At 41.1% G+C, this 72,089-nt stretch overlaps 1 non-coding gene across 1 annotated transcript; it reads left to right on the top strand.

Moving 5' to 3' along the window:
- The first annotated feature begins 14,980 nt into the window (after window positions 1–14,980).
- LOC115406183 (U6 spliceosomal RNA) lies at window positions 14,981–15,085 on the top strand. Its single transcript, XR_003933498.1, has one exon. It is a non-coding gene; the product is annotated as a U6 spliceosomal RNA (small nuclear RNA).
- The last annotated feature ends 57,004 nt before the right edge of the window (window positions 15,086–72,089 follow it).

The raw sequence follows: 72,089 nt of genomic DNA on the forward strand, positions 1-72,089 counted from the left end.
TGTATCAAAATTTCTCTAAAAGGAGTGCTTCCATATTTTAGTATTTGATGAGCCAAAATTCATATGAAAGCAGTATCTTTAGCAAAACTTTTCTCATCCGATCAATATCAATGTGAAAATACATCAGAAGGAGCTTCAAAGGTCAAAAAATGTTTCAGAATATAAAACACACACCAAAAACAGACAATATTTGTGAAAAATGTTCTTTTTGGTTTGTTTATATAATTGACTAGAAGACCGACGTGTTGTCAATACTGAATTTTGCTATTTCTCTGATTTCACAAGATTCAAATATGCAAATTAAACAAACACAGAAATTCTGCAAAGCTTTTTGCAGTTTATGTCATCTTGTTGTGCAAGAATCTGCTGTATTTCCAATAGGTTTGCATAAAAAGTACACTTATCACAATCCAGCAACGTTTATGAAGCAGAAAAATGAGACTTCAGTAGGACTTCATTATTTTTCATGCGCGGTGTTCAAAAACAGCTTTAATGACAATTAAGATCTAAAACGAGATGCGAGCTATCGAAAACTGTCATTAAGCTGGCAACCATATCTTTCTTCCTGTAATAAACGTACTCCAACACTTTCCTCAGCTACTCGACACTTCAGGGGATTTAATACCGTCACTGCTTTAGCAGGTGAAAAAGCTATTAAGTCGAGCACAAAAAAGCGGAGCTTGGTGTAAGTTCCTCTCGGTTTGTACAACACGTCATGAGACTGGAGGAGACGATTCGCAGGCTGCTTTCCTCCCTGCGGTCGATGAGCTGAGAGATGTTGGGCTAAAATGAAACATCAGAGCCGGCCCGGTGTGATTTACAGCGGCGGTCTGCGGGGACGGCCGCTCCTCACTCCGCTTCTTAGCGCTCTCACAGGAAATTACACGCAGCCCCTGTGAATGTTTGCGTGAAGGTGCGAATTGGACGGCTGAGCGGAGGCCGGGCGTCTCCTGCCTTTATTGCCTTGTACATAACAGAAGATGACAGGCGGGATGTTGGCGAGGGCCACCGACGTGCAGGACGGCGTTCCGAGTCAACCCCGCCGCGTACCTCCGTCATACGATCCACTGAGCGCCATTATTCGCCTACGCCAACCCCGTGCGCTTCATTTGACCTTTTGACTCCGGCGTGTCACGTAAAATAAGCAGCGGAGCTATTCTTAAAGCACTTAAACTGCCAGAGACGGAGAGAGGAAGCTCGTTCCCAGTGTGATGTTTATCTGGCATTTTCCACTCGCCGGTGACTCAGTGTGCTGTGATTGCTCGCAGGACTCGTCAGGTTGGCAGGGGGGGGTCTCCTCCTTTCCCAGCACTGGCTGGATGCTGCATTCCTGCATCCTCACACAGAAGCCCACAATGACAAAATGCTCCAGCAGGATTGAGAGAGGGGAGGGGAGGGGGAGGTTTGTATAGAGACATTGTGCAAGTCTGTGCCTGTGATTTTTCCCTCATTGTGAGGCTGCAGAACCGCAGTCCACAACACTTATACAGGCCAATTTATCTCATTTTGTCTGAAATGCATTAGCTCCACAGCAGTTCTCATGTTCCGAATAAGTAGGATGGTTCCTCAGGTTACTAAATGTTTTTCTAGCAAAGCTTTGCACGTAGGAAAACAGGTTGAAATGTGATTCTGCATGTGCACCGATTGCATCTGACAGATGCGGAAAATTAACACATTTACCGTCAATTTCACTCGTCTCCCTTCAGGAACATGGAAAAGGAGGCATTCCTTCCCCGCTAATGAATTAATGTGCATCCCACAGTGTGATATACTGCCTCTGAAGACGCATGTGTTTATCATTGAGTCAGTTTTCACATCATAACAGGATTTAAAAGAGGTTGTTACAGTGAGAGACACTTCTTCAGCTGGCCCACCAAAACATTTATACGTAGACTTCACAATAATTCTGTGTTGTCATCTCTAAAGTTTGACTTTTGAGAGTCACTGCAAATATAGCAGTTTGATTTTGACCACAAGTAAAGAATGAGATCATTCTCATGTAAGCCAATCCATGAAAAACCCTCATTTAAATGGTTCAGTTTGTGCAATATGTCACTGTTTTCACTGGTATTACTCTTCATAAATCACCTGCAAAATACATTAAAACTGAAAGCACAGTGTGTGTGTGTGTGTGTGTGTGTGTGTGTGTGTGCAGATTAGTGGCTTAGTAAAGGAAAGATAAAGCATTCTGTTATTGGGGAGGGCTCACAATGGTACTGACGCAAGTGTGTGTGTGTGTGTGTGTGTGTGTGTGTGTGTGTGTGTGTGTGTGTGTGTGTGTGTGTTTAGTTGGAGTGCATCTGTGCTTTTATTGTCTCTGGCAGGCGTGCTGTGATTTCCGTGGTGTCCAAATCCTGAGCCAGATTGGTTTCTTTTCTCTTAATTAATAACTCCCAGCATCCAAGGTCTCATTTTTCTTCCCTTAAAAAAAAAGCAGTTTATGAAATCTCAATAACTGAAACATTGAAGAGATCATCCATCCATCTTCTTCTGTGCTTTCTTTGTCCTACTAATGGTGGCAGAGAATTGAGACTTAAGGTTTATATTCTCAGCATTGAAATTTCTAAGCAAAGAGATGTTACTCAATAAATTTATGATGACTAATTTCACTGTTCTATGTTTACTCGTTACAACAGCTGCTTGTCTGAAACAGAGGATTGATTCATTCATGTAGAATTTGGAGAGGGGATTAAACCACACGATGAATGTGGCACACCATCAACCTGACATGTCCAGAGTCATGCCCACCGGCCACCACTGCTTTGACATGCAGGGTTTGTGTAAATGTAGCTTTGATGCAGAAGGTGGCAGCACTGAGTCAATGTCAACCTGTCATATTTAGATCTGTTCACCTCGATTGATAGGTCACCTTTATGCTACCAGGTGAAATTTAAATGAAGCAGACCAGATATGGATAGTTGAGTGGTCAGTTTTTACCTTTTTGTGTTACTCAGTGTAACATGGAAATGTAACATGGAAAATTGTGACAATTCCAGATGAAATGAAGACAACAAAAACAGTAAAATTGGATTGAGGATTTCCCAGTGACACCCTGAAGGGCTGATCATGATGCCAAGGCCGGACTGGCATTTTCTTTTTAACAAAATGTGCACAAGTGAGGAAACTGATCCAATAACTGGATAGAGTCTAGTAGATGTAATACACACACGCTATCGACATTCATTAATATGGAATATCAGGCATTTGAGGAGTTTTTTCTTCAGAATTCAGATTGATGTCATTCACTTCAAGGCAAAAAAACATTTTCTTTATGATCACATCTGTTTTGGAGGAGCAAAGAAACTGCAGCTATTTTGTGCTGAAATGCATTTTCTCAGCTGGCTCGCCACGACTTCTATTTATTGACTTTATAAAGAGATACTTTATTTTCTTGTGTTTGTACATGGCAAAACATACAATCTAAAAATATTTGGATGAGTGTTGCAATTAAGCATGTTTCAGACAGGATATTTATAAATCAGTTGTAATACAATAGTTTCACTTACTCATATCAATGTACCGTGTACACCGAGTCATCCACTACACTAGTTATCCAATCACAAGTTCACACATGTTAATGGTTTACCAGAGAAATGTGCTTTAAAGGTGCCTTAAGGAGTTTGCATGTTTTATGTGAAACAGCGTCCCCTGCAGGCCTTGGGCGTAATGCAGCTTAGTGAAAAACTCGTCCCTGTGGCTCGTGTGCACGGAAGAGGGGAAGTCCGTCTTCGCTCGTTTAGTAGCTCTCGAGTAAAATGTAAGTTTCTTTTACCTGGTGGAATCTGTGCTGAAGTTGTGGCAGTGCTAGAAGCCAGTCTTTTCTTACTTTCTGGAAGATCCTGCTCAGTTGTTGCTCACTGAGCATCTGGCGGAGTAATGGCGGACAAAATGAAACCTATCCAGCCGGAGTGCACATTACGTCATTCCTTTCAAATTCTCCCCAAAAAAATGCTGGTGCCGGACCGGCACTGCAACTTTCAAGTGACAATTTAGCGCTGTTAGAGGTACTTGTAATGAATATGTCAGGGCACATTGTACACGTCATTAAAAATGTGTAACATATTTATGGTGGAAAATAAGTATTTTTAAGGTTGAAAAACTCCTTAATGCACCTTTAAATGTAGATATTTCACCCAGATATGCTGAATTGAATACAGATGCAATCACACTTAGTTAAAAACTATATTGTGTTTTAACTGTAGTTTAATTGAGTCCAATTCAAAAAATGCATGAGGAGTTCTACTTGAGTCTTGGTACTGTGGGAGCTGCTAATCTGTCCTGAGACACTTGGGTTGCTTCTGCAAAATCTTAAAAGTTACCAAGCAATGGTAATTATTAAGAGATTGTAGCTTTGGTTCAGACTCCTGTAATCCTCTCACTGTTTAATGATGGAGACGGAGAGGCAGCACGGCTCCCCCGAGGTCACTCTTAATCAAACAAAATGTATAAAAATCTATTTTCTTTTTTTTAAACCTCCAGAAACTCGCTCCAGCTCCTGAATAATAAAAAAAAAAAAGTCTAATTTGGCTCTCCGTGCTGCATGTACGTCTGCTTCGTATTTAACAAGTGTCCAGCACTGTGTTTGATTCTCGGAGAGGAGCCGCAATGACGTTAAACGCTGAAGCGATGCAGTCGGGCCCAGAAGGACACGCAAAGAACAGACACAACCTTGAAGGAGCAGCAGCGAGGTGGCGGCACCCCGAACAGCAGGCGTGCACCACACTCCTCCATATTCATAGTTCACATTCATTCATGTTTCATGCCGGAGGAGTGATTAGCATACACATCATGTCACAACCACCTGCCTATTTATGCCCAAGTTTTAAACCACTCTGGTTACTTTCATGGCTCCTTCACAAAAACGTCCCCCACAAAAATTAATTAAACGTACCCAGATGTTGCAGCTTAATAGAGACCATGATTGTAAATGCTGTGCTGGTTTCGCTCATCTTCTTAGTTGACAAAAAGCTGTAATATCTGTAATAATCATAAGAAAAATCCCAACCTCGACCCCATTTGTTCGAAATGGTTCAGCCCATTTTCCTGCCTGTGGAACAGAGGAGGTGTGTCATAGTATCTGGACTATAAGTCACACTTTTTTAAAGTCCCGTTCACGCAACAATGTATTCTTTTAGGCGTCCATTTGCTGAAGAACGGCGCTCGGAGTCCGTGGAAATACAACTTTTGGAAAACAATTTCATTGCACGAACATTATTTTCAAAATGTCAACATGTAAACAAAAATATTTTCTGAAACAAAACCACAAAAATGATGCGATTTCACTTGAAATGTCATAGAGATGGCACCTAACGGCCTGTTTCTACTTCCCGCACTGCATGTCCGCAGACCGCTTCAGTCCTACGCAGACTGTGAACGCGCACGTGCAGTCATAACCAAACGAAAGGAAAACAAGCTGAGTTCCTGTACTTGTTAATTTTGGAGGAAGAGGACAAAAAGTGTTGACCCCAGAGGGGGGTCTTTTCAACTTTGGCAGTTGAAGATTTTTTTTTTTACACCACACATTCCAATGCAGACCTGCGGACATGGAAAGCATAAGCAGGCCTTAAGTTGTTTGGCTGATTATGCGATTTATATTAAAAACTGACATATCAAAATATACTGGTATAGATGTCCCTGTATGACAACAGAAGGCTGCTATAGGAACACACAAAAACCTTCATCTCTGTGGCATTTGACTGACAGAACAAAAATAGAATAAAAATATCCACAGTTTGATGCAAAAATGATCAAATGTGCAGCACAAAACTTCATGTTTTTTTAAGCTATGTCGTATTTAGTGAGCAAAAATTGTAAAGAAATAACTAATCTGCTCATGATGTTCACATGAGGATGCCATTGCACCTGTTTTCTTAACTAGTTTTTTTTTTTTTTCTTTTTAACAACAGAAGCCCAAACCTCAAACCCCACGCTCAAGGTCATGACTCGACCCAAAGCTGTACGACGGCGTTCTCATGTGAGGGTGTTCAGCTTCACTGGGAATGGCTGTAGCCAAGTCAGACGTTTAAATGAATCCAGCTGGAACAAGTAGTTTTGAGAGTACTTCAGGACCGGCAGCGCAGCACGGACAAAAATAAATACTTTCGGATCCTGGTTCGTTTGTCCTCGACTCCGAGCAGCTTTCAAGCACTTACAGGTCCTTTGGATTTCCCTTAAATCTGATCCACATGTGGACCGGAGAGGGTGGAGGTGGGGGTGGGGAGCAGAGCGCGCTCACTGAAATCCGCAGTGTTAACAACCCGCAGCGTTAGCCTGCACCCCCTTCAAATCAGCTCCGTCTAATTCTGTTTGTCTGCTTTCAGAGGAATGTTTGCAGATAATTTTTCACTGTGATGACCATGAGGGGACACACACACACACACACACACACACAGTTTTCTGTATCTGGGCCTGCACACTGCAGAGTAAAAAAAATTAAAAAGAAGAAGAAAAATGTATTCCGTTTTATATATATATATATATTCTCTTTTCAGCCAAGATGAAAACAAGTGCAGGGATAGAAGAGGAGCTATTGATGCGTCGTGGTCTTAGCAGATGACACAAAAGCAATAATCGATTGCAACAGAAGGTTTGAGGACCGAGGCCATTTTATTTTGAACAGAAATGATGAAACAGTTGCACAATCTTACCAAATGACTCCTGTCTCCTGTACCATCTCTCAAGGACTATATTTAATTTAGTTCAAACAATATTAAAAGTTTTACATAAAAAAACACTGTCATCTTATATTTTACTTTTCACAGTAGTTTGATTTTTTTTTTCTCTCAATACGGAGAATTTCTTTTTTTCTTTTCCTTTTCAAAAAAAGATCCTGCAAACTCATTCCAAATCAAGTTTTTATCACAAGTAAATGTTTTCCAGATTACAAATCACAAGAAAACAGACTCATCACATCTATCTGCACGTACAACAGCTTAAACCACGTTTACATAACGTTTCACGTGAACACATCAATTTTGCGTTTTTGTTTACATGGCAACATTTTGAAAATGATCTCCGTTTACACTGAAACGACAAACACTGAAAATAATGTAGTTTTCATGTTGGGCCACCAGTGGGAGCTGTTTGTTTTTGTAATAAAACCACACACTTGAACTCAGACAACTTTACTATAAACACGAATGATGGCGAGCGCACAGACACTCGTTTGGACAGACAACAAAGTTGGATTGTTATTATAGTGACTGTCAACTATTAACCTACCACGTCCAGGAGAAAACGGACTGAGTCAGTCTGGAGGTCGCCATTGCTGTTATTGTCCATTTGTTGTGTAGTGTTTTCAAAAAGTTGCACTTCTCCTGTTCCTATTGAGACTGTTTTCAGAAAAGTTCCATCTTGCCTCAAACAGGTCAACAGAAGGTCACGACTGAATAAAAAGTGAATAAATGATAATAAATTGTCTAATATTTGAAACTAGTATTTTAATAGGCAAAAAAATAAAAAGCATATATATGAACAATTTGAATGCAATGACAAAAATCTAAGAGAAGCAAGTCAAAAGAAAAGAGAATGAGCCTCCAATACATGTTTTTATACATGTTTCTTAACTTATCAAAGCATTTGCATCAGGTTAGTGTATTTTGATACATATACCCTCTTCATACCCAATTATTAGCTATTTAGCTAACAATATAGAAGCCTAATTTGTGAAGGCTTTCTGGGCAGACACTTATGAAAGGGTTGGAAGCACACTGAAAAACTACTGATGTAATGGACTATTATTTATATCTGATGTGGGAGAGAAAAGAGTCTTGAAATTCGTTAAAAAAAAAAAAAAAAAGTGCCTAACCACACATCTGAGAATTCTCCATCCTCCACTGGTTTACATTCATACATGAAGGGTCTGACATTTAAAAATAAACTGCACTCACAATAAATACTTTCCTGTCTCTGGTGTTAGTTACGCGTGTGAAACCATATGTTTCTTTAGATTCAAGGAAAATGCAGTGAAATTCACCGAACATGACTTGAAGTGAGAGTGATAATGCTCACAAAAGCTTTCAGCCCCATTAGCACCCAAAAAAAAAAACAAAAAAACAGATGATGCACTATCTGAGCTTATAGTTTCCTCTTCTCAGCTCTGAAAGCTCGAGCTCTTGTCTGAGTGCAGCCATTTTTATTTGGACGACAGTTGTAAAAAATATGGTTTTACTGTGCAACTGTTACTCCCTTTTCATTAGTTAGCGAAAAATTCAAAACTCTGTTAAGAAAGAAGATGCAACTTCAAGATCACTATATCAACATGGAGGTGTCCCACAAGGTTCAGTAGTGGGCCCATTCGGATTTAGGAGATAGAGGGTTAGGTTGAGGGGTTAAAGGGGTGGGTGGGTGCGTGTGTGTGTGTGTTGAGGTAGAACTATTAACTGGGCTTGAATCTACCGATCAGCATGTATGATAGTCAAAGCTCTGCTCAATCAAATTCCTCATTCAAAGTTTTAGTGTCACTGTTATCTGTCGTTCTGCACACACTTCACAGAAAGTTTCCTTTCAGTCGAGCACAAAAACAGAGCTGTCAATTACAGTTTATTGGAAATACGGAAAAATAAACTCTTATATGTCTTGGACCGGCCTTGAAAAACTCAGCCATATAAAAACATGTTAGACCGAATAAAATTCAATAAAACAGAGAGAGATTCTGAAACTTTAATCAGTGTGACACACAGCAAGGCACAAATCATCGCAGTGCTTTGGATTTAACTTCTCCCTCTCTTGAAATATATGCTTGCTCTAATTTATTCTCCATTCATAGCTCAGCTCCCACCCTTGCTTTCTCTGGGATGTATTTTTGCATAGCATGAACAAATGTGCCACTACGAGCATAAATCCTACTGAGGCGTGAGGGTTTTCTCCTTCTTTGGAATTAATGTAGTTTTTAAGTTTTGCATTCGGAGCCTTTAAAAGCTTCCCATCATCATAAACTGGGAGGAAAAAAAATGAAGAAATGAATAAAGTGAATTTAAGTCAGCATGGACAATGGCATTTTTTTAGCACTGACACCATTGTGCCAGAGAATAATACTATATAACATCTACAACTTTATTGAACAAAACTTTCACAGAGCTGCTGAAAATGGCTCACGGACCCTTATGTAAATGGAAAAACAGAAAATTGGAACTTTGACTGTGCAACAAGTAATTAAAGTAGGTGGAAAAACTAAAAAATTGCAATATTCAAATACTACAAAAATGTACGGTGGCCCAGACGGTCAGCACAGCTCCAAAGCAAGAACACGAACCCAAAAGCTGCAACAAAAACCAGAACAGCGATTACACAAAAGCAAAAACAGCAACATAAAAGCGGAGGATGTACGAGGTGACAAATGTCCAGGCACACTGAGCCCTCCATCAAAGCCAGGTCTGACCATCAAAGGTGTGTGGGGGAAAAGTGCCAAATAAAAAGCTATAATTAGAACAATTATGTGTCTGGTGACACAGAAGACAGCGTTATTGAGGAGGAGGGAGCCCGGACACAACATCCTCATTAAATGCTGCGTCTCAGGCTGTGAACAGTGATGCTTGACTCTTTGATTAGACCAGAGCGGAGGACAAAAGCAATCCAAAAGAAATGAGAAAAAAAACAACAACCCACTCTCCCTCACCACTATGATTAATACTCCAGGAGCCTCAGCTTCCCTCTGCTTTGTTTCTTTCTCTCTCTTTTTGATCGCATCAGATAATTTCTGTCATAGCGGATTTTGAAATAAATAAATCAATACAGCTGAGAATGAAAATATAAAAACAGTGCAGACACCATTAGGGCGACATGGGAGGGAAGAGGCTGCAATCTCTGCGAGATGAAACGACTATCAACAACAATGGACACTTGACTTTGCGGGATCTGCAGCCAATATGCTGACAATGTCAACTTCAATGAGCTCTCCTATCGTTTGTGTCCTCTGCAGGGACTGTGTCAACATTCCCATCTCTGCTTTGATTATGTGGGCGAGTTCAACCTTTGACCTATTGTTCAGGGACCAGCCACTAGGGGGCCCCGGCCTCCTCCGTATGCCTCTCAGATGGATCTGGCTCTTTTAAAACGAACCTTTTAGAGAGAAACGGAACAAAAAGTATATAAGAAACACCTGGAGGAGTTCATGGTTACATCTGAAAACATTTGTGTCCTTCACAATTTATTTCTTCATGAAGAGGTGCAGATTTGCTCAGCTGTGAGCAGCGACACTGCTGTTACGAACGATGCAGAGAGACATTTCCTCAACTGGCCCCCCACAACCTTTATATGTAGACTTTATTGTGCTTAATGTGGTGCATTTCAGCTCCACTGTAGCAGGTCCATGAAACTTTCAGAAAATGTTGATGGAAATAAAGATTTTGTTTTCATTTTTACCAAATTTGTATTACGCACCAGTTTTTGACAATATCTCCAGGATAAAAACAGATAAACCAGGTAAAATAGCAAAAACAGCCAGAAAAGCTGGATGCTTGAAAAATTACTGAAAAAAACATTATGCACGAAAATTAGTCCAAATGTTACAAACTTTCTGTGATCAATAAAAGGAAAAATTAGAAGAAAGAAAAAAACCTGGGAAAATTTTAGAAGAAGTGAATGGATAAAAATTATTAAGAAATTACATATGGAAAAAAAATACAATCGGATAAAGAAGAAGAGAAAGCATGGCATTTCCAAAACTGCTCCAACAATGAGGAAACACAGAGCAAGTGGAGTACGTGAATAGCTAAAGAGGCCAAAATATCCAACATGCATAGAATGGATAAAGCGTAAAAATGTATGAAAAAAAATAAAATTAAATTAAAAATGGCCACAAAAGCTAAAAATGTAATATTTACATTCTACCCGCGACACTTCATCAACTCATCAACTCATGTCATGTCAATTTTAATATGTATAACCATTAAAAAAAAAAAAAAAACACTTTTTTAAAAATTAATTTCAGATAACTAACATGTTTCATAGCTTCTGACAAATTTCATTTGGTGGAAAAATCATGAACTACTCTTTCGGTAGTGAAGGTTACAGACTTCTGTCTTAAGTCTCGAAATCTTTTCTGGATTTCTTCCATTGCACTTCTTTTTCCCACAGCTGTGACTTTGTGACAGATCATCTCCATTATTGGGTTTTTCTTAATTCTAGCCAAATTCCTTTTCAAGCTTGTTGAACTCAATTTTTTTCTTCGCGCTTGTAGGATCTCAGCACTTACACTATTTAACAGTATGTTTCAGTGGCTCATTTTCATGCAAACCGTGCCCAGAAACTCTAATTTAATTTGTCCTGTTTGCACCATTCATTGTCTTATTCATCATTGATCGCCTTCAGAATGCATGTAAACCAAACGCAGGAGCATTGTGCACGCTCCTGCAGCCTCTCAGTAAATCAGGCGCTGAGTGTTTAGTAGCGTTGTGCTCACTTCTTCAGTGCAATAACAGTAAAATCCAATAATAAGTCCAAAATATCAAACTTTCCTGTGTTGAAATTGGTTATTTTGGAAACGATGTCAGTACTAATTCAGCATCTTCTGGATTGCTGCTTCTAGGTAAAGGTGTGTGCTTGGAATGCAAAAAGCAAATTAACGGCAACTCCAGGGAAATAGATAAGGAAAAATATGGTCTTTTATTTCTTTTTTTAACCCATAATTGGAACATTTCCACTGATATTTTTAATATTAGTTGAGAAGCCAGTGATCCGGCTCAGGCGGCCCACTTAAAATGCAGCGCCTCGCTCCGCCGTGAGCGGCTGAAATATACATCCAAAGCCGGCTCGTGCTGCAGCCAGGGCTCCGTTCTGTGTGGTCAGTCGGAGGTTAGAGGTTGTCAGACTACACCGCTCGCCGCTGCAACACTTGCTGATGCGCTCCGTGTTCGTCTCCCCGAGAAAATGGAGCCGCTCGGTGAACAATGGTGACACTTCAGGAGTTGTTTTCTCGGAGAAATAACAGTGCCTGCAGACGAAGGGCGTGTGTAGTCCTGCCAGCCGCTCCTATAGCTCGGACTTCTTCCATTTGTTTGTTGTTCTTTATATCATTTATCAAGATGCACTTGAAGCCAGAGGATTTCTCCTCTGTGATGTGGCTGTTTGAGCTCCTTACAGAGCGCAGATGGTTCTTTACAAAGTCGGCTGGGATCAGTGCTTCTCTTTACTAAGAGTACCTCACGCCAGCAAAGCGCTTCCTAAGACATCAGGCTGGAAGTCACCCAAATCTGATTCTCTTTTACTACAGTACGCTCAATTTTAATATGCTTTTTCACTTTTAAGATCACTTAAAACGCTGGTGCAGAGAGGACCTTTAAACCTTGAAAAGTAGAAAGTCATTTGTTGATTCTGAAGTTTCATCAAACTGGAAAAAGACATTTTTGAATTTTTACAGTATTTTGCACCATAGTTGCAATATATGTGTGCATGACGCTGAAATTTCACTTTGTAATTTCTTTGTAAATAAACATTTTTCCTTAATCATGGTAATAATTCATGTTCTTGTATCTTCTCTCATACTTAAAAAAAAAAAAAACCTAATGGAGCTGTACATATTCACAAATTAATGTACTCCACACATTAATCGATGTAGTAACTTGTCATTCAAACAAATTCCGGCGTTTCAATGTTTCTCACAATCTTGATAACCTAATAACGTGCACATCACTGCATGCTCTATAATGTGGTCAGGCTTTGCAGACAAGAAGAAGAAAAAGCAAACAGCTGATGAACTACCAGCATGCAGATGGAAGTCAATGAGCATGCTAATGCTAATGCTAATGCTGGGCCATCATTTATGTTGCAGGGAGGAATCGATGAGTATTTCCTCCCTGCGTGTTAATCACTGCGGCTCGATGGAATGTTTTTCGCCCACAACGATGTCGACACTGCTCACTGCAGTATTTCACTCAACGAACCGCATCTCTTCCCATTTCTGTTTTTTTCGCAGCACTTTGTTCTGCTGCCAACTCAAGGTGAGCTCCAGACCAGAAAGTCTTCCTTCATAAAATGTACATGCCGTGTTTGGCTATTTTGCTACGCATGGCCTCTTATTGGGATTACAGATTCTCTATCCAGAGAGACTCTGCAGCTTCCATCCCAGCATCCAATGCCCGCTCATCCTCTCTGTGCTCCCAGCAGAGCTGCTTGCACTGGTCAGGAGATGGAGGAGTATCCACCCTCAAGTTCCCTCACACCATCACAGGGGTCTGAATACACACCAGCAAGGTTAAACTTTACTAAACAACGGCCGTGTACCTCTGGTGTGAGCACACCGAGTGAAAAACACGACGAGCATGGGGCTTCTTAACTTCTCTTGATGTGCTTACCGAGTTTCGGTGAACTGCATTTATTATACTTGACATGCAGCATTTACAGATGTGAAGTCTCTCCAATCTTTTGCATTGGCAGCCGTTTCTGCCGACTCGCCCTCGATAGCAGCGGCCGCTCCGCGTGCGATGACCTCGCTGTGTTCGATTAAAGCTGATAAGCTCATGCTGGCTGCTGTTGTTCGGATGGCTGGAGGAGTAACCTTGCACTACGAAATATTGGCAAAATCATAACGAGGAAGAGAAAAAAAAAAGGAGAGCACAACAGACTCTGTGAAAAGGATTTCTCAAACCTCTCTGGATTCACTATGAAGCAACCAGCAACTTTCCACGGAAGGAAAGAAATGATTTCCTATTAGTGTGTTGCCAGATACTGAAAATTGGTATTTCAGTTACTTCTTCATGAATTAGTGGTCACTTTCCCAGTTACTGAAAATAGATAACATCTTGTTTTGTTTGTTTAACCTAACATTGTGTCCTACTCAGTGTGTGTGTGTGTGTGTGTGTGTGTGTGTGTGTGTGTGTGTGTGTGTGTGTCACCTGTGTTCATCATAGTGTTGCCGTGACACATTGGCAGTTTTTAAGCGGTCATCAGTCAGGCACAGCTTCACCATTAGACAGGAGTTTATCAGAACTGTAACCGTTAACCATGTTACTGACAGTACATTATTCTGTTGTCGCAAAATTCTACCAATATTTTTGCGCAGCCTGTAAAACAAACAAGTTCCACCATCATGTGCAATTTTGTGGATCTGCTTCCACACACCACTGTGGAATATCAAGTTTGTCCCTTTTTTTTTTCATGCACACAGAACTTCAGCAGATCAGTCAAAAAAAGAGGGAACACGATAATAATTACTTGAAATGTGTTATTTCACAGACTGGTTTTAATGATGTGTCTTCGGCACATTGTGTTCCTTGTAAAATCTCATCACAGCATGGGAGCAGGTAGATTCTGCCTTCCTGCTTTTAGAAAACACTCAAACACGGTGGCACAGCCAATGGATTTCTCTAGGGCGGGGGACTCGTCCTCTGACAATGAAACCCCCGAGTTAAGATAGAGATATAATCCTTCCATTGAAGCTGCGGGAGAAGTAATAACTTGGCTCGGTAATGGGTGCAATTAAATATAAAGAACAACATTTCAATTTATCCGTTTTAATGGAAACATATGCAGTCCCTGTGGCACGGTCAGACAAACGACTGCCTCAGATTTATAAGACGTTATTTTATTTATTTTCCACATCATTAAATTCGCCATATGGTCTCTGAGTCAAGTAGCCAGGAGCCGCGTTTCATCTTGTAATGTACAGACGAGCAGATATTAAGATAATGAGTATAATTACAAGCGCAGTAGCTGTACTATTGTATGCTGTTATTTAAGGTTGAGGGTTTTATTAATGCTGACCTCCAGCGCTGCTCCACCTGCACGTAGGAGCCGTGCACGGACTCACACTCGCATGTGTGAGTAATGATTGCGTGTGGACACGTGTGGCGGTGGCTGGTGGGAGGATGCGTTGTAACCCTGTTGACCTTTCCTGCTAATGGGCCATTAAGGAGAGTTATCAGGACCGCGTGGAAACCTAATGACTCGTGTGGAATGTGAATGCAGGAAAATTAAATAAACATGGCTGAAAAACTGAAAGGATACCTGCTATTATTTCTTAGGTGTAGAATATTTCTTACATGCGCGGCTTCCGCCGTGCACGTACTAAAATTGGCACGATACAGAGAGATTAGCCTGGCCCCTGCACAAGGATGATAAGCAGATTCACGAAGCGTTCCTCATTAAAGAAGTTTCCTCTGGGATTAATAAACTATTTCTTTTCCATTCCGAAAACCTTCTGTTGGAATACCCGTTAAGTCCTCTTTTTATCTGTGCCACATATGGAAGGATGAACATTTGTGGGATGAACAGGACAGGCCTTGTGCCATCAGAACATCTCTGACTTCTATTGCAGGGATCCACGTGAGCAACCCAGAGCACTTATTCCATACGCTCAAACAGCCACTGTTTATCCTGGATGTACTCTGCACCCGTTGACTTGAAACCTTGTTGGGAAACCAGAATCCTTATATCATCTTTGCTCCTGCTTTACATGATAAGCCCTTTATTTGGCTTTGTTACTCTGATCTGTCTGTATTTATTTTTTATTTTGTCTCTTTTGTCTTTTATGTGACGTCGGCACGGTCAATACGAATACCTGAAACAATGTTTTAAAAAATGTCATTGTGTCTCAACACTGCAAAAAGTCCAAATCTGAGCAAGTTTTTTCAACTTGTTTTGAGTGAAAATGTCTAATTTTACTTGATTTAAGATAAATTTCTTTAAATTTTTATATTTGATTTGCAGTGAAGCTGGTTAAATAAAGGCTGAAAAAAAAAAAAAAAGTGGTGTTGTGGACTGTTTGAACAATGAAGCGCTCCCCCTTGTCGAGCTTCGAGGGTGGTCAGATCATGTCGCTGTTTACATGGCTTGCTTGGGCTCTTTCCGACGGGGACATGTGGTCAACCTGGTGACTGGGCCCTCGCCGGCGAAAACCAGCCCCAGACGGACGGATGGACGGATGGATGGACAGACCTCGTCTCACATGGATTTGCTGCCATGCCTCGATACACTTGCTCCATCGATGTGTCCCGCTGTGCTTGTGGCTGCTCAGAACTCCACGGAGAAACAGAAGCAAATAAATAACATTCTTCTTTTAATAGCCTGAAGCATGCAGGATACAGGACCTCGGTAAACGAGGCCCTTGTGTGGTTTTAGTCTTTGTGAAGAGTCCTGGTGACTTGCAACCCACCAAGCAAAGATCCCTGAAGAGGTTCTCCAATCCAAATGAAATCATCCTGACAGGCTCATCATCAAAAGAATAGATCCTGAACAAAGTTTCCAAAGCTCTCCATAAGACTTGACCTATTTTACAGTTCTAATATTCTGCATTTCCTGGAAAAAAAAAAAAAAAGAAAATAATCAATAGTTCCTATGTACATTTATTACTACCAACTCACAATGTTTGGCATGTACCTAGAATATTAAATATACCCACTAATCAATAAAAAAAGTATACATGTTATACAACACAGATAATTCACTCTGTAAGGAGAATACATTACAAATCGAAACATGACTTCTTTATGATTAAATAACTAAAGCAGTTTCATCAACATTTTAATCCTTTTTTAAATGTATTTCTTCACACAAGGCCTGACAATCACTCCTTTAGAGGCGGAGGTTAATCAAGATAAGCTTCCTCGAAGGTCCTGGAAGGTATGTGACGCTACAGAAACGCACACAATATGCTGACACAGACAAGGACCTGTTTAACCCTTTGTGGTCACCAACGCTACTCAGAAACTTTGAATTTTTACTCAAATTAACAGCTGTTTCTAGTTGAATTACTGTCGAGGTAAGAGCAGCAGTCATAAAAGCCTTCTCTCCTATTGTTGGTGGAGTAGCAGGAGCACGCTGGAGGCGAATGTGTGAAAACACATGCACAAGGCTGAAGATATCATGTCATTTGAAGTGTCAGGCTTTTTCTATCATTAACTCGGGGGAAAAAAAAGAAAAGATTCTCTCAGAGAGGAGTTCAGATATTTCCACCAATTTGGACAGCAAACAAAGCTTTTCAACATTTAATTGAGTTTCATCTCGAAACTAAACTTCAACTCATGTTGAAATTTGAGCTATTTTTTAATTTGAAAATTCAACTTTTTTAAAAAAAAAACAAGTTTGTCTAAAAAAATGTATTAAATCCTCATGCACTTCTGCTATCTAGTAAAACATTTGAAGATGTGGTTGTTTAAAGATTACAATGCTGTCATCTTACTTTCCACACTCTAGGTACAGTCCAGGTCCAATCGCGCGGCCTGCCTTGAATCTAATAAGAGTAGGACATGTTTGTCTTATTGGGCAATCAAGAAAAATTGGAAAAATGTTAATGCCAGAGTGTAAGAATAAGGTTACTGGTGTCTATGTGTATTGCTTATCTGCCACTAGTATGTTTCATTATGTATGTAACGATTACTTGCACACCTTCAATCCCAGAAACAGAAATACAGTCTCACGTGGCCAGTGCACAGCTGAATTTTCATATTATAATTCACTTCTCCACAATCAAAGAACAGCATGTAATGTCTTGTCTTTAAAGTAAAGACTGCATGCATTAAAGCCCCTTTTGTCAAATTTGTAGTGTTCTCCGTGTCGCAGCTCCTCAATGCATTTATATCCAGTAATTACTTTCTGGCTGCTTTCACGACATCCGGTGGGTTCAGATACTTTGCGCATGCATGGAGGGATCACATGAAGTGATACACGCATGCAATCTGCAGTAATTGTGCCTCACTATTAATAGCCTCCCTGTTCCACTCTCTTCACTCTTAACGACACATGAGAGCGATTAAGCCACTAATGCAAACAGTTTCTGCCTCTCCACATTGCAAACACTCCGCTTTAAAAACACGTGATGTGAAATGTTTCTCTCATTAGATATTATAAAAATATCAATTGTACAGTTAACTCAATTCTATCTAATACATCGCAAGTAATTCAATCTTTAAATAAGCAGAAAGAGGAAAAAAAGATCTGGACGTTATATGAAGCTATGTTAGTTCATTATTAATGAACTCCAGTAAATAAGAGTTTAGTGAAATGGTAAACAGTTTCAGCTAATGCTAACAGTTATGTATTTTGAAAAGGCACTCATTTCATGAAAATATTCATGTGCATCAATCAGATTAAAATAAGTCCATGATGGAGTAAGTGCACACTGCTCATTGTTAACCACTGTTTAAATCTAAACTATCAGTTTGGTGATCATTCATGCTCTTGAAGGTCCCTCAAAATGTATAAAAAACACTAGATAACAGTGACTTTCGGCCTTCTTGTGTTTGAAATATAGTAGTCTGAGTGTTAAAGGCTGCAGGCGAAGTGCTGCTCGTGTACAACTTCTCTCAGGAAAGTGACCGACCCCCCCTCCTCTCCTCTCCACCGCTGTATTCGGCACTGCAGTATCAACACCTGTTATTGACTGAATCTTTATTACCGCCACATAAATTCATGCGGCCACCCCTGCCCCGTACGACTCCACAACTCCACAGTATTAAGCCGCACTTACTAAAGTCGCTGCGACGGTCGGCAAATCAGCAGGGACTGAACTCCTAAAGATCATGTCTTTAAAAATCAACACACGGCTCGCCGGCTGCTTCTTCTATTTTTTTTTTTTCTTGATACAAGATACTTTCTCTCGGGGGTTCATGGACCAAACGGAGGCTGAGAAGTGACTGGATGTGAGGCTTATATCTGACAGGTAGAAAGAAGAAAAGCACCAGTGGGATGCCGCTTTAGCTCGGTGTTTGTTAGATGTGTAAACAGGCAATTTTCGACTAACACTTTAGCCCTAAGCACTTGATAAGCTGATGGTATATTGGGGCTCGGGAGCTGCGAATCTGTTTTGGAGTCTGCCTTTTCTCTGGTGGTAAACGCTTAATGCAGGTTTTAAGAGACGTTCATTAGCACATGACAGCGCATGACACACTTTCCTGGGGGACGTCTTGTTTGCACTTGGAAAAATTTCATGTTTAATTCATCATTAGGCTGAGGGGCATTTTGCAATGCCAATGCTGTCAACAGGGTACTGTAACTGCAAAAAAAAACAAAACCAGAAGAATCAGGGGCAAAGTTGATCTCGTTATGTTCCTGAGAGTCCAAATGAAAGTGAAGACGCACCAAATGCTGCGTTTTATAAAGTGCAGAAAACTTCACGTGTCGGGACTCTTGTGATTTATGAAGCCTTCACTGGATTGGTCCACTAGAGTTCATGACAGTTGGCGAAGCCATTAATCATGTGATGTGCATCTTGCACTTCCCACGGGGCTGATCCTCTGTCATTGATCATTTCTATGTCAACAGCATCGGGCCGGAGACACAGCCTGCAGATAGACAACTTTGAATAAAGATGATGTTGGGGGGGGGGGGGTGGGAGGTGGGGGGTGGGGGCGGGGTTCCCAAACATAACTGGAGCTGACCAGCGTGGTCCTGATCTGCTGGAGGATTACACTTTATGAATCAAACATAATGCTCACACACGACTATTGATCGATGAAAATAGAATATTGGATGTGTTTTCCAGGTAGAGCGAGAGAATACAGGGAGTTGATGTGAATATATTAATTTAAAAACACAGGATGTGAAACGGGACGCTGCACGGTGCCGTCATATTACGGGAGGTGTGCACGGCATTGTGGGTGGTACTGCAACTACTATTTTTTTGCCCTGATACTGGGCGGTGTTTATTGTTGAATATATTGTATATCATGTTGAAAATAGAGCCGTTTGAATATTGCTAAATTGCATTTTCCCAGTAGTAAGTCGTATTGTTTTTACCTTCACATTCCACTGCACTCATATTTTCATATTTCAAATACACAACTTTTTTCATGAAGCTCATATTTAACTTATCATTATGACTGATAATTTGCCTGTGCGTGTACCTAAGGGGTCACTGAGAGAGGGGAAATCATCCCTTCTTGGATTAACCTGGATGCTCACTGATGTAGTAAATATAAAACGGCAGTTTGTGCTTTCATCTTAATTAAAGATGGGGCTTCTGATTTCATGCAGATTAGATAGAGGTGACTCTCTGGGACACGTGAAATTCATCGTAACCTTACCGTCGGGGTAACTCCGGTGAGCACGAGGCGGAAAAGCAGCGGCGATAAGAACTGCAGGCTTCTCAGACGAGGTTTTCGATGCACGCTGCGTCGCCACGACATTTGTCCGAACCACATCCAATTCTTTTTACATGAATGAGCATTCTGCAACTTGTGCAACAAACCAATTACAGCTTACACTCGATACGGCCTCGCCGGAGTTCATCTACTCATTCCAGTAAAGAACAACAAGCCATGACAGAAAATGCATAACAATAAAACAGCAACACAGCTGGTGAGGCGACAAACATGCTCATTTTATGCATGCCATGTGTGGTACATACATAAAACTTAATATTTAACCCTTTGACAGCCTACTGAAATGAAAAAACACAGCAACGGAAATGAAAAAACCCGAGCTTTGAAAATCTAATCTGTAACAGATGATCTCCTCTAATAATACTTTTTATTTAAAGAGCCGTTCAAAACACCCAAGGACACTTTATGAAACAAAGATAAAAGCAATAAAATGGGCAGATAACAGAATAAAAAGTGGACGATGTAATCACAGAGATGATCTTGTCTTGAACAGATGAGTTCTGAGTCCGATTTGAACCGGGTGAGAGAGAGAGTCCACGTTTGGGGTGTCAGGGGAGTCAGTTCCAACGTTTGGGATCAGAGCTGAAAGCTGAACGCTGAACGCTCTTCGTCCCATGGTGCAGTTAGGCAGAGGGAAGACAAAGATCTGAGAAGGAGTCAATCAACTCTGGATATCACAGATTTGAATCCAACTGGGAGAACTTCAGTTTTGTTGCCGTTTAGTTTTAGGATAGTCGAGTGAAGCAGGATTTCATTTCTGAGAGGCAGGAGGTGAGGGAGGAAGGGGGAGTGTGGAAGATGGTTTAGAGGATATAAGTGGAGCTCTGTGTCATCTGAAAACTGCAGAAGTGGATGTTGAATTTGTGGAAGATATTGAAAAGGGGAAGGAGGTAGTTGATGAAGAGAAGGGGCCCCAGGACAGAACCCTGGGGTGCAGAAGCGATGGGGGAGGAATGGGATCTGAGGGTCTTGAATCGGATGAACTGAGAGTGGCCTGACAGGTCTGAGTGGAGCTTGTCTCATGGGGTGTGAGACGCCAATGGAAGATAACTTGTTGAGTATTATCATGTGAGAAACTGCACTCAGATCAAGGAGGATGAGTGCGAAAATCAGATCAGAATCAGCTGCCATGAGGAGGTCTGGGTGACCATGGAGACTATATGGAGATAAATGGGAAAAAATGCAATCCCTGCACACTTTTAAAACTCATTTTAGGCAGGTATTATTGTTAAATGATGTTGGTCTGCTATAAATAAGACTTTTACGAGCAGATCTTCATTCTTTAAACTAAATCCAGACTCTTGAAACTGGACTTGAGATCAGTATCTTGAATATTTTTGAACAGATGCAAATTATTTTTACTTTAAACTTGTCACACAGATGCTGTTTTTTATTAAGTGACAGGGAATGGGGGAACACATGAACAAAGAACTGACGACTTGTATATCCTGCAGTCACCAGGAGAAGACAATCACACACTCAGGTGAAACACATCAGAGAATCAGACACAGGCGGGCGAAGTCAAGGCTTCAAGAGCCAACAGGAAACAGACAGAAGATGTGGACTGTGACAAAACTACACCAAGCTCCAAGGGCTTATTCAGTGGTTCTCTCCACTGTCAAGAGTATTAACGATGCTCAGTTCATTATTATTGGGTTTTTTTCTTCTTTACTTTCAGATTTTCTATATTTCTTCATTTTTGTGTTTGCTTGTATAGAGGATTTTTAGGCGCATTCCCATAGTCTGGAGGGCAACGGCTGCTGAAACAGTCACAAAGGCCTTCAAAGCTTCAAGAGGAGCTGGTGTATGTGTATTGTTTAGTGGATGTCTTTCACATAACATCACTGTTTTGGTGGGGTTTTTTTTTTTTTGGGTTTTTTTTGTCTTTGAAGTTTCTTTTCTGTAACCTGGCACTAAAACATAAAGGATATTGAATCTCAACAGGAAACCACTGAATAGGCTGTGGTTGTCTGGGAGCTGGCACTTAAAACTCGCATGAAAGTGAGCTTTATTTCTCTGTGTCTCTGCAGCTCTGGACACAGGTGCTTCAGAGCTGGTGAATGAGCGGCCGAGGGAACAAAAATTAGGGAAAGGAGCATACGCCGATTAAAGGAGATGGGAGATAAAGCCAATGTCTGGAACAGCATGAAGATATGTCTCGTTTAGAGGTAATTTCTTGAATGGACTTCCTTATTGTCGCCATCTTTGAGCCGGAGAGGATTCATAAGAGATGCATGATAACACTGGGGCTGATAATGAAGTATTGGGAGCAGTTCATATTTCTGCTGAACCGATGGGCTTAATTATGTGGCTGCAGAGAGCTCTGCAGAGACAGAGCCCTCTTCCAGGGACACAGTCATGATGGGAGTCACGACACTCTGAAGGCCGCCATTGTTGTCCATCAACTCACATGTGCCGAGGAACTATTTGCTACAGTCGTTTAGTGCAGTATAAATTTACAAAAAGTAGTATTTCCCGTATTTCTGAGGAGCTTTTTCAGTGGCTCTAAGCAACGAAATGCAACGAAAGCTTTGTATTGTCTTTTGAAAATGTGATGTAAAATCAGCCAAGGTTTTGGGCTTTCTGTGGAGTTTGCATGTTATACTTGGTTTAATGCCACAACTGAAATTGAATGGTTGTCGGTTTAAATCTTGATATATGTAAGTGCCTGTCTCGACGGATGAACCCTGCCTTTCAGTGGATCCAGCCCCCAAAAACCCAAACTCAGGCCAGCGTAGATGACAGATCAATGAACATGATATGTGAATTATAATGTAGAAAATGGTGAATTTACACTTGATACACTGGAAAATAACCCTCTACTACCTGAGCTGTAGCACCAAGCCTTTACAACGACCGGAGGCATTTTGGACAGGATTTACGAAGATCCCGTACAAAGCATTGCACAAATAGACCGCGGTTTCAGTTCATCTGGATTTGCAAGGGATTTCCTGAGAATACCACCACGAGTGACGTCATGCTCAAACCTGATTATTCAAATGACTGTTTTGCCTATAACATCTTTTTTGTTGTTGTTGTCGTTGTCATGACGTGATTGATTGGAGCAGCAGAAAATGAAATGTGATACCACGGAGTTCCAGTTCATGAAGGAAGATTTTAAACATATGGGAGCGTTACAGCAAATTAATCAGAATTTTTGTGGGGGGGAAAAAAGGAAAATGCAAAGTGGCAGATGATCTGTCACGAATTCAAAGCTCTGAAAAAAAAAAAACAACACAAGAGAGAAATTCAAAAGTTTGCAACTGATGCCAATGATAAAAGCTGTTGTGAGCCAGGTGAGGTTAAAACGCTGAGCTGATTTGTAGCTTCATTTCAAACATGTTGAAGAAAGATGCAATGCTTTTCATATGAGTCAGTGTAAACTAATCTCTCAGCATAAAATCATCCCAACACGCATTACGGGTTCCGTCTTTAGGACATGAACTTCCACCTGAGTTTTGCACAACATTAAAGCCCAATTTACATGGCGGCATTTCGAGTGGAAATGTATTTGTGTTTTTATTTCCGAAAGGTTTCGTATTCGCACAGCAAATGTTTTGAAAGTGATGTCTGTTCACATGAAAACAGCAGAAAATATGAAAAAGATGTAGCTTTCTTGCCAGGTCGACATTACAAAAAAATTAAAACATTTAAATACGTCTTTCTCCACCTTGGGATCTGTTTTCAAAAAGTTGCTTTTTCTGTGGTTTTGAGCAGCACTGTCATGCAAACTGACTCCCGAAACCCAATGAAAGTCTCACTTTTTCACTTGCAAATGTAAACGTGGCCTTAGTAGATCATTCCTTCTGACTGCAATCAGGTAAAAATCAATATGTGTAAATTTTCGTCCATGTTTGGTTTGAGTGCTTGACCAAAAAAAAAAAAAAAAAAAAAACCAACAGCAGAATAATAAAATTAAATTAAAAATCTCTATTCCACATGCAAACTCCACCCACAAAGCACCAGCCCGCATTCAAACCTGTGACCTTCTCGTAGTGAGGCTGCAGAACTGCAGAAACTTTTTTAGACACAATTTTTATTAAAAAATTGATTCAGCCTCACATTTTTGAGTCGTTTTCTTATGATTTTTTAATCTGAAGAATGAAGTTGAAGGTGACATGACCTTCCAAAAAAACTAAAAATAAAAGACAGAAACAAGTAAAGCATGAAGGAAAAATTACACATTCGTATTTATATCTCATTTAACACTAATTTCTGGTAATTTCAGGAAAAAACTTTTAGAAAATGGTTAAAATTGCAGATTTCACTAAGAATTGGAGATGTTAACCTAAAACGCAGGCGAATAAACTGAAACCAGGTAATCTGTGAGATTACGGCCAGAGCACTTTACTTTACATTCACATTAGTAAGGAGAAAACCTTACATTTTGTATGTAAAAAAATATAATTGTCACATAGAAATGTTATTTTCAATGAACTGAAAGTATACGAGTTATAATTTGATAAGTTTCCTTTTAAACGTTAGAGGGTCCGGTGCGAGGAAACTTGATGAGAGCCATCCTCTCTGCTTTAATTTGACTCACATGTCAACAGGCCAGGTGCGAGTGGAGCGCGACCGTGTTTGAACTCAACATTTCGAGGACTCAAACGGACGCCTCGCCGCCCTGTTCAGAGTTCAAAGAATACCAATAGCTCGTGGAAACATGCTAATCAAGCGTTCGGCACTGTACGCCGTATAGTAATTTTCAGAGGAGATTGTGAGTAAAGCCCGCAGCGCTCAGCGGCAATACTGTTTTAATCACCCTGTCACGGCCTGCAGGCCGGCTTTAAGAGAACAGTAAAACATGATGAATGACGGCCGACGCTCGGCACCACCGGTCTGCAGGACCGCTATGATGCTACGATGGAAAAGGCTGATTAGCGGCATCTGGGGGGATGATTAATTGATGCAAACACATTTCAATTTAACGGCTCTTTGATCAATTATTAATGAACGGATCCCTCCCGCCCCCCCGCCACCGCCGCCATCCCCCTTCTTTTATTATGTACAACTTCAATTAACAGGCTCTCTGCTTTGACCTATCGCTGCCCTCTCCCGCATTTCTAAAAACGCAGGAGCGCCGCAGAGCGACGGCATCTCAATGAAGAAGGAAAGAAAAACTCATGCAGATTCGCACATGTGCAGGAATAATCCACTTTCCAGCCTCTCGGCGTTCGCCCGCTCCGTAATCTCTCCACAAAGCTGATGGCTTCCCGCTAAATTAATCAAACGTAACAAAGAGCTGATTCCTCATTTCAGGACAGTTGTTTCCCACATCCTTGCAGAAGCTGTAAATTGGAGCGCGCATTTCTCCCGAGGACCCCGAGGCGAGCGAGACGCCGGCGAATGTGCTGCAGGTAAGCTGGAAATTGCTCCCCTCAAGGCATCGCTGCCTCTTGTAATCTTGCTTGTCTTGCGGACTGGTGAGGGGAGGGGAAACAACAACAAAAAAAAAGAAAAAGCAAATAAAGAATTAAAAAAAATGTCTTTTGAATACACTTGGAGAACCATTCAGGGTTTTATAGTTGCTCCTGATTGCCAGGTGTAGCCATGGGTAACATTTGACTCCCACCTGAAATTGCAGGAAAATCTGTAACCTGAGCAGCAATTTAATGAGCACGCGCACTCGGCGGAGGTCAAACTGCATCAGAAAAATTGAATATTTAAGAGGATTTAATCGATTGGGTTTATGCAGCAGGCAGGATTATTACAGTTAAGATCAATTGTTTGTGCATCACAAATTAATTATGGTGGGAGTTTATGACAAAACAATGCAAATGCAGCTCGTTTCAATCAAGGCTTTCTAATGTTTCGCCCACTTTAACTGACAAAAGAAGAAAAATAGGACAATTCAGTACTTAGGCTCCTTTTGAGGTTTAAAATTGTGCGTGGCTGATAATACTTTGAAAGCCATTTTTGTAAAAGGGCAAATGATGCCTTCCATATCATTTTACTGCAGTCATTTCCCTTTTTATTGGTATGTTTACTCCGAGGGAAAAGCTCTCTACCCCCCTCATTCACCCTACTATAAATAATTCATTAAGGAACTGGGGATAACAAGGGTATAAAGAAAAATATATGTGTTCCCCGTGATCTGGGAGGGAAGCCAAAGGAGATGTCAGACTCGGTTATGTGGAGAGGGCAGAATAATTCCTCCCGTGTCCCTTCGGCTCTGCTCCCGGCTCCTCCAGCCGTCGTGGACGGGCACATTAAGGCACAGGTGGGCTGATGGGGCGGGGGGAGGTGTTGAAAGTGACCGTCCGCTCTGAGCACTTGAGCGGAGCTGAGGAGCGCCGGGCTAAGCCACTCTGACTCTCCCAGCACTCTTAATTGCCGAGCGGGCCGGGCGGCGGCGTGGAGCCGCCTGACTCAAGGGTCCCGGGAGGGAGCGTTACGGGAGCTCCGTCCAGCTAATCGCCTCCTTTGTCCCCATCATCCCGGCACAGTTTGTCCACACGCGGTGACACGGCGGCGGTGACGATGCCGCCTTCATTACCTCCTCTCCTGCTCCCCAGGCCCACACTTCCCACCCCGCCGCCACACTCCAGGAAGGGAACAGGACTCTCTCCGTTTTAACCGACTACTCCAGGAAAAAAGATCATAGATTATAGTTATTAAGTGAGTTTCAGATCTGCGGACACAGGCCTCATTCATATGTAGAATTCTATCAGATATGTATCGGATATGTGCCGGTGTGACCGCCGTGTCGCCAGGCTGATTGGATTTTCTTAACATTGTGTCTCTAGCATCGTCAAATCTTCGACCACTGGCGTATTTAACTGCACAGGTAGTGAATACATGGTGGATAGATGAGATGCATCAGCAGGAGAAAACTTCGGGACAGTGGTTCGTTGAAGAGGTCACATGACTTCTCGGTCTTTGGGGAGAAGAGGAAATAATTGCAGCATATATAAGATGTATTTATATCCTATCGTCCTCTAATCTCACTATCCTGGTGACGTTTGGTGAAATTCTCAGGTACCTCGACGTTGGCATCTAAAATATGTCATCATCCATTTTTTGGGCTGTTTTAATCAGCAGAAGGTTGCAGAGCCGCTGTCTCTCAGTATGCTTAAAGGTGCATTAAGGAGTTTTTCAACTTTAAAAATACTTATTTTCCACCATAAATACGTTACAAATATTCAATGATGTGTAGAATGTGCTCTGACATAATCATTGCAAGTACCGCTAACGGCACCAAATTGTCACTTGAAAGTTGCAGTGCCGGTCCAGCACTTTATTTCTTAGGGAGAATTTGAGAGGATGTGACGTAATGAGCGCTCCCGCTGGCCTGACTCTCTTCGCTTTCGTTTTGTCCGCCATTACTCCGCCACATGCTTAACTGAGCAGTATTGAGGATGGATCTTCCAGAAAGTAAGAAAAGACCGGCTTCTGGCACTGCTATGTGTTGCTGCAGTTTGTTTTTCAATGAAACCTCACACACATGATTAGTTTACTATGTTGACATGACTTATCTTATTAGCGTAGGCCACATATTGAAACTACAAGGTCAAGAATGAGGATTTTCTTCCACATCGTGATTGTAAACCATCACTAAAGTGGCAATAAGACTGGAAATAGCCTAATTACATTAACATATTTCCAAAAGATCCCTATAAAGCCATGAAAACAGTCACTGTGGATTTCTTGTGCTGCGGCCGACACACTCAAAGGAAATATTTGCCTTTGTTTTTTTCACATTTCTCGGTAAAAATCCATCAACATTCAAGGACACTGGCTAATTTGATTTATAAAGACTGTGGTGGGTCAAAGAGCTGCTTCCGTCTGAACGGAGGACTCCAAATTAATTTATTTCCAGCAAATTTAAACAGGCCTTAGATGCACAGCGGTGATTTCTGCAGGACATCCTTTTGAGAGCAGAGAATGTAATAAGGCGGAGAAGAATGGCTCGGATGGCATGTGGTGTGTTTTCAATGCCACACCTTGATGCCTATCAGGTTTGCAAGGATGGAAAAACGTGTCCATTGTTAGATTGAAATCATGCCTTTCGCATTAAAAGTTAGTTTAAATGAAGTCATGATCATACCTGGAGTATAAATTGTTTAGGGTGAATAGGAAGGGAGAACTCTATACCAGTACTGTACATTATAAGAGAGTGAGACATTGTGCAGAGCTGCATTTACAGGAAATAATCGCTTCACATTTCCAGTAAAGTCAGGGTCATTTCCATTGTGAGGACTCTCTTCTCATTAGTTACAGAATAAAGAAGCTAATTGGTTTAATACTTGAGGGAGTAGTTTTTAATAAATAATGACTTTGAATTGATTTTTTTCACTTTCAGCTTGAACACTTGAAACCGCCCTGTTTTAGTCAATATCTTGTACCCTGTCAAAAATGATTTCAAAGTGTGTGAAAATGATTGCCACTCACAAACCAACCAAACTGTTTAATATATAAAATAAAATAATATCAGTAGCATTTACTGGTTGAGTGACTGACTTCTCAGTGATATTCCCATGATAAGATATTGTTTGGATCCATAGGCAATAATAACAATAAATGATGTCAATTTGAATTATTCAGTAAGGCTTCGTAAATAATCTGCAACTGCTTTGCACAATAGATTATTTGATTACATTAATCTATAGCTCGCTAGCTCAAGGGCTAATATAAAAATCAATGCTACCTTCACCGTCTCCCAGCTAGTCAGCTCTTCTTTCTCAGGCCCTGACCCACTACGTTACATCCAGCAGAAATCTCGGGTTCCAACTGTTGCACTCTGGGACATTGTCCATTCAAAGCCAAGTGGAGCTGAATCGGCCCGGCGCTCATATCGTCTTGGTGTACTGGTTTTTTTCATGCATGTGGAAACTGCCATTACCTGTAACTGCTTTCCCACGGATGTGAACGGAGAATGGACTTCACTAATGGAGACATTCCACCAGCTTCAGTGGTCTCAATGCAATCCACGCTGCTGGACGCCGAGACGGCTGCCAAGCAACCTCTGCTGGGAGCTGTTTGGGGTTCAGCGTCTTGCCCAAGGACGCTTCCACACATGGTCAGGAAGAGACGCGGGATTGAACTAACAGCCTTGGGATTAGAAGACGGTCTGCTGCCCCAGCTGAGAGACGACCGCGGCCTAATTTCTCCACATTGCTTGCATATTTACATAAACTGCAAGCTACCCCAAATCAGTAAAATACCACCGTTCGAGAGATTTACCTCAAGCACGCTTCTGAAGTCCGACCACGACCGCTGCTCACTGCATATCCACTGAGATGAAGTATAGATGGATAACAGATTAGCTGCACGGATGGCTGGGAGATTACCGATAACAGATACAGCGTATGGAAGGATATGGCTCTGCGCAAACGACCTCTCATTCAAGAACATCTGCGCTTTCTGCATGCGCTGTGAATGAGTGTTTGGGAGATGACCTTTAAAAAACAATGAGATATTCACCCAGAGGAAGGTGCTGGTGTGTTCGAGGTAAAAACATCTCCATACAGTATGAGATCCACTGGAGGCCTCCTGAGTGGGATAATGTCTAAATAGCACTTCAAACGGTTAAATCTGGCCAATTATAATGCAAATCCTTTCTTGCATTTCTCATTTGAAGCTCTGTTTTCTTTTCTCTGCGCTGCTTTCCACTCATATTTCTCTTCACTCTCTGTGTTTACATCTGCTTAATTTATTCATCTCGCAAAGTGACCCCTTCCCGGCTCAGACATCGCCGCGTTTAAATGCAGAAAATTGCCTTGTTAATTGATAATGATGCGATTATGTGAGGATGTGGCTGAAGAGCAAATCTCAACATTGTTTTTTCTTTTTTTTTTTTTTTTTTTTTTTTTAAATCGTACAATACAGAGAATAAGGGGCGTCCCGCATTCTTGTTGATAATGTCTGCCAAAGCAAAGTGCTCTTTAGGCTTTTGAACGAGGCTGCGCTCTGCACCAACAATGGTAATGAAGACTCTTCTCCTGCACGTTGCCACATAGCAGTAATTCACACTTACGAGGGGATTGGCTGCTACCATTCCTGTGTGGCTCGTCTGTCTCTTTGTATTTCCATCGTACTTTTCCTCCTTTTCCCCTGCCTTCTTCTCTCCTCCTCCCCCTCCTCCTCCTCCTCCTCCTCCTCCTATTTCCCTCCCCCTTCTGCGCTCCCTCCCTCGGCTGGCATCAAAGAGGTGCATAACCTGAAATGAATGCATGTGTTAATCACCATCTCCCTAGAATTAAATGATCTCCAACCACTCTGACAATTCATGTGCAAAAGAGAGCTCTCAGTATTCATAAGCACTGCGCGGAGCATTTACATGGATAACAGTGTCAAAACATTAAGTAGGAGGTTCAGAGAAAATGGCTCTTGGAGGAGATCAAAACCTTCCAGTGTTCAGTGTGAATTGGTTTTCCCACATGAATCTGCAGCGGTTCAGAGCTGCGTTTTTGGAGCCCAGTTCATACGGACATGGTGCTTTTCTGTAAGTTTGTCCATTTCTCAAATAGGAACATCAACATCAAACCACTAAATCTGATGGGATTTCATGGAGTTATCAACCCTTAATAATTCCTCATCAAAATACTTAGAAATTTCAATCCCAATGTGATCAAAGGCTGTTTCAAGACTTAAGACTTTAAGGTCTGTGCCAATCAGCATCTTTATGCATCATTTACTCACACAAGCATCTTCTGCATTAAAAAAAAAACTATATATATATAAATTGATTAAACAATGCATATTTAACAATTTCCAAGACACCAAACTCAAAAGTAGAAACTGTGTTTCAGTGAAAGAGTAACAATGAACCATTGATTACAAATGTCACACTGTGGAGGATTTTATCATATTTTCCTGACAATAAGAAGCAACTCTCAAAAAGTAAAAAAAAAAAAAAAAAAAAAAAACATACCACGCTGGTGTGTCAGAGCATTTATTTACCCATATACTCATACAAATGATTTTTCTTTTCCATTTTTACTTTAATTTCCACTGTGGGTATTTTTCTTGCTCAGTCAGTTAACTATCGTAGTAATGGAGGATTTCCTGGCACTGTAATAGCTTTCTTTGGTCATACTGTACAGTATATACTGGATATTCTGATACGAGTTGGTTCCACATGACCAGCCAAACAACTAAAAAAAAAAAAGTGAGACTCATGGTCCAGAAAATACTGTAATTCTATTTAAAAAAAAAAACAAAAAAAAAAACAGAAATATGCCTTCCTAAAAACATGGTCCACATTTAAAAGAAAAATGCACATTTGCAGGAGTATTTTGTGCACCGTGCCTGTTATGTCCATAGTTTAAAGTTAGGTGCATCAATTAGGTACACTGACTCAATCTCTACCAAAGTAAAGGGGAAAACAAAGCAGAACCATTTAATAATGTTTTCTAATAATGACTGTCAATAATTTACCATTATTGACGTAACAGAAATACAGATGTTACCATATAGTAACTTTTCCTAAAGGGCGACCTCTTAAAGAGTTCTTCAAACATAATTGGGTCAAAACGCTTTTCTGACCAACAAGAGGAGCGATCAGGATTCACATCACACCGTTGCTAATCCACGTATCCATCTTCTCTCCAGATCACCTCCTATCAGGTTGCTGCAGCAGCAGAATGGAGAGCAGAAGAACCAAGGCATCTCGGTTCACTGCAACTTCGTCAAACTCCTCCTGGGAGCCCAGGAATCAGTCCCTGATGAACTGAGAGACATAATCTTTTCCAAGGCCTCTAATGGGAGGCAACCGGGGCATATCTTAATTAGATCCTCCATGGCTTGGAGTCTCATTGGGGCAGAAGGGCCTGTGTGGTCTGAACTGCGTACTCTGAAGCAGTGTGCTTCTGGATGAGCTTCTAACGTCCAAATTATGCATTTTAAATCAATTTAATGAGTGTGGATTGGTTGTGGTGCGCTGGGTTTGCACTCTGGAATTTTCTGGGTTGGATTCAGGTTTGAGGGTGCGAAGTTTGCATGTTCTTCCTACGCATTTTTTTTTTTTTTTTCCAATTTACTCTGGCTTCCTTCCACAGTCCGAAAAATGACTCAGTATTATTCTCACATTTTTGTTTCAGAAAAGTTTCATAGCCCTCATTGTACACATGAAATGGCCGTTTGCATGTCAGGTCACTAGTCGGCGCTGTTTTTATAATGCAACTATGCACACATGAAAACATTCAAGCTCCTTTAATTTATGCTTCTTTGTCTGATAAGCCCACTTGATTGATTGATTGATTGATTTATTTTATTTGTTTCATTCTTTTTTAAAAGAAAGAAATGAAAAGGAACAGAAAGAAGTGAGACTTATGATGTCTGCCCCTATCAACATAAAATAAATGACAATTTGTCAAGATTTGTTAACATATCACAAAAAAAAAAAGCAAAATTCAATACAACCATTTCACTTATTCAAAATATAAATACGAAAATTTCACAAATAATTGCAGATCAAATACAACCATTTCCCAAGTGTAAATACAAAAGAAAAAAAAAAAAAAACCTTAATGAAATATTTTCAAAAGAAACAATCATTCTAAGTTTGACCATTCTTTAAAACAGAGTCGTACCCTCCCAATAACTGTGCTTTTAAACATTTCTTGAAGATGTGAATGGACTGAGACCTCTTAATTTCACTGTCAAGTTTATTCCATAAACTGATTCCTTTTGTTGTGATGCATCTTTCTTTCAATTTGGTTCTTGATTCCGGTCGTTTGAAAACTTCAGTGCCTCTTAATCTATATTGACTGTCTCGCTTTGCAAATCTATTCTGTAAATTAAATGGTAATTTTTTCCGGTGAGCTTTATACATTGTTTTAAGAGGGTTGAGTTCTACCAATTCTTTCATTTTTAAGGATTTCAATTTTATAAATATTGGGTTAGTGTGGTCTCTGTAACCACTTCCATTCACCACACGAATCGCTCGTTTCTGTAAGAGGAAGAGTGGTTCAATGTAGGTCTTACAAGCATTTCCCCAGACTTCAACACAGTAGGTCAGATATGGTATAATCAATGAATTGTACAACAGAAACAAAGAATTATTGTGAAGTGACTCTTTCAATTTGTACAGAACAGCAATGGTTTGAGAAATCTTAGTTTTAACGTACTCTATATGGGATTTCCATGTTAGTTGTTCATCCAGCAGTAAACCTAAAAACTTAATTTCGTTTGTTCTCTCGATCTCTATACCTTCCACTGTCAGTGTTGTGTCAACGTCTGTCCTTCTGTAACTGAAAATCATATATTTGGTCTTACTGATGTTCAAAGATAGTTTGTTAGTGTTGAACCATTTTATAACATTCTGAAACTCTTTTTCTACAATTTCTTATACTTCATTTATATTGTCTCCAGCATAATACAAAGTAGTATCATCCGCAAACAAGATGCATTTCAATAAGCTGGAAGCAGCGTCAATGTCATTGATATAAAGAAGAAAGAGTACTGGTCCAAGGACGAATCCTTGAGGAACCCCACAAGTTACGTTTCCATTTTTAGATTTTATATCGTTGATTTGAACAAATTGTTTTCTGTCTTTTAAATAGCTTTTGACCCATTCGTGAGCAACACCTCTTATACCGTACTTATATAATTTATACAGCAATATGTCATGATCTAGAGTATCAAACGCTTTTTGAAGATCTACGAAGACACTTACTAAGAAACGTTTCTTGTCCATTGCATTTGTAATTTCTTCTGCCAGTTCCATAATTGCTGTGGCGGTTGAGTGATTAGTCCGAAATCCATATTGATTGTTACTTAAAATGTTGTGTTTAACAATAAATTTATTTAATCTGATCACAAATAATTTTTCTAAAATTTTTGAGAGCTCAGGAAGTAATCCACTTAGGATGTGTTTTATGTTGGGAATGTGTCTCCACTTATGCAAATGATGAGTTTCAAGTATAAGCAGTGCTTTGGAATCTACAGTACAACCGTAATTTTTTTTGCGCAAATGCACATTAAAAACTATTTATGCATGTTTCAGAAAAGTTGCATTTTCCTGTTGAAAGGGAGACCAATGTTTTTTGTGAAAGTTGTAGACTTCATGTGCAATATCAAGTCACTAAGGATTGTTCTCAGCGGCTCCCGATACTGTACCACCACCAAGTAAACAACCAATCGCAGCCCTTGTGGTCTGCGTGAAAGAGGAATGGATAGATTGGTGGCGGGTGTGATTGGTATCGGTTGTAGATGTCCACCAATCTACACCCCAGCCCTATCCATGCAGGTGTGATGGATGGATGGATGACTTCTTTTAAAAGACGGCTTGTACCCTTCCTACAGGCCTGATGTTGCCATGACAACATCATGAACATTACATTAACACCTTTGAGCCGAGGTGTGATTTGTGCAGAAATCATGTCATCGCAGCAGAAATGGAAAGCAGTGAAGTAAGTGTTGCTTTTCTTTTTTCTTTTTTAACAGAAATTGGAAATTACAGGCATTTGTACTTGAAAAGCATCTGTACTTTCACCTCTTTAGATTTTCACCTCTTTAGATTCTTCAGACTGACCTGTTTTAACCCAGATAAGGATGATTTGGAGTGACAGTGAAAGGATGAGAGCCCTGATGGCTTCTGCACTGAAGCTGGAGAAGGTGATGAATTTTAAAGGTCACGAAGTTTCATCAGCGATGGTCAAATTAGAAGACCATCGTTGTTCTAAAAATAAAACTTCTTTCAGAGTGAAACTTTTATATGGAATTCATCTCGTAGCAGCACATGGGGAAGCTTGCTTCCATTTCAGTCCCTTTTCTTTGTCATTTGGCGAGTTACAAATACGGCCCCAGTTGAGATCAGAGATACAATATAAAAGCTGCGAATTGCTAAAGACCAATTTTGCAGGCTAACTATCACCTGAGTGATGTGGGTGTGCTCGCCGCTGGTTAATGACAACCATCATTTAGCTGCAGCAGCGGTGGGTAAATGAGAAGAAAGTGCTCGTCTGATTTATGCAAATGGTTTGTTTGGGGGGAAAGAAAAAAAAAACCCCAGCAGATATAACAGTGCAGAGGAAATGTTTGCACTGTAAGCTTAAAAAAAAAGAAAGATTCATTTTGAACTCGAGAGACCTGAAAACATTAGGTGAAATAATCAGAATATAACGTTAAGTCATCTCTACACGGCTCAAGTGGTTTCATTGAGCTTCGACGGGGAATAGTGTTGTTGATTGCTCAGATTTTTTTTAAATGCAACAACATCAACTGAACTCAAGCAAGCAAGCAATCACCCCCCCCCCACCCCACCCCTCACTCCCCCATCCCCACCCCCAAAAAAAAGGTGCTTGAAAGGCTTCTGCGGCTGTGCTGGCAGATGCAGAGTTAAAACTATAGATGTCGACAGGTGCTCAGGAGATAGGAGAGGCTGGGCGGCCATTAAAGCAAGCCACCATATGGCCGGATACACACAGGGTGTCACATTCATCACACTGCTGTGACACCTTCAGAGAAACACCGCGGAGTCTGCTTTGGAAAGCATAATCTGTGCACCTCAACCCAATATCAGGCCTGATTCAATAATATCCTGCATAAAACATCACCCGCTGCAGGTTTGCCATAGATTACACTTTGAATTTGGTTATTTAGCTGCTTTTAAAAGTCAAACTGAATTGAATTGTCCATGTAAAATGACAGTAAAAGACAGTTAAATCATAGTTACTGTCATTTTCTGCATTTTTTTTTTAACCTTTACTTTCTCAAGTTTTCTTCAGTAATGTAATTTTTGCTGCAATATCAACACCAACAAAAATTGAAGTGATTCTCTTCAGTAGCACAAAAATTTGGGGCCTGATTTACTACCTTCCTGTGTAAAGTGCAATAAATTACAAAGCTCACACAATTGAATTGCATTTCAGTTTGTGTACTATATGCAGAGCAATCATCTACGAATGGGATCACGAGTCGTATTGCATAGGAAATTGCTGAAAACGGTTCATTTAAGGGGAGATAATCAGACACAAAGAACGAAGGGAGAGATTCTGAAAGATCTATAAAGCAGTAGATCACAGAAAACATCCCAAAACAAACTTCACAAATGAGAGCCGTGGGGGGCCAGCTGAGGAAACGCCTCCTAACACTGAGCTGATTTACACTTCGTTTTTCAGACACGCTAAAAACAAGGCGTTTTCACAAACTGCAGTTTGTATTTTAATTTATTAGCACAAACTCCTGGATGTGGGAGACGAGCTCGATATCCTTCATTCACGATGACGGTAAATAGATGGGATTTTTTTTTTTTTTTTTTTTTCCTTTTTGCACATCTGTCATTGAACATAATCGTGGCTGTTTTCACCAGATGTCCTCAGCCGTCTCCCCACCTCTGCGATTGTTAAACGCTCTCCACAGAGACAGAGTTTACGCTTTATCATCTGTCATAAGAAAGAAACCTTCCTTTTTAGTGCTTGGGGAAGTAAAAAAAAAAAATGAGCAGGTGTTGTTTAACATAATGTTTTGTGTTTCTTGGGGGTCACTTGTATTTCTCTTGAAATTGCTGAAAACTGTCAGAGCTGGTTGATTTTTACTGATCGGATCCCACTAAAAGCAGTTTGGAGAAAAGATGGAACTTTTAAAACATATTAACCCAGAACAATAGCATACTTAAACTACAATATATATATATATATATACAAAAAAAAAAAAAGTGGTTTATTGGTTTGAAAAAATTCTGAAAACCACCAAAAATAAACCCGAGCCGACTCTTCTAGTGCAGCCCGAGTGTGAATTTAGAGTGATTCACATGAGAGGTGACAGCTCTGCTTCACTTTGATTCCAAAATACATTTAGTCGATGAGTTTCGTGTGGTCTGTTGATGAAGAAGCTCTAAATGCTATGCAGGGGAGATCGATATATATATATGTCTGGATAAACGCCCCATTCACAGCAGCTAATTGCCCCCTGGTGTGCTGTCTCGCTCATCTCTGATGTGCGCCGGATGTAAATCTAAGGGCCGTTTTTCGTGTCGGTTGTTTATTTCTTGTCGTTTCTCGTTCGTCATTAGCTTTGAAGAATTCGTGTTACGCCGGGATTTGTATGACTGCTGGAGGCTGCACTTCTCCGCCACCCACAGGAAGAACTTCAATTTGTGTTGATGTTTGACTTCCAGCTTCAGCTGAACTGGATGAGTGAAGCTTGGATTTATCAGAAAGAAATCCAGCGTTCAACCGAGAAACGACGCTTGACGCGACGTCTGCTCGCTGCATTAAACTGTGAGGAGCTGCTCAGTCACTATTTCCCTGCTCTGTTTACTGGAGGCCCATTAATTCTAAATTAACTCGAACACAACAGATGTTATCTGATCAGGGAAACAGAAATACAATAGTTTTGTTCGTGATTCATAGTCTGGAAAGTACCGTATATGCAGGACATGCAGAGGATTGAATATGCGTTAGACCAAAGACAATAGAACATAAAAATGATCACTTGCCTCATAAAAGTTTGAAGAAGTAGCTTTGTAGCGCCGGTCTAAAGACCATCTCAGGCTCCTTCAAGCCCCTCTCACTGTAGGACATAAGACCGGACTGAAAGCTCACTTGTTCTCAGTCTGGAACGGACCAAAGTCCGCCCGCCTCCGACCCATTGCTTTTTAAGAATCCCAGTACATTTAGCACTGCTGGTAAATCTATTTAGCAGCGAGCCGTTCGTATCGACTCCAACAGTATCTACGAGACGGCGCTGATAGCGGTCGCGGAAGAAAGCTATCTGGATCCATCTCTCCCCGGACCCTCTATCTGCGTCCTCCGTCCCAGCGACTGAATGACAAACTGCACTGTTCTCCGCGGATCAATGGCTCATAAGTATAAACCAATTTCCTTTACAAACAGCACTCGGGGAAATAAACAGACGGACTGCCTTGGGAGCCTGACACCGCATGAGCTTCAGCAGCCCATTATTCATTTTAATGTTGTGGAACTTGATAAATACGTCAAACTTTGGAGATTAGGCTTAAAAGTAAATCTTGCAAAAGTAAAACTGAGGTCAGGAAATGTTTCATAAGAGGCATGAAGACAAATAACTACGGCGCACCGCTCTTTTTTTACCCCCACCCACAAAACGACACTTCATTTTCTATGTGCTTTCCAGCATCCAGTAACAACTGTGTATTTTACCTGCAAGGTTTTCCTAAGTTTCTTATTGATTCGATTGTTCTTCGTTGGTTCTGCTATGAGCCGCACAGACTTCAAACTCTCACTTTGTTTGCTCTAAATCGTCCATTGATCACAGTTTCATTACCTTTGTGGGTTTTTCCTCAAAGTTTCCAAGTTGTCAAAGCAAAAAATAGTTTTTTTTTAAAGAAACTCTTGATTTGTTCAAGGATACTCTGACAGATAAAACTCTGAATGCAGCTGCCTGACAATAAATCAATCTCAACAAACACTAAATGTATGTCGTCCTTTGCATATTTAGCCTTTTGTTTGGATTTCCTGAAGGTTTACGGTGTCTCTGCGCAGCTTTTTTTGGCAGACAGCTATCTGTTCGGGGAGTTTTAAAGCATTCTTGAATTGCATTGCCGGATGGAGATTTTTAAAGGGTCCCCGTCTGCAGCTGAATGGCGCAGAATCTGTCTGCGTGGAGCCACAATCCATTAGGTTGTTATTGCAGGACGGGAGATGGTTTACAGCCCTCAGTTCGACCGCGAGCGGCATATATTTGCATTGTGCAGAAACAGGTTTCCTTGGTTTTAATGCTGCAGTGGAAACTGAAAAAAAAAGGCAAAGATGAAGACAGACTGGAGCCGGGACACGAGTTTGACCGGCGGTGTTGAGAATCCACTGCCTGTTGGGGGAAACCGGATTACCCACAGGAAACACATACAAACAAAGGGAGAACATGCAAACTCCACTCATAAAAAGGCCGCACTTCGGTGGACTCAACCTCCACGAGCGAAAGTTGGAACGACCGTTTCCGAACCGACTTCTGTTTCAGAACAACAGCAAAGCATTAAATCCGTCAAGATCTCATTCAGTAACTGCTGATGATGATGTAAATGCAATGAAAGCGGCTCTTCTTCCCACACCACTGCTTTCTAAAGATAATTTAATACTTTCTCCGCTTGTTTGGAAATCCTTTCAAATCCGGTGCTGCGGGAAAGGTTTAATATATATATATATATAGTAACATCCTCTAATAAGTGGTTGCAACAAAGTTGTACTAATAATTAGGCTGGAGATCACACTGATGTTTTTTCAGGTCTGTATATTTGGGAAAAAAAGAAGCCCCCCCAATTAAAGCTAACATATTTGGCAGAGGAAGCCATGCATGGCTTTGGATATTTGCAATTTGTAGGATAATTTGAAGCAAAGTGATTAAAAAAAAGACCGCGTACACATCGCTTTAAGAGTTCCAATGAAACCATAGAAATTCCCTTTATTATCACGTAATAACTATTATGTTCAATTAGTAAAGAATACAAAACTGTATATGTCACTGTAGGAATCACATTAAAGATGCTGCTATATAAATTTATACTCTAATGTCAGTAATCACTGTAAAATGTGATTTTATCAAAAAAAAAAAGCTGCAATTCTGACAGAAAAGGTTAAGAAATTGCAGAAAATGACAGCAGCATTTACTGAAACATATTTAATCACACATTTCTGCTGAAAAGGACATTAAATGTTGCACTCTCAACTCAAACTGAAACAATCTATATATATGCATGTAACCGATTCTATTTATTAAAGATCTTATTACTGTAAATAAGGCCTTTAGCATTAGGTTAGTACACAGACTCACTGATATTTATCCCACTGTAGAAAATTGTAACGAAAATTGAATTACTGAAGAAAACAAGTGCCAAAATGTTGATATTGATGAACGGAGTAAAGGTTGCAAAAATTGCAGAAAACGACAGTAATTTGTAATCCAACGCTCTTAAATCACACACGCTTATTTGACACTGACAACTTCATGAAGTCGCTTCTGCTTTTCAGAGAGCAAAATAACTGCCGTGCCCACAGTGTTCCAGCACAAAATGTGTAAATCTCTCAGTATATAATGGGAGAAACGAAGGCAGCGGTGAAATGGAACCAGAAGCCCCAGAGGGTTAAATGACGGCTGGCGTAAAAGGAACTCTTTCAGTTCTTTTGTTGTGTAAGGAGTTGTTCTCCTCGGCTTCCTCTTATTCTTAAATTACCTCGACATTAATTAACAGGAGCTCTGTGGTCTTCAACATTTGCATACACTCATCATCCCTCTCCTTTGAGTCTCACTGTTTTCTTTAAAGTGCGTGTGACAACTCCTCAGACTAATTCCTCTTTTTTTTTTTTTTTTCTTGTCACTGCTCTGTGCCGTTACCACTGATGCCAACTTTGCACTATTAAAACACAAGCGCGCGTCAAATAAATCTCTCATCTTATGTAAAGACTTCATCGTCCCAGAATTAACGCTGGATTTCCAATAACTGCACAGTGACGGGGGGGATTCGCCCCTGCTGCTGGGAGCTGCTCGAAAAGACGTCGCTTTTCGAGTGATTTTCAGCGATTCGTTTTCAAATACACCCAGCAGTGTGTAATTACGCATCACTGTAATCTGATTACTTTTTCAAGTAAGAGATTACATTTTCAAACAGGGTAATTAAATGAGTGTTACTTTCCTGAATGCAGGCTGCATTAATAAACCATGCAAAAAGTGATGAAAGGTGCAAATAGAGAATAAGTAATAATTATAGAAATGTAAGAAAGAAAAGCTCTAACTTTATGTACAACATAAATCTTAAGATCTAACAGGAACTAAAATATATACAAACATCGACAAATAAGTTTTTTAGTGCAGCAGAATGGGTGGTTTATAAGTATCCATGATTTGTGGACAATTTGTGTTTGACTCAGTAAAAGGTGGGGAAAAAAACAGCATCTGCTATACACTGAAGACTGAAACTTTAGTTTAGTTTTATTTCTATATTTCGTTGTATGGATGCTGTAAGTATCCACACCATTATTTTATTTTTGCATTTTATTTTGTTCAAATCACGTATACACAAAAAATAGATCTGTATTTATTCTACTGGAACATGCTGGAATCCAACGTTATTTTATTAAAATATGGTGGATGCAATATGCATAAAGATAAAAGATGGAAACTAACACAAAGCTTAAGAAGGACACTTATTTTATTCAGTTTTAGATCAGGATTTTATATGACGGAATACGCAGGCAGAATAGAATCAGGCTGAAAGCTCTGTTGCTCTGAAGTGTATTTAAATTGCGCATTATGTTTTTGAAAATTAAGAAAATAATTACTTTTGAAAACAAGTAATCAGTAAAGTAATGGGATTACTTTCTTGGAGAAGTAATCAATAATTACTTTTTCCAAGTAACTTCACCAACACTGAATACACCAAAATAGAAATGACTGACAGGACACTGACTCGCTGGTTCGGCCCTTCCCTGGGCCCTGCCCGCACACACCGGTTTCTCCTGGAAGTGTGACCCACACGTCGGTTAAGCCTTTCGCGTCGGCAAAGTGTCTCCGATGTAAATTTCATGAAAACCATTTGAAGCTATTTAATTCACACTGCCCTCTGTGGACTCCCAGTATTTTTCCTCGCCGTTGCGCCAGTCAGACATGTTCAGATGAAAGCTGGGACCGCCGCAAACACACCAAACGACGTGTGAGGAAGAGAGGGAGCGAGCTCAATGTGTCAGCAGGGAGTGGACGGGGTTTCCGGGAGCCGTTTTGATGCCGTTTCACACGACAAAAAGGCGAAAAGCGATCGCCGGCGACGGAACAGACCTCTTAGCTTTAAACAGCTTCAGCACGGCTGGCAGAGAGAATCGGTCTATTTGAATGTGAATGTGCTCAAATCACTTTATGTTCTTTTTCCTGAAAGAAATATTGGTTTGATGTTCTGGAAGTAAACAGAAAAGTGAGGTTTGACTGGTGCAGTATATATAATGTGTTTCCTATAACAGTCTAAAGTGGATTTTTTAATGTTCATGTGTTATTTTATTTAACGTTAATTACTTTAACAACCTCAGCAAATCTATTATTCCTTTTTTCTGCATTTATCAATACTTGCATTTCAATTTTTTTTTTTTATTAATTTTTGAGAAAAAGTTGCTTGTTTTGGGCTTTTTTCCCCCCACTAATCCTACTCTCGAATCGTGCATGTTTGGTGTATTATACAGTATCCCTAATGGTAAGGTGTACAGTATTATATTCTGTACAGTCTCATAACAAACACGTGAGGTGTGAGATCAGGTGCACAGTGTCTGGCTACAAAATAAAACAGGAAGTGAGATAATATCAGATGATTGTTCCAGATCCAAGTAAATCTGAAGTAAAAAAATAGGGAAACGTAACGGTGTACAGTGTTTTGTGGGCTGCTCAAGAAGTGGAAAATTGCTCAATGAGTGAAATCCGTTTTACCTTCTACCCGCGGTTCGCACTGCAGACTCGCACTCTGCAGGAAACCGAGCTGGTTTGAAGTCTCTTTGTGAACTTTCTGTTGGCAAAATTACCTCCAGAAATGCCAGCGGTGTGGAGAGATCCGGCGTGGATATTCCTGCCCTGAGTGCGTCTGGAGACGCCTCGAGAGTCCTGCAGGCGTCCGAAGCTGAAGAAGGAAATGTGCTGAGAAATCCGAGGAGGACCTGCGAGGCGGGAATCATCCATGAAAGGGAAGGAGAGCAGAAGGAACACGGAAGAGGCGAGATTTGATCTCTGAGTGACGGGGAGGGATTTGTGAGCGGCGAGCCAGGTGACAGATACACACACTTTTTGGGGTGTCAGTTGAGTTTTTTTTTTTAAATTCTAATTAAAAAAGTTAATCACAAATCTGACAGTGATTAATCACATAATTTATGAACTTATAATTAAGACAAAATGATCAATTTAAACACAGAAATGTTTCATTCTGGATCTTTTAACTGAAGTGGAGCATGTGTTTTAAATTGTAAACAGCTTCACATCAAAAAACATTCAGAAATGTAGAATTTCAACCATCCCACATTTAAAAGTTGAGACAGCCAAGGGAAGGCCAGTCTATTCGTTGATTATGAACAAAAACAAAAACTAAATTAATTGGAATAACCTAATATATAAAATCCTAACCAGATCCTTTTGAAATAAACGTTCAACACCAGAAAATTCATGTGGGGATTCAGAAAATTCACTGTATTCTACTGAAAGTTTAATATCTGAGAAGTGAACACGTTTGAAATTTCAACAACATCCCACTCTGCTCAGACACAAATCCTCTTCTACATTCAGGCAGCTGCGGAGACACACCGGTTTCCCATGATTCCTCAGTGATGTGGCCAAACAGGGGAAAAGTCTTTCACACGGTTCGGTGGCGGCAGGTGCTGATGGATATTTGAGCATAGTTTTTGAACCTAGAGTGTAGAACTAATGTACGTTCAATTTTTGTTAATAACTATGAGTTTTGGAATCATTAGTGTCATCAATTTTTCACAATAATGAATGAAATGCCGAACTCTTCGTTTCAAGAACTCCAGATTCCTTCAGGTTTTACTGTTAAAATTTAATAATTGCTAATATTTGAATTATTAATCCAAATTCCAAATTAATAGTTTAACTTAGTTTATGAGACAGGTAACAGTGAATTGGCTATCACTCTTATCACTCTTATATTGATACAAGTGATGCCCCAGATGTTATCTGATGTATATCAGATCCCAAATTCTTTAACAATTATCTGTGATAATCAATTATTAGTCAGATAGTCAAATTTACTAAGTTAAAATCCCAACAGGTCAATATTGTTTCCACAGAAGTTAGATTATAAGACGTGTGTCCTGCAGCCCTACAGGCCACATTTTAGCGAAATATGAAAAACTTGAAAAACGACGACCGCTCGAATAATGTCCGGCATCTGTAAGCAAAACGCCGCACATTCTGAAGCGTTTTGTTTTGCCGGCGGTGCATTAATGTGAGGAACTGTATCCACCTCAGCTCACACGCTCCCCAGAAGGATAAAGTAATAGCTGCAGATATATTTGCTTTGATGCCGGTGAATTGGCTCTCCGTCTCGGGGAGGAGGCGGCAACGCCGCCTTTTTCAAGCGGGAGATGGCGGTGGCGGCGGGGGGGCGGGGGGGGGGGGGGGATGCGGCGGGACGCCGGCGCCTCCACTTTCTGCATCCTCAATTTATGTCGCCGCATACTCGAGACACACGAGAGCAACTCATGCTAATACGAGTAATTACACGGAAATTACAACCTGTCTGATTGAAAGACCACAAATGAGCGGGCGTGTGGCTGGAATAGGTGCTCCTCACACAATCAACGCGCCGATCTGCGTGTGACACTCCGAACCAGCGGGCTCTCATTGTTCCCCACTGCAAAGTTAAGAGGGAAGCAGTCGACTGACATTTCCATAATCTTACACGAACACCGCGTTTGACCTTGTGTTACTTAATACCCAGCACAGCTCAACACTTGAAAGACCTCTTATCTCCATTTTGATGAATTTCAGACGGGAGGAGAGGATTCATCTCTTCTCCCCGAGGAAATCCCGAAGGTTAAAATCTACTTACTCGATATTTAATGTATGATAGTAAATTTGATGTCACTGATAATAAAGATAAAGTCTTTTTTTATTTTTATATTTTTTTTGCACTGTTATGGACTCGCTGTATGTTTAAGGAGCTACAATTTGGTCGTTTTGGAGCCGCACATGTGTTTCCAAGGATTAAACGATTCATAAAAGTTTTTTTTTTTAAGTATATAAAACCTTAAAACTCTGGCTTTAATACCGGGGTTCATCACAGGGCAGCCATTCAGCACATGAGCTGGTACTATGCTGGACTGTGTAGGCGGAAAATTAGCAAAGGATAAAAAGGGAGAGATTGAAAAGGCAAAGCACTGCGAGGGATGGACCATTATTAATAAAACAAGTAACTTAACCTAAAATGATCTTTTATATCAGGGCTTCTCCAAGTGTGGAAGATTAAAGTGAAATTAGTGAACCAGTGGATTCAGCTTTGAGTTTAATTTTCTGTTGCTAATTTACCCTAAAATGTTCTCTTCATGCCTCGACTGAAAAAGTTGTTTAAAAAAAAAGTGTTTTACTTCAAATGGCAACAAATGGGTGTTGCTTAAATATAACATTATGGACTGAAGTTACTTGGACATATGGACAGTTTAACACTGAGGGGGATCCCGAAATGCTGAACTCCCTGTCCGCAGGCTCTGGGCCTGCTGTTGGGCTGGACTGATGGCTCCTGCTTAGCCTAGCTAGCATGTCCACTTTTTGATGCAAATAAACATACTATCATCAGTTTACGTCAACTTAAATACTTATATTGGGCGCAAAACTCAGAAGAGACTTACAGCACCGTGTTTTCCGTCGTTGTTTGATACTCAGCGTTCACTCCAGCTCATCAGCAGGTTCCAGGTCCAACTACCAAACAGGAAGCAGCAGCTCCCTCCTCATTTTGTCCTGATTGAATGGAACATACCAAGTGTGTCAGGCATCAGAGGGGGGGGGATAAATTGTGTTGATGATTGAAAACACTTTGATTTCCACAGATTTCTATTATTTTAGGACTTTAAAAAACACAAAATGGTGACGAGTGAATTTGCAGTGAAATAGAACCTCAAAGTTTATTCATTCTGTAGATGGTTTGGTCACATGGTAAATGGATTTCACCCATTCACACACCTATGAAGGCAGCTGCCATGCAAGGAAATCAGTCCATCCACGAGGATCAGTTTGGGGTTCAGTGTCCTGCAGATTGGGACTCAAACTTGCAACCTTGCAATTAAAAAAATGACTCTTTTGGCCAATGGAGCTGCAGCCACTCCAACAGGAATACGAGGTCTGCAGCAGACGCTCTTTGAGCATTGTGACATTGATGCTGCGGCTGAGGAGAGCCGACAGAGTTGACTTATTCGAGCGCAGGTCATCCCTGTGGGTCTGCAACCAAGACCTTTGACCCCTGTCACCTCCCCGGAGCGTCCTATTGGCGCTGCCCACTGCGTCCTGGAGGAATAAGATGCAGAAATGCTTTTTGTTGTTGTTGTTGTTACTTTGGCCTTAGTTGCTCTGCATTGTTGGGGACGGAGTTCCCTTTTGTCTTTTTATTTATTGGTTTTCTTTAATTATTTTCTGCCGTCTTTATTATTTTCGACTGTGGATTTCGTTTCATTTTTTCCCCATCATTCAAACCAGCTTAAATGATGAATAAACACCTAAAACGGTCATGTTCATCTACACCATATTTGTTGGAACTCTGCAACCAGCAGTACTCCTATGTCTTTGTCCCCCAAGATGGCGACGGTGGAGTTCATAGACTGTTCAGGAGGGTGGAACGACCTGCTCGCAGTCCAGATCTCAACCCCATTGAATGAAAACAATTTATGTGAAGCAATGAGGGACGAAAAATGTTGAATAACCAACATGTTTTATTCCTTCCAATCCACCAAACAAATTTTTGGGGGGATTGGAACATTTTTCATGGATCTAACTCACATACTTCACTGCTCCTCATCTTTAAAATACATCTGCGTTGTTTTTAAACACCGTTTGGAACCTTTATTTATCCTTTCCTACCCTTCGAATGTCTGATAGATCGCTCTCCCCCTTCCGGTATTTCTAATGAGCACCAGAGCCATGCAGGACGGGATTTCACCAGCCATGAAGCTCATTATGATAAAGAGAAATGCTTTTGATACAACCTGCAGTGTGCACCTCGGCTAATTGGAGCTGAAGATATCTGTACTGTCACTGGTTTGAACTGTGACCCTGGCATTTTCTGAGAGAACAATCTCTGAACCGGATCCCCAACCTTCTGCGGTTGCGGGGGGGTTACGCAGCGTTTTGGAGAGCTTCATAATGAGTGATTGGGTTTAAAAGCTGAGGGACCGGGGTACCGCTGAACCCCCAACCCTGACTGATATAACACAGTTAAATTATTCATTTGAAGTAATAGTCTCGCTGATGAAATATTCATCATTCTGTAATGAGGGATGTATTGATTTAAATAGCAGCACTTTGTTGAAAGCCCCAGCTTCAGCTGCTGGGAAGAATGAAAGGTATTTTGCAGATCATCTTTTTCTTTTTGTATTTTATGGGCACTGAGCACTTGTACTGATTACTAATTAGACTCCCCTATGTGGAGAGTATTCGGAGGGAAATCACAGTACCTTTATACAGTAGATTAGAAATCAGCAGTGGCTGATAATGAAAACATTGTTACTCTTTATTGCATCAGTTCATTCCGAACTTCATTTGCCTGAAGCGCAAAATTGTGCCGACTGCTCAGTGACCACTTGTTGAGGCCGTGTTATATATTTCCGGAGCAGAATAATTCATTACTTCAGCAACATGCTGCATGTAGCTACACGGGTCCTTCATTTCTGATTAAAATGGAAGCAATTATACTTTAATCTACAGAGCTAGACCTGAAGGTAGTGTCACGCTAATCTTTCAATATCCCCCCCACCATATTCTTTTTCCCTTCAGCCGGCAAATTGAAAGTGTTTTGAGAGTTGTGCTTTTTTTTCATTGACATTTACCATGAGGTAATTCCAGTTCTTGTGGTATGGTGCAGAATTATGGAGCAGTTGTCTAGATTTTTTTTTTCTTCTTTACTGAATCCATGCTACTTTGTTCTTGCAGGATGAGGCGGGGAGCTCATTTGGTAGCTAAAATACATTTCCACCATTTCAGCTTCCTCCTACCATCCAAAGTCTGGCATCTGGAGTTATTTTATGACTCCAGTTTGGCTGTAGGTGTGGATGTGTGAGGTTCATTGTCTCCCAAGCATTGCTGCTTGCAGTTTTCTATATGATCTCCAACATCCTGATGTAACTTGCTAATAATAGTAATTACGTCTGCAGTTAGAGCTCCTGAAGTTTCTTCTTTATTTGCCATTTTATCGTCTCTTCTCTGCTCACTGTTAAACACCTAAAGCTCTAGTTTAGTGTTCTTACAGCAGCTCTGTTAGTGTTTCATTAAACTCATGTTTTCTAGAGAAGAAGCGCCTCGGTATTACTAAATGTTGGGAGTTTATCTCTGGTGTCGTGTTACTGCTTCCTCCAATTTATATTAGCTCCTAAATCATGGTTGTTGTTTTTTTTCTTTTTTTTTTTTTCAGAAAGTGCTTACATCCAGATTATGAAGCATCTCTCGCTTATTGCTGTATCTTCAGCCAGATTCCAGATGATAGAGCATCTTCCTCCCTTCTGACTGATGGAACTTCATCTGAACTTAATGAGTGAAAAAGTTATGAAAACAATCCACACAGTGCTGATCATTACAGTAAAACAGATTTCAGCAGATTAATATCAGAAGAATTGAAATCGATAATTCCCTAGGTAGCTAGTTAGTTCAAATTTCAATTTTACTACTTTTTGCAAAGTAACTGACATGTGTGTTTTTAGTTACAATTTTAATAACCTATTTGAACGTTGTTTTTTTCTGTATTTCTTTTTTTCCTTTTTCTTTCTTATTTGATTCATTGATTGTTGATTTTTAATTGTCACATGTTCGAAAAAAAAAACCCTCAAACTTGCAGGTCATATTTCCATATTGGCTTTTAGATACGGATACAGAAAGGTAGTTGGATCCTACAGACCCAATACCTCGATATCTTGAAAACATTTCCCTTAAAGAACACATCACGTTTGATGTGTTTGTATCTTTTGACAGTCCAGAAAACTCAAGATAAGGATGTTTTCTCTCCCGCCATTCTGTCCAGCCAGTCATATTATTTCACACCCCTCATTCTCATTGCTAAATGAATTTTGACATATTTTTCTTGAAATTCCTTTTTTATTATTATTATTTCTACAAAATACAGCAGAAGAATGAATGGAGCATTTGTAAGGACCAAGCGGTGATGGATGCAGGTCACGATCCGGCAGCTTGTAAGTGCTTTGTTCAGCCTCGGTGTATTTGCTCTTGTTTTTTTATGTCTCATTGTGCTGCTGTCATCGCCGATGTTTTGTTTACCTTTTTTTTTTTTAATGCAAGTGTGAAACATTTGTGACATCTTCTCTTGACGGGTGCAATTTAAGTAAATGCCTTGAGTGTCATGTGGCTCTCTTGTTGCTGCCGAGCGACTGTCAAGATCAGCAAGTACCACAAGTCTGCAGGGGTTTTTTTTTGCATATATTTAGGTAAAACAGGGGAGAAAAGTAGGCCGAGAAACAGTGACATAACCCCGCATCTGCTGGGAATGACTTGTTTCACACAAATATAATTGGAGAGGACCAATTAAGCTGTGCTACATGGTTTTATATTTTTAAACACTTTAATGAAATGTAGTGTGAGCTAAGTGTCTGGGAGCACTTCTGATGTGTTCTCTGTGTTCTCAGTTAAAGTTATAAGTCTGTCTTGTTGTTTTTTTTTCTTTTTCTTTTTAATCTCCCTCCCTACTTGGGTCCAGGCCCCATTTATTGGATGATTCAAGTGAAAAAATATCATTTTTGAGTTGTTGTTTGAGTAAAATGAAAGTAATATGCTGAGAACGATGAAGTTTTGGTGTCGGGCCACTAGTTGGTGCTGTTTGTTGTTTTTGTAATGAAACTGCACACCGAGAACAATACGCTAAAAACATCAACAATGGCGAGTACGTGGACATTTGTATGGATGGCATATTTGTTGCGCTGATTCTCAACTATAAACTAGCAAGTCTTAAGGAATCCGCTCGACTTCAAACATCACAAGGTTACTCTGGCTTCCCATCATAAACTGTGCATATACCTGATGTTGGCTAATGTCAGAGGCTTTACGACCCGTGCGCGCACGCATTTTGTCCCGCTTTGCACTAATCGTTTATAGTGAAAAGTGGGTGGATGAAGTGGCGGAGCGGCACATTTCTCCGAGACGGTGATCTGTAGAAGTATTCATGCCCACGCGGTTGATTGGTAATGAAACTGAAGTGATGTGGCTCGAGGTGGCTTTTCTCAGCATGATTTCTTTCTTGCCTTGTTTTTTTCAAATTCTTGAGAATAGATTAATAAAAAAAAAAAAAAAAAAGCAAAAGGTGAATATTTAAACCTATTTTTAAACAATTTGATGCCACCGACTGAGGCCATAAAAAATGTTTCAGTTTCATTTCACTCTGCTAAATCTCTCGCTCTCTCTCTTTTCATTGATATTGCATTAACTTATTTGCCTTCCTAGTTTTTTGTTTCTCATTTTATTTCTCCATGTGTGGTTGTAGAATTCATCTATTGACTTTTGACAGCTGTTTCGAAAAATACCTTTTAATGTCAAATTCAGAATTTTTTTTGCGCGCGCAAAATCAGTCAAGCAGAAACGAACGCAGGGAGAAATCATCCTCGCCAGGATAGTCCCTGCTCAGATGTGCATTTTCGAGCAGCGGTTTGTAGCCGAGACCCCAGATGAGGGAAGTTTTGACGAGTCAATGAAAACACTTGTCAGTCGGGGCTGAACCGCTGGCCCTGGATCTGTCCCTCTGGAGGAAACCGTCTGCAGGGAATAAAAGATTAAATGAAAGAGAAAAAAAAAAAGACGACGTGAGCGTCGGGTAAAATCTGGAGCTTATTCAACTAACTCATTCTAATTATTTAAAAACTTTGAATGGCTTTATTAAATAGCGAACGCTTACAGAAAGCCTGTAATGAGTTCTGAACTGCATTAGTGCTTTGCAGGTCAGAACATCTGTGTTTCGACAGTATTTAGGATTTGGAGCTTTCTGTCAACATAAAGCATCATTTTTCTTCCTTGTGATGGAAAACAGTTTTCCGAGAAATAAATACATCAGATGAAAAGCTTTCCTCCCGCTGCGTTGGAGACAGAAACGGTGTAACGTCGGACTGAAGTCCTGATAGCGGCTTTGATCTTTATGCAATACGGCTGTCATTATAAACGAGTCCTGTCAAGAAATCTCTCTTTGCGTGAGACGCCGTGTTGGACAGACTGTCAGACACTTTACGGCAGGGAACAAAATGCCTTCAGGATAACTTTGTTTACAGCACTGGCAGAAGAAGAAAACACAAGACAGGGGGAAGCGTAGCATTAGCGGCCCGCCGTGCCAAACTACGAGGATGAAAAGAGCCGCCGTTTGTCTGAGGTGAACGTCGACCCACGTCTTTCTCATGGCATCAACTACTGATTAAACATGACATATTGAGGGGGTTGAAAGAGGCCTCTGAGAATTACGGCACAATCATAAACACTGAAGGAAATGTGTCCCTGCTGGGTTGTATTAATTAAAACACAATGCCGCAGCATTTCTCCATTCAGCTGAATTATGCTCTTAAAAAGTGGCGATTAGTGATTTTAATAGAGCAGCTGATTACAGATCATTACTGCATTACGGAAAATTAGATCTTCAAAACTGATCTGCCTGTACTTACAGGCTACCTTTGTAAGAGGTTTAAGAATAAATGAAAATTTTAGGATTGGTCTAAAAATGGAAAGTGCTTAGAGAACCTTCAAAATTCAGCACAATAGTGAAGAATTGTGGATATTTTTCTCAAAAAATAGTTGTTGAATTGTTTTGATCAGCACTTCACCTTCTTCATTTCTAAGAAATCCAGAATTATATTAAAATTTACTCATTTTCCAAACTGTAGCTTGTAATTTTGATGGTTGTTTAGCTGATCCTGTTGCAGTGCATACTATCTTTGACCACTAGATGTCACTGTATGACAACAGAAAGGTGCTACGGTACCACAAGAAAACCCTCCATCCAACTTAGTTGCAGAAGTTGGTGTGACAGTGAGAGAGGTTTACCTTCAACATCCACATGTCAAGCTTTTCTCAACATATTTGGGTTTTTGTCAAACACATGAATTAACTGGAGGCCAAATTTTATGTGAACATCGGTGACGTCCTGAATTTCATTTTCACTACTTCCACTCTAGTCCATTCATTCATTCATTCAGTCATTCATTATCTACCGCTTCTTCCCTTTCGGGGTCGCGGGTGGCTGGAGCCGATCCCAGCTGCTGTGGGAGAAGGCGGGGTACGCCCTGGACAGGTCGCCAGTCTGTCGCAGGGTTGACATATATACACAGACATACAACCATTCACTTACACATTCATACCGAGTGGCAATTTAGGGTGACCAATTAACCTGACATGCATGTTTTTGGACCGTGGGAGGAAGCCGGAGTACCCAGAGAGAACCCACGCACACACGAGGAGAACATGCAAACTCCACACAGAAAGGCCTGAGCCCCGGCCGGTATTTGAACCCAGGACTTTCTTGCTGTGAGGCACAAGCACTAACCACTGCACCACCGTGTGGCTGTCTCGTCGCGGCTAGAACGCGCATTCCCAATTGTTTTCAATTGTATTTTGACGCAAAATCGCGGAAAGCATTTGGCGGTGTGAACACAGCTTTACAACACTGAAATACCATAAATATACTATATATACACACGGTCATAAAGATAAGATTGATTAAAATTTTGTTTTGATGTTTTAAAATGGGGGAACAAAGGAACAGGAAGCACTGCGATTCATTTTAGTTGCAATAAAATATATTTTGACTAAAAATTGTGAATCATCATGATACATGGTATTTTAGGCCACATCCATTCAACCCTGATCTGTAAACACATTTCTTACAGTTTCTACTTGAGCAGATTGAGTGTTTGCATGGACAGCCATGCTCAGGAACACTGATTAAACTTTAATCTTGTGTAAATGTTACCGTGACTGCGACTAAACTCCTCATCCGTGTCACACTCCCGTCTCCCGATCTGCCATTGTTGAACGTTGCCATTGCAATCGCCGCCGCGCCTCGTCGCTCCGCGTGACGACAAATCACCGAGTTGCTGGATGTTTATGTAACATTTCAGTCCCTGCTTAGTTTGGAGCTTCTTTCGCATCGCGTGTGGAAATCGATGCGAATGCTCACAAAGCTACAAGCTCACAGGCAGACAGGAACGCACGAGACTCGACAACAGCCGCGGGGAGATTCGAGCCCACAGTCTCTTGTTTGCTTTTTAAGTTCTTCCTGTAACTTCCTTCTGGCAATCACAGCAAAAAACTCTGGAAAATTACACCTCAGGAGACAAAAGCGAGGATAATTATTCCTTTCTCACATTCTAATAAAAACCTTGTTTGCTGAACTACTATATTAACCTCTCCATACATCCTTTGTACTATTTTATCCAGAGTAGGAAAGTAAAAACAAAGTACAGTGGACAAGTCAGCAGTCCATCGCAGGACAAAGTCAGAAATACCGACAGAACATTTAGATTCAGCAAGAAACCTCATATGTGACAGATCCAAGCAGAAGATGTTCTTGTGCCGTGAGAGAAGATCAGAGTATCGGAGTGCTGAGAAATTCCACAGGTGATGAATTAGTAGAAATGTGAGGAAAGTGACACCATGCACAAACGGGAATATTCAGATGAAGGCTCTGTGTGTTTTCTTGCATGATTGAATAGATGAAGTCCATAGAAGCATAACATGAACTGTGACAGCAGGGAGTTCGACGTGTTGGTGGAGGAAGCTCTTCAACATCACAGAGGTACAGAAAACAAATCTGAATTCGGAGGAGAAAAAACACCATTCAAGAGAAGATTCAGAAATGACTGCGAGACCTGAGAAATGGTACGACACAAAATTTTAAAATGGGCAAAAGTATAATCAAGGAATTGGCTAAAAGTCACAGGGATCTGTTACATGGCCAAAGAGGCACAGTAGAGATTCTGAAAGACCTGAGAAAGGGTGAATGTTAATATTAGAATGTTAGAAATGTAACCTTTTTCTTATGCTATATACGGTCGTAATGTTTTCACTGTCAGTAAGATTCATGCTGTGTTGGAAACACACTTTGACTTTGCAGCGCGGTTGTTCTCGTTTCGACGCTCCCTGCTGGGGCCACAGAGCAAAGCTGCATAGAAAAACAATAACATGCTAAATAATATGCAGGGGAGAACAGCAAACAAACCCCAGATGGGAATAAATGGAAGAATAAAGAGACACGAGGGCCCGGTGAGCCTCTGGGGGGGAGGAGGCTTCTTCCAGGAGCTGCAGCGTTGTTTGGACTCTCACTTTTGACATGACCGGCTTGTCAGGAACTTTCTCGTTGTTCCGCCTGGCGTGGTTGTTAGCTCCTCGCTGTAGAGTGGCGGCGGCGGCCGCTGTTTGGGTTCGAATGGTCTGCCTGCTGATAATTTGGTTGACATTTGAGCAGAAATGTGCAGGGGTTGATTTAGGAAGGGGCTTCCGAGGGCCTGAAGAACAATCAGTTGATTGCCGGAGGAAGAGGAGGCAGCGGCGAGGTTCCGCGGCCGGATTGATTGATATTCTGCAGTTATGCAGCTGCGGGGCGGGGCGGAGAAACGGCCGGGCATACAAACGCCGGGGAGGAGAGAGGGGAAGCGTACAAAGAGAGGATGGTGTTTTGGAGGTTAAGGGGGTTGCAGCACAGCGAAGACAGAATCTCATATCAACACTTGTGCAATTTGAAATGAACTCAGCTCAGGTCGTTAGTTCTGGCTCGATGGGGAAACGCATGAGTGCATGTTATAGGAAATGTGTATTCATGAAAACACCCTAAAGCAAAGTATTGGAGATAAAATGGAAGCAGAAAACACAAAAGCAAAAGATAGGGGAACAAAAATCAAATTGGAGAGAATAAATCCTGAAAATGGTTATCAAGTAGAATTACACTGCTTGAGCTGGACTGACTTGCAGGTAAAAGTACCATAAAACACAAAGTACTCCTCTCAATGAACTACTATCAGTTACTTGTTATAGATAAACGGTGACATAAATTAAAGTTGCATGTTGTAAAGAAATGGAAATATCGTGCAGCGACATACATATTTATCACACCTGAGAGTCTGACCTCGCATACGTAAAGCCGTAGGTGGCATGTAGGTGGAATAAACATTCACATCATGAAGCTGTGCAACACATGTGATGGGAATGCTCACTCCGTGAAGAGTCCGCCATGCGCCGGATTTAACTGAGGAGAATTGACTTGAGACAGACGCAGGTGTGGCGGATCCCTGCGAATCCACGTCTCCACATGGACCTGCACTCATTTAAACCTTTTTACTGGCAGCAAATATGATGATGAATAAGATGCAGAGTTTCAGTCAGTCCCAAGCAGCCTGCTGTTTCTGGGTGAAATATGCTAATGCTACCCAGCAATAAATCCGCCTCCTGTCAATCACCTCAAAATGCTGCCAGCTGTGCAGTGATTGGTTGATGCAGAGGTGGGCGGGGCCTGAAGCACTGAAACTGTTTTATTACAGATAAACATACACATGGATGAACTTCATTTAGACGTCATTTTAGGCGCCACGTCGCTACGCACTTTCTGACGACCACTTATGACGTGTGAAGTGAATCTTCTTGGCTACGTTCTAGAAAAGCTGCCGTCACGAAGCGATGATCCTCCCTCAAACCTCAAGCCATCCTGATTGCAGAAAAAAAAAAAAACCTAAACTCAGACATTTTTAGCTTCAGATGTGTGAATAGCAGCTTAACTTGACGACTAACGTCCGTCCACTGCTTTGCTTCGGGCTGCTGAGGGTGGAGCGGCGGTCTTCAGCAGTATTACAGGCTGGCGGAGGGAGGTTATTCAAGTTGCCGTTGTCTTTCTGTCATCTCGCACCACCCGGGTTCTTCTCCTCTGACCTCTGGCATCAAAGAGGCGTGTTGGCCCGGAGACGGAGGAATCAGCTGACACCGTATTTCCTCTTTTTCAGTCCCGAGTCGGTCAGCTGTTTTCTGAAACCATCTTTTTCTTTTTTCTTTTTTAACTTAAATCTGCTTTCCGAGCCTCTGTTTCCCAAGGAAACTGAAACTTGTTCTGTTAAAAATGCTGAGAAAAAAGTTAAATAAATACTTGACACCAGAGCTTCACCTCACCAGGCGACAAGTAGATCAGATAATGTTATTTTCTTTGTGCTTTAGGATTCCTTCTTTCAGGATGTCTGCTACTCTTAATAATGTGTCTCGGAAAAAAAACTAATCTAATGCTTTCTTTGTATTTTTTACATTTTGCAGTTTGGTGGCCAGACTGGAGCCAAAATTGCTATTACAAGTCTAATATCTGACACAGCTTGGTTAAAAAAGAAAAACAGTTTCTCCTACAGCCTGCTCTGTCTTAGTGGAAGTAGAACTCAACACAATCAGCAAATAACATAGATAGTTCAAGTTATAGAAGTTTTTCAAGTGTCAGAAATAATCCAACACACAGAAAACCCCAAAATTTCATATGAGATGTAAAATTCTGTCAATTTGAGCTCAATCTTCACCATAAATAAAGTGTAGTTTCAGTACTGAGCACAGCGTTCATTAAACAGCATTTTTTTATCTTCTAAAGTACTTCCATCAAGCGTGTGTTTCCCGTCTTCATCTACTCAGATCTGTCATAATCTCCCATGTCTGGACAGGCGCGGCACACATTGTGGGTGGCTGCATCATGGTTTTTTCTTTACATTCGCTCTGTCTGAAGGCTTGATGCGTCAGCTGAAAGCAGCTCGGCTCGTTGGACGTGTGCAGACCTCCCCTCCCGCTCTACGCTCAAGCCAAAATTCACGAGGGTCCCTAAAAATTTTTTTTACGTTATTTTTTTTTTCCTCATTGCTATCGCGGCAGCGTTCCTGGAAGCAGCTCTCGTGTGGGCAGAAGACGCAGCGAAAGTGCAAAATAGCATTTCATCTTCTTAACGGCCGGCGGAAAGCGAGGCGTTATCTAATGAAATCTAATGAAAATGAGAAACACTATTCCCCCTGCAGAGCCGGAGCCAGAGGAATGTCAGAGCGGCCCAGCTTTTTGCCCCCTCTGTCGCTCCAGCTTCCTTCTTTCATAATGAATTTAACAAGCCTCCATAACGAGGCTGTTATAGACTCCAGCCTCCCAGCCGCACAGAGAATTAGATAAGAGGGCACCTGGACACTTCAGCAGCCATCAAAATAGATGCCAATCAAATTATCCGAGGTCTGTGATCCCGCCTTGTTTTTCTCTCAAACAGACGAGTCTACACAATCATCCCACCAGGGATGTCTTCACCCTGATTTGCTGTTTTACTTCCCTCTGTCATCACAACTGACCCCGTAATATATTAAAATCTAAATAAAGAAACCCCCCCCCATCCTTTAAATAGCCGTCCTCACAGATATAAGAGAATGATGAGGCGTTTCAGGGGAGCGCGCATCCTCCATCTGACAGCCTCTCCGAGGTTTAATGAAAAAATGAAAGCCCCGTGGATTTGCATCAGCAGTTAGATGAAAATAAACCGAGGCTCGGAGCCGGCTTCAGGACGGGCGGCGCGAGAAGACGCCCCGACAAGGCGCTGACGGTTGACCTTCTGATGTGCGACGGACACCGTGTTAGCTCTCCTCACGCAAACGACGATGGAATTACCCAGTTTCTTTCTGTTCGTCTTCTTCAGACACCACAGACAAGTTCAGTTTGAAAGTAGACAACTACTGTTTTGATGCTTTGTGTTGCCTTCATGATCACATTATATTTCTATTGATTCGTTCTGCAGTCGAGTGAATTAGTCACGCGATCCCAAAAAATGATGTTTCTGTGACACTTGACAGTTTTGGAACCCTTCACACTGTCCGACATCAGAGCCCCAGACTTCACCATCAAAGATAATCATGATAATTGACAGTCTTTGATCTGAGATGGACAAAATTCACACGGCGCTTCCTCAACAAACACAGAAAGCTTGAAAACAAGTCGACCAAAAAGCTTTCATGTTGACATTAAACAGAAAGGAGAATGGGAGGGTGGGACACAATGGGAGATTTAGCCTGTTGAGAGGCACTGGAACGCACAGTCCCTTCACAGACGCTGTCACATTTTGGGCGTTATATAAAATGGAAATGAGGGGAGAAAACAGATTGTAGCAGGAAAAAAAAAAAGAAAGAAAGAAAGAAAGAAAGCCAAATGAGAGTTGTAATAGAAATATACCTCTTGACAGTGCTTGACACCACATATTATTAAACACTGCTGTGATTCACTCTGTAATTAAGAAAGGAAACGGTCTGCGTGGCAACACTGTGCTTTGAAATGTCACTCCTAAGCCTCCGAACGGCACCACAATAACTTATAGGGGAATTGTTTCCCAAAGATTTAGGTCTGGATATGGTATTAAATCCGCTTTAACGAAATGTCACTGCCTTAGCGATTGTCAATTACATTATTGATCTCAGGTCCTTCCTCTTCCTCTGGGTCCTCCACGTTTGTCCTCAGCAGCCCTGAGTAGCCCGCACAGCCGCCGCCCACAGCTTACTCTCTCTGCAGCCTCTCTTTCTGTTCTCGGCGTTCAGGAGGACTCGCTTTCCTTCCTTAATGCTTTATAACCCTGCCACTGTCTCCAGGCAACTCAAAGGCTGTTGAGCTCGTTAAGTCTCTATCCCCTGAAGAGGCTCCGACTTCCTTTAAGATTTTATGCACTTCTAGAAAACCTCTGCATGTTTCCGCCGAAGATCAGATCATATTCACGCGCCGGGCACTTTGAGAATAATTAGAGTGGTAATAGTGTTAGCCGGACCGAGCCCTCATTAAATTGCTGTTAATGTGGCTATTTGAAGCAGTTGGTTTTGACACCACTGTGATGTCGAAGAGGCTTTGAGCATCTGTAAGTCTGCCGGTCTTTGAAAGGACACTTTCATGTCCCACATCTCATATTGATACTGCAATATTTACAACACAGAACATATATAGAGGCCATGTCAAACCACTTGAAACATACATTTCTGCCGAACACGCAGAGCAGAAAGCGAGGGAATTTGTGTTCGGTGGATGATTTCTATCAAATAATCATCTAAGACACCCTGATTCACGGTTTTTGAAGGACAGAAAGTACTGTGGACTTTGTTGTCCAGTTCACTGCAATGAAATCCTCAAAATACTGCAAGAAGTTAACGTTAACAAAGGGTCAAATGTTAAATCGCACAGGGATCACAGTGAATACTGAACAACCCCAACAGTGTGGCACTTTCAAATACACACAGTGATAGAATTAACACTAAAAGAGAAAATAATGTGTATTTGATGGATTGTTTCTCAGTTGCAGCAAAGGCTTATTAGCTGTATACTTTTGGAAAATGTACAGTATTATTGTCAGTAACAATCCAACTAATTACCAAGGGAAGCAACTCTGCTGCAGTCAGAGGCATTTCAGCAGCTGGCTCCATTTGACTTTTATCTGCAGATTTTATGATAAGATCATTGTCCTTTCTGAATCCCTTCAGCTGCGACTTTGTGACAGAACATCTCCAGTATCATGTGTCTCTTTTTAACTTTGTTTTCTGCTCGCTCAATTCAGATTGATTTGCTGCGACGCCCTGATATGTTTGATAACTTCCTCCACCGACACATCAAATAATGGATGGTGTCACATTTCATCCTGTGCTTTGTGGGGACTCGCCTGAGGCGCTGCATCCAGTCGCTATGTGGGGGAACCGGAGCAATAACTCAGACCAAACCTCCATCTGAATCCTCCTGTTTCCCTGTGGCGTCCCTACCGGTATTCTTCGCTGATCACCCCGAGATCGCATTCAAACCGAGAAACACAATCTCTCGTGCGTGCAGTTCTGATTGTGTCTCAGACTTATTATCCGGCGCTACCAACTCAGCTCAAGTATCCTTGACATTATCTTTTGTTTTCAGCACACGCTCAGTCTCACCGTTCATCTTTTAAGAGCGTGCGTCTTACTATTGTAGCACCACTCAAAACGGAAAGAAAACAGACTTTCTTAAACTATTTCATTTAATGTCATGAAGCAGTGTCACAGCCACAACTATTTTTTCTCAGCTATTCTCTGTGTAAACACTGCTACGCCACAGCTCTGCTGAGTTTTCCAGTATTCACTACGATCTTTGTGTCATTTAACATTTCACCCCATCGGTAGCTTCTTTCAGTCTTTCAAAGCTTTTATTGCTGTGATTGTACAATAAAGTGTGTTGTAGTTTTTCCATCCATCAAAGACTGGGAAGCAGGGTGGCTCCGATAATATTTTAAGTGCGCACCAGTTGTAAAGTCGACTTTCTGAAGCCGCTGAGAGCAAACGTCCAACCAGCGAGGCGTCCGTCGGCAGGACCCCGATCCTCCACCCCAGATATCACTGTTGACACTGTTTGCTGACCTCTCGCTGGATTCAGGCAGCCCATAATTGAATTCTTAGGGGATCAATGAAGCGTTGAAAAAAAAAGAAGAAGAAGAAGAAAAGAAATAAAAGTGAAGCATCATGACTGCACGACTGTGGAAAATTGATAACAGCTTGAACAAGCAGTGGCAAAAATTCTTCCTCTCACTGCTGTGAGGAGACAAGTCCGTGATAACGAATAACCACCAAGCAGATTGTAAAAATTTAAAAGACAACGGATTTATGTTTTAAAGGCATTGTAGGAACATGCATAATGCAAAAGCTGAATCTTCACCAGAAAGTTTCATTACAATTTACTTTATGCTGGAATTGTAGTCATTTTTGTTAAAAATGGTTTGTTTTTGGGGGAAAAAAACCTACATTTTCATCACAACAAAGAAAAAAAGTTTAAATTTAAAGGTTACTATATGGCAGTATTTGTCCTGTCTGGCTCACTCAAGAGGAGATTTCGCTGGATGTGTCCTCTGAACTAAAACGTGTTCGACACCCCTGCGCTACAATACGAATTTGAAATACCATTTATCAGACGCGCTGTTTGAGGAAAGGACTACATTTTGTCAACGAAACCCCTGAATGATCCATAAAAGTTTAAATTAAAGTTTTAGTGAGGAAAGTTTGTCCTCCAGATAAGCAGCGCTGGTTTACAAGTCAGAAAGCACAAAAACTAGTAAACAGTTAAATATTAAAGGATCACAGACACAAAGGAGCTGCTTGAAATTTTAAGTGGGTTGGAAATTTGGTCATGGCTTTTATGCATAATTTACCTTCAATCCCAGCTTGTAATATTTCATTTTTATTCAGGAGATTTTGACGGGTCTTGCAGGGCAATACGGTATTGTGGTAATGTGACACAATATTGAAACACGGCCCAAAAAAATATTGAACAAAGGAGGTTTTCGTGCGCTGGCTCTGATAGCACAAATTACAAAGCTGAAGAAGCCAAAAAAATCAGTTTGTTTTCTTAAAGATTCATTTCAAAAGAAAACGCTCCATGTCAGCGTGGAATAAATAGGAAAAGCCCGAGTGATGACACTCAGCATTCCGAAGCAGAGAGCGTCTAAATGAAGCGCTGAGACAAAACGCGGCTCTATAAGCAGGATTAGGTCAACGGCGTGCGGCTGCCAGGGGGAACACACATTCATTAGAGCTGCAAAGCGTCGCAGGATGAAATCTGTTTGTTCATCAGCAGCCGGCTCACAACTTACGCGTTTGACTCTCTGCACGCTGATCGCAAAAAGCAACAACACATTTTCCGTCTTTGACACATCAAGAACCGACGTCCAGTCAGCCGGAATTACGTTCAACATGGTTTATATTTAGGAACCTTTTTTTGTGTGTCTTATGTGAACGAGGTACTTTTGCTTTATGTTATTGATTCAACCATGTTTCAAGTGGTATCAGTGCATCACAGAAAGTGTCTTATTTAATCCCCACTGTGATCTCCCCCTCAAGGGGACCAAGATCTAAAGTTGAGAACCAAAATTAGTCAAAATACTCGACGCTGCTGCTCATCCCACAAATGCACGTTCCTCCCAATGTGGAAGCATTTCAGAGGAAAACAAACTGGCCTCCTAACAGTAAAACACTGATTGCCAAGAAGCATTTTTTTCCCCCAATCATCTAGCAAACACAAACTTCCTTTCTTTGTTTGTACCATGTTTACATCCAATTTCCAGCCAGCTACAATTTGTCTCACAGTCTTTCTTTTATGTTTTCTTACTCTTTTTTTTTTTTTTTTTTTCCTGCAGAAGCGAAATAAAGAGCACGCGTTTCCCTCGTTCTTATCGGAAAGAAGCACTTTTGCTCATCTGGGATCCATTATTGAATGATTCACCGATGTTTTCATGTATGTTTTGACATATCCATTTTCATACACAGCGTCAGACTCCTGTGTGATCTTCGCTGTTGCTTTCTTTCCACTTCCAAGCAGGTTTTAAACACGCGCTGCCGTAACCCCCTCCTTTAATCTCACGTAACGACGACAACAAACACGCCGAGAACGCCCTGCGTGGGCTTATTTCTTTCTTTTTTTTCTTTTTTTTTGTGGGTAGTATCTTCATTGTTTTCGTAATGTTTGCCTGTTGGGTTTGTGTGGTGCCTCATCCCGATGCCGCACATCAAATACGACGGTGAGAATCGATGGCTCACATCTGTTTACGCAAGCGAGGGAAAAACTCTCGGCTCCGGTGGCTTCTGACAGCTTCCCCCAACAAAAAAGAAAAAAAAATCCGAAGTTCACCCCTGGATCGCTCAGATCTGAGATGTGTGTGTGCGTGTGTGTGTGTGTGTGTGTGTGTGTGTGTCATTGCTATTAAGCAAATGTATAATTTCATAAAAAGTTATTTTTCAGGCTAGACGGGCTGTGTCTGTTCTTCCAGGAGCGACTGCGTATTGTTCCGCATTTCAATACCAGACTACAAGTCATTAGACAAGGGCAATTGAGTTGAGCTGTCAAATTCAAGAAGATCTATGGTGTTGATAGAGACAGATACACTGCGCTATTCCCAAAAGACATAAGGGGAGATATGATCTGCATCCTGCTTTACCCCTCCAGCCTGACGCTGCGTGACGCAGCGGCCGAGACGATCGCTCTTTGACGGTCTTTGTGAGAGGACAAAATTATTGGGAGTGCACTTAATACTTCCTGATACGCTGGCCCCTCCCCCCCCCCCCCCCCCCCCCCCCCCCCCCCGCAAACAATAACAAGTGACACGGGGCTTCTGAGCAGGATAAACCAAGCATGACTCACGGCGGCGGCGCTGGCGGTGGCGGCGGCGATCACGTGCCCGCGTCCGAGTCGCCAGATCTGCAAGTGATGCAGAACACGCATGGGAGGCCTGGAGAGATATAATATGCATCGCTATCACCGCAGCAATCACATGCAATCACTGGGGCTGTGTTATCAGGGGACTGCTGGCATGCATCTTTTGTGACAACATTGCAATCCAGTTTGATTACTTTCTACTGGCTGAAGGGAGGAAAAAATCAGACTCTAACCGCGGACAGTGAGAACGACGCCGAAGCCCATCTATTACACTAAAAGTCTATCGGTATGAAGGATCAGTATGGATTATTACTCATGTATTCATGATTATTGTCATAGTTTCAGCAATAAACAAGTTAAAGTTGATGTGCGGGGCCGTGCGGCGGCGGAGTGTTCAGAGCTCTCAACACACCGTGGCTCAAGAGCCACAATCAGGAATGTGTGGATAAACAGTGAAAGTGTGGCTCCCTGTTCGCGATGCCAGGGAGGGATTTGCATCAGTAAGAATTTACCAGTACAACTCTTAAATTTAATGGTATTCTTATTGGAACTTTTTTAGTTTTTTTTTTTCCTATTAATTTTTTTTTCACATATTAAACAAGGATCAGTCGAGCAATCTTTTTTTTTAACAAATTGTATTATTTGATACTAATATGGTGATGATTACACTGAAAAACAACAACTATTGTTACAAAGAGAGGATAAAAAAATTTAATTTTGAAAGTGTACATTTAAATTTCTGCTCGTCTGCATTAAGTTTTAAGTTGAAAACGCTGACTGTATTTGTTTTTCATGCATCATTAATCCTTAGTTAAGACTTTTTTTTATAAACTGCCTGTCAGTCTGCAACAAAAATATGTTGTTCGAGTCTGTGCTTCAATAAAGGTTGTGGATCGCTATTCTAAATCACCATTAAAAGATCTGTTATCAGAGTCTATCGATTCACCATTATTTAAATATTTTACCATGGGACTCATTTAGTACCGGGGCTCGGTACCCATACCTCATTCCCATGCTAAGTAGGATAGAATGATGTAGAAAGTGGATGTGATATATGGAGTTAAAAAAAAAAATCCAAATTAATCAACTGGTCGACTGTTACTGCAATACCACTTCAGGACACTAGATGGTGTATTGAGTTTGTCAGTCCAGCAACCTCAAGGCCTCACGAATAAAACTAAATCATAGCTATATAAACTCTTTGATTATCTCCAGGTTTGTATTAGTATGGATTATTTAAAAAGAAACAGCATATTTTTGAGAAATAACTGTATGATTTGAATACTGAGGTGGCCTGAAAGGGTTATCTAAACATGCTGATGGATGTTTGCTTGGTAGTTGATACAGCATTGATTATTATATAGTTTCCATGTGAAGCGGAGAAACTCGAGGTGCAGATGTGTCAGCAGCTTGTAGACGTTTCCCTGCTTCCCTGTTTTATGGCCAGCATCAGCGTTATGAATCCTTTTGGAGACAGCCTGATGTGATTCCGCGGCGAGTCCCGCCGTGTCGGACATATTTCTTTATAAAAAGCTGTCTGTCCTGCACCTTTCCCAGGGCTGTGCAGTCTGTCACCCAAACGGAGCGTGTCCATCTGTCCCTTCCATTTACCCTCCGTGCTGTTCTCGCCACGGCTCGGCCCGTCGATGCGGCGCCGGGATGGTTGACAGCTGTTTGTCGATTCGATGCCACGGCTTATTTCCTCTGTCTGTTTGTTTTGATGTCAGCGTTGGGCGGCCTCGGCGGTGAGTCAGCGCGCTTCTGTTTCCCCAACATGAGGACGCAGACAATACGCCGCTGCTCTTTGTCAAGCGCGTCCGACCATTTCCTGTAGGCTCCGGCCGTTTGACGAAGGGAATTAAAATCAGCATTAAATGGGATGTTTAGTGCTGCAGCCATGTTGTGATGAATGAATTTTGCACAAAAGAGAAACGCAAGGTGTCAGAAAACTGCATGTAAAATGTAAACAAAGGGTGTCAGACAAAAGGCCTGTGGGCCAAAATATACAGTTATAAAATGCAGAATTGAAGAAATATTGTCAGAATTATTGAACTTGACCGTGACCTTGTCGCTGGCGTTAAAATCCACCAGGATCTGAAGCATTTAAAAAAGGTGAAGCCTCCACAGAACTTTTAAAACTGCATGTGGCTGGCTTTTCCATGACCGCGCGCACTTTATTAAAGCACACATTTTTACATCCACAAACAGCTCGCTCCTCCAGACACTGAGTCATACTGTACATAAATAATGCATGAGTGTAAAGCATGCAAACAGAGCCGAGAGCTTCAGTGACTGTTTGACTAAAGGCTAGAACGGTCCGGATGTGATCTGAGCAACTTTGAATTCGGTGTGATGTTTGATCCCAGACGTGTTAATTCCAACGTAAACACATTTGGAGTTTGCGGAGGTTTACCCGCCATAGTGGCTTCAGTTTAATCGGAGTGGTGCCATGAGCACAACATTTGAACAAACAGGCAGGAATAAAAAAAGAGAAGAAGAAGAAGAAGAAGAAGAAGAGGAGAAGCGGCTCTGCGCAGTGACAGGTTTGTGCACAAAGACGCCTCGTTGCCAGAGGAGGTCACAGGAGAACAACAAGATTTGTTCAGGCTGACAGATGGTCCACCAAGTGATGTGCGGGAGGGCATCCCGAATCAGACAACTAATCAAATCTTAAAACGGACGGACCACGGCGGCAAAGCGCCACGCCAGGTTCCACTCTGTCAACGGGAAACGAGCGAGAGGGAGGAAAGTCACGCTTCGGCATGAACTGGTCGGACGCGCCAGGACGGTCTGCTATTTTTTTTCCCTCGCTCTCCTTTTTTTTAATGACAAGGCGTACCGAAACGATCCTGACGGTTCCCTTCTTCATGCAGCCGCCCTCCTGCGGGGCGTCTTATCGTCGAGACACATTTCCCTAAAGGTTTTGGAGACACCTCCACCCGGAAAAAAAAAAAAAAACCTCACCTCCGATCTGAGGTGGTGAATCCAGAACTCAGTCAACATTTAACGGAAACACTGAAAATGTCGAGTCACACCGCAGGAGCATCACAACACCGTTTTCTAAACACTCTGAAACCAGCTCACTCTGCATGGGGGGCAGTGGATAGCTTGCTCGGCTCACGGCGAGAAAACTACGGTTTGATTCCCAGCTTAGGTGGGTTTGCATGTTCTCTCTTCGCAGAGGATTCCTTTCTAAAGACCTCGGTTACACTAATACTCTAAATTGTCCATTAGTGGGCATGTGCATGAGTGTGCATAACGTAAAAAAGTTATTTCATTCATGAAAAAAAGCAACAAAAATAAACCAATTAAAAAAAGGCATCCCGTTGTCAAATCATGGATCCTGCAAAAAAAAAAATCCTTTATTCATGAACATTATTAAAAAAAAAGTCTTTCATGTGATATTTATTCATTTAAAAAAATTCAAAAATACCTGAAAAATTCATAGAAACCAAGTTGAATCGTGAAGATGTGGAGCATGACAGAGCGTCTAAAGATTTCCATTATTATATATGAATAATCATGAACATAAAAAATTGCTCAATATTGGATGTATTTATGAGAAAGGGAATAATTAAGCATACCTCTGGGAAATTACACGCCACCATTATCCCATCATGCAACAGAGCGGCTGAAGCAATCACACACACGGAAGATTTGAACATATTATTTAGAGCGCATTCATCCAACAATTTATAAATACATTTCCTTAGGATTTCTGCATTAACATAAAAAATGTGCTCAATATGATATGTGTTTACCAGAGAGAAACAATGAATGATTAAAAAGCCACGCCTTCCACGTCATGCCAACATGCAGCCTCTTAAAGTGAAACACTGGAGTGAGGAGATACGGCAGAGTGAGTACATTCAGTAACATCTCAAAAGGTTTTGTCATTTTGACTCACAAACATAAGATAATATATTTATTATATAAATAAAAATTGTATTGAAAAATGAAATGAAATGTTCATTTACTTTAGTTTACAGGTTTTTTTTTATTTTCATCTATAAAAATTTTACGGTGAGCATCTTTTAATTTTTATGTTTCATAAGTATTTCAGTGTGAGCGACTTTTTTTATTACTGTGAATAGCTTAGTGCAAGTTAGTTCTTTTTGGAATATATTATAAATATTCTAGTGTAAGTTTTTTAAATACATCATGGTTTTATTTAAGTTCTTTATGTATTATATATTTTTCTTGTATGTATTCTGCAAAAAAAAAAATGAATGTCTTTGTGTGAGTCTTTTCAATTTTTTGATTACACACTGTATATTCATTTTTAGTACATTATGTGTTTTTTTTATTTTTGAGTGGAAGTTGTTTTCTTTTTATTCATCATACATGTTTTCGGGTATTTTCTTTATTCATTTTAAATATTTTAGTGGATGTGTTTTTATTTTAGTGTATTGCATTTTTAAGATTTATTAGGATTTTTCATCAACAAAAAAATTCAATATGCATTTATTACAAAACAATGATAAAAAAAAACTGTAATTACACCGGCGAACACCAGGGCCATTGTCCCATCATGCATTGCATGAGGAAAGCTATGGTTGTATCCAACTATAATGTAATTTTTAGCGGTTGAAACTGCATCAGTGTATGCATTAGTCTTGAATTTAGGAATATAACACGAGAATACAACATACTCAGGGTTTTTCTTCCGTGGTGACTTTAAAAGCAGCCTTCATTTTCATATTTAGGTCGCTACATTGTCAGAGAAACGTCGGAAAACGGAGCGGTTTGTTTGGTAAATACTGCCCGTTTGGTTCTTCCAAACTGCTATTCACAGCTCACTACGGCTCACTCTTCCAGAGTGAGAGTAACCGCCATGACAGGTACAGGGCTTATTGTTAGAGGAAATTTAGAATACAGCATAACTGGCAGTTCTTCATTCTATGGCACCATCATCAATCTTGGCTCAGTTTTTTTTTTTCTTTTTTCGTCTTTTGTTGACAAACAGATTTCCTGAATAGCCTCAAATGAATTATTCTCTATGTCTTGTGGGAGTGTGTGTGTGTGGAGGGGGGGGGGGGGGGGGGGGGGGGGGGGGGGGGGGGAGAGGAGAAAGGGGAATCTTTTGAACATTGCTCTGCTTCTTGACAAAGGCTCGAGAAAATTGAAGTGAACACGACTTGTCTTCCCCAATAAGCGAATCCAGTCCGTCTTGCACCTTGATGCCCGAGTGCGTCACGCCAGACGAAAAAAAAAAAAAAAAAAAAACTGGAGCCGCTTCCTGACTAGCTGCAGATCAGATCCGATGTGACAGACATCCGCCGCATTTAGCGGAGCGTTCAATCTATCGCGGCCGGCGCGCGTGGAAAAGTAACGGCGGGGTTGTTAGTGCTGCCTGTTATTTCACTTATTTCACCCCGCAGAGGAAGAAATCACGTGTAACAAGAACAACAAACCCCGCGGCTCCAAATGACTTCAGCTAAATACTTAATTTGATTTTAAGAGGGGAGATAATCAGACTTCTCTGGAATCTCGTTTGCTTGTATAAGGCTGTATAATGAGGGAGAGAATCGAACTGCATTATTACAAACTGCAAACTTCACTATTTACTGCTATTTAGTTTTGCAACTTTAGACACGGATATCGTCCGTGTGCCATTTGGCGCCAAGGAGGTGGCGTCCATGGCGGGGGTTTCCATGTTCTCCCTGGGCGTGGATGGGGTTTTCTCTCGCTCCTTCAGTTTCCTCCCACAGCTTTTGGGGCTGAGTCTTCACTCTAAATGCCTGATTCAGTACGATCCCATATAAACATGAATAGGGCCGGTTCACGGCAGAACAATCTGCTGGGATTGGGATTATTTCCCTGTTTGTTTATTTGTGCTCGATGTGGAGTGACTGGATGTAGCGCTGAGACCTCACACACACACACACACATACACAAAATGAAATGTGGAGTGGGAAGTGCTGATGGAGGGAGTTGTCAAACATATCGAAGCTTTACAGCAAATAAATCTGAATTTGGGGGAAGAAAAAAAAAAGAGTAAGACGAAAGAAAAACACAGCATTGGAGACACGTCAAAGCTGCTGGAAATACTGAGAAGGCGTGCAATGGAAGTAAGGAATCAGTGGCTTCAGCTTCAGTTTTCCAAGAAAAGTAACGACGGAATTACTTCAGCTCACCTCCAGAATACAGAGATTATAGATTACAGAACATCTTCCTCCCACTTTCTGAACTGGAAACACATAAACGATGTGATTTAACTGAAACTTTGAATGACGCACACGACTGAGGTGCGTTGCAGAGTTGCTCAGGTTGCCATGGCGACACGTGCATGCAGGTTTATGGGATGGATGCGGCGGCGCAGCAGGTAAGACACTGAAGATTCCCTGGGTCTGCGGGAGGCTTTGGACAGTCGGATTGGATTTCCCCCTCCGAGCTCCTCTCCTCTGCATGTTGTTCATCCCGTTCTGGCCCATAATGCCCTCTGGCAGCAGACACCCGGTCAGTATCTGCTTTGGGTATGCTGTGATTACAGTTCGCACGATTGTGCGTGTCTTTCTCCCCCGCTCCCCGTGCTTCAGAACTACCCTCCATCTGTTTTGTGTTTATTTATTTCATCATTGCGTGATGATTCTTTTTTTTTTCTTGTTTGCGTTATGTTTTAATGCTTGCATCCAGTAACTGCTTATTCAGATACAACAATCGGATTCAGATTGTTTTTGCAAAAAATCCTGGGGTTAAAGAGTTTCCATTTGAAGCTTCTTTTTTTTTCTTTTAATCCAGCCTAATATGGCATCCGGTGCCAGAATGAGCACGCAGTTTCTTTCTTTCGGCCCTTGTAGGAGCTTAGATTATATAACTGGAAATATAGGAGGGTTAAAAAGAAAAGTTACTGTGCTCAAACTTCCTCTTTTTCAATGTTCCAAATCAAGCGCCGTGTGAAGAGATGGGTCAGTTACTGCAGATGAAGGCCTCTTAAGTGCAGCCAAGAAGATTGCTTTGATTTCACTCCTCGCAACAAATCGAGGGAGAAGTCTTGGATCCACCAACACCGTTGCGAAATAACTCTTAAAAAGCACACTCAGGCGGGCGCTTTTCATCCCAAAGTGGTGCCGAGTGGAGGCTCCTAACCAGGTGGACGGACAATGTGGCGGAATAAATGGAGGCACATCAGAAAAAGTTCCCGCCGCTTTGAAATTAGTAATGAAACAGGTGTGCGTTACATTTCCCCCCCCCCCACCCCCACCATGCATTACGTCGGAAATAAATAATACTAAGTGCAGTCTGGATGAATTCATTACTTGTTATGCTTCGAAGCTGTTCGACTTCCTGTCTCCTCATGGTTTCCCCCAGTGGCTTCAGCTCCTTGTAAAATTAATATTAAAACCCAGCACTGCTCTCTGTCTGTATCCTGGTGGCACCTCCTCTTTTCAAACTGCTTTTATACTTTTTTTTTTTCCTCCCCCCAGCCCTCATGATCTAAGTTGCTTCGTCCCGTGTCAGCTTCACATCTTTTTCATTAGAATCAGGATATTTTAATTTTCATTTTATCTTCAAGCGCGCCGACTATTAAAAAAGAAAAAAGAAAAAAAAAAGAAAAAGAAAAAGGCCTCTCTGCTTCAAATGTCAGAGAGTCTACGTGGAGTAAAGTTGTGCAAAATGCATGTTAATGACCCTCCGTGCAGAGCCAAATGTGCTCGGATTGCTTAAAAGTTAAACAGGAGCAAAGAGAGACACGAGCCAATAATGGACTTCTGCAGGACGGCAACGTAAAAGTTTGATATGACAAAGATGCAAAACGAAAGGCAGTTTTCTCTTTTTTTCCAAACATGCCGTCATCTATAAAGGAATGGGGATGAATTTTTAATTCACATTTGTGTTTTTTTTTTCCCCCTTTCTTTGTAATGCCTCCTGGTAGAAATCCTGATGATTTTTCCATTTAAACAATCCACATCTGTTTGGAACTTTCATTTGTGGGCTTGGCTGCAGTGCTGCGTATGAAAGACGACAGTTTATTCTGCTATCAACTCTAATTTGGAGTCCGGTGAAGTGAAAGCGTTGAAAAGTTTGAACATGAGTGAAATTTGCTGAAAATTACTGATGTGTTCCATACCTGCTCCGGATTCATCTTATTAAAAAACAGTGTTTTAAAGCCTTTCACAAAGGTGTTTAATGTGGGCTTCACAAGTCTTAAAATAAAGTTCAAAGTGTTCAATCTGCTGACAGATTACGAGACACTAAAACTGAATTTCTGATTTAATGTGTTTTCCAACCACTTCAGCAAAATGAAGGCCCAGACATTTATATATTAACTTCTCTCTGTTCATCAGCTGAAGAGATAATCTGTAATTATGATCACTAACTCTTTAGCGTCCTCCACCGTCTCTGAGGTTATTGTAGAACGACTCGCTTCGCTTCCGCAGCTTTTGTTTCAGTCTTCAACAGAAGCCACTTCGACGAGGTAAAAATAATGTCAGTTTCCATTTTCTAAAGCGGCAAACACCTGAAGTACCGCAGTCTTTGTCAGCCATGTGGGACTGCCGCTGATAAGACGTAGATTCTTCTTCTTTGTCTTTGGGAGCGTCGTTCCGGTTATCTGATCCGCTCTGTTCACACGTTTTACAATCGTAAGACCGTTTCTAAATGCTGGAAGATGTCTGACTTCATTGTGCGGCTGTAGCTGGGGCAGGTTATGGAGGGAGTGATTCCAATGGTGTAGCAGGAATGAGTGGAGGTGCATCAAATGATGTTCATTTTACATTTCCCATCACTGCATCCCTCCGAATAATCAACAGCCTGTTTGTGGCGCTCTGCCTCTGTGCTCCGCTTTGCTCTCTTTCTTTCCTCTAACCTCCAAACAGCAGAAAGTCTCCTCTCAGTCTGGTTCTGCAGGTTTCTTCCTGTTCAGAGGGATTTTGTCCTTTGCTCCATCTTCTATCCTTGCTGATGTGGAATTGTGATTTCTTTTTTATCTTTTAAAAATCTACATTTTTTTGTCTTGTATTGCTAATTTTTGGGTTTTATCTCATTATGTTATGCATTTTAAATTCTGCTTCATCTGAGTTTTAAACTCAGTTTTGTTTTGCTTGGTTTTTTTTAAATTATTTTTGTTCATTAAGGACATTTATATTACTTTCATTCTCTCCCTTGTAATCATCACTGCTAATATCCACTTTGATGGGTTTTTTCCTCTTCTTCTCTCTTGCTTAGCATGGACTATTTTCCTGTCTTTACTTGTTTTATGTCAGTCATCTCAAAAGCATATTTAAACCGCATTAAAGCTGGAAAACAAATTCAATTTGAACCACTTGACTGACTGAAAATGGATACACACGT

Source organism: Salarias fasciatus, chromosome 18, assembly GCF_902148845.1.
Source record: "Salarias fasciatus chromosome 18, fSalaFa1.1, whole genome shotgun sequence".
NCBI classification, from domain to species: domain Eukaryota; kingdom Metazoa; phylum Chordata; class Actinopteri; order Blenniiformes; family Blenniidae; genus Salarias; species Salarias fasciatus.